At 34.4% G+C, this 60,948-nt stretch overlaps 1 protein-coding gene across 2 annotated transcripts; it reads right to left on the bottom strand.

The window, feature by feature from the left end:
* Window positions 1–3,681: 3,681 nt before the first annotated feature.
* Window positions 3,682–47,585, bottom strand: LOC118189431 (acetylcholinesterase-1-like). Of its 2 annotated transcripts, none has more exons than XM_035360027.2 (6): window positions 47,370–47,585; window positions 25,530–26,100; window positions 20,629–20,940; window positions 13,567–13,748; window positions 7,493–7,944; window positions 3,682–3,862 (listed from the first exon to the last, which is right to left on the bottom strand). In XM_035360027.2, exons 1-6 carry the CDS (start codon window positions 47,370–47,372, stop codon window positions 3,697–3,699), a joined length of 1,686 nt encoding a protein of 561 aa, XP_035215918.1. In that variant the 5' UTR covers window positions 47,373–47,585; the 3' UTR covers window positions 3,682–3,696. The 2 variants fall into 2 exon arrangements, with proteins under 2 accessions (XP_035215918.1, XP_035215916.1); XM_035360025.2 differs by lacking the exon at window positions 47,370–47,585 and adding an exon at window positions 36,380–36,502.
* Window positions 47,586–60,948: the final 13,363 nt, after the last annotated feature.

The raw sequence follows: 60,948 nt of genomic DNA, 5'->3' as shown, positions 1-60,948 counted from the left end.
GGGATCCAATCGCCAAATTCTGAGTGAGGAGAATCATCATCCAACACCCTACTAATTCGGGCGCTACTGTAGAGACATTAGGTTTTCTTTTGAAAGCAGGAAAGATGAAAAATTAGCAACGCCTTCGCCGGGAATCGAACCACAGAACTTTGGAATACGCTCCCAACGAGCAGATCACCATACCACGAAGGCATGCCAAGAAGGCGGGAGAAATACCTTATAACTTAAAACACATGTAAGTTGCATCTGACTAAATATTTAACGAAAATATCAATTTGTCTTTTAGAAAAAATAAAAATGGAAAAATGTGTGTTCAGAAAGTTTATAGACACATGTAATTTTATGCAAATTGATTTGCAACGATCATCATGGGGAACTTGAACTTTTTGTATGATAATACCCTCATTTAAACCTCGAATTAAAAAAAAAACAGAAAAGATAATTTGAACTGCGTTAAGCATGCCTAAAGCTACGCAACTTTCTGATGCTGAAGCGAAAATGATTCTGAACTTTAAATTTAACAGTAGGTCTGTTAAATAAATTTTGAAACTTCTGAATCGATCTGTAAGCATAATTTATTGTGTAGTGTCTCGTATACTTCAGCCAAAACCACCTTCAGGAAGACCCCGAGTGACCCGAAAGACTTATAGTGGGTTACCAATCTTCATACATTAGTTTGATGAGCCTTCTTTTAAGAAGCCTCCATTTTATACAGTTTATTATTTTTATAGCGTAATTTAACAATATCTTAAACTCAGAAGGCATTTTTCTACAGCCTAGAGAGTGAAGAACGCAATGGCTGATGCTATATATCTTTGCATTATGTTTTAATTTTAGTAATGGTTTTAGCATTGCTTCCATCATTGCCTTTGCAACATCTGCATCCGCTTCCTAGCGGATTTCATTTGATGAGAAGAATTCACCCAAAAGATTAAATATTTTTCCTGACATGCTTGATAATTGGTAGCAGTTTGCAAAGAAACTGTTTTACATGGCTTTGGAAGTAAGCATAAGGAATTCTTAAAACTACTAACCCGATGACATCAGCCGCTTCATCCACTCGCAGAGAAAATTTGCTACACCTGATCTACTGATAAGCGTTTCTTTTACATTACATCGCTTATTTACTGAAGAAAAATGCTATATGACAAACGCATGCACCGTAAATAGACTATAATATATAATACCTAATCCTGTTATGAACATATTCCCTGAGTTTGTGCACGCTAATTTTGTGTAAGCGTGTTACGAATTGTAAAATTAGGCGGGTTTTTCAAGACCAATTTAACTTTTCCCTTTAGGACAAGTGAGAAGAAAAGTTCCGTCATTTGAATTACCAAAAACCGTTCCTAAGTCTATCCACAATTAATCAAAATTTTTCGTTAAATAGATTTTGATGTGCTTTTTGTTTCGCTTAACTACCTCCTTATTATCTTCTCGGATTTGCTCCTTTCTTATTGCGACTTGTTAAGTAAGTGTCAGTAGGCAATCGAAAAAATATATCCATCAGGGCAATAGTGATATTCCAAATTTTAAGCTTTTTTTTCTATTTCTCTGTTTATCACTCTGTCAAACAGGATTAAATTCTTTTATTTTTACATCGCAAATTTATCATTACTAAACAGATAAAATATCATTGATAGAACTACATACTTTATTACATTAATGACTGAAAAAATGACATTCTGATTGACTAAAACTGGTCTGCCATAACGTAAAACATTCTTACGTAGATGTTTGATTCCTTTACCTACTCTAAGGTTTTCGCAGAAATTTTACAGAGTTGCGTTATCAAGGTTATAAGGTATTTCTCTGGCCTTCTTGGAATGCCTCCGTGGTGTGGTGGTCTGCATGCTGGGCGCGTATTCCAGAGGTCCGTAGTTCGATTCCCGGCGAAGGCGTTGCTCATTTTTCATCTCTCCTGCTTCCAAAATACCTAATGTTTCTACATTGGAGCCCGAACTAAAAAAGTTGTGGATGATGATTCTCCACACCCAGGATTTGGCGATTGTGTCCCCTAAAAACCCCAGTCTTCCTTTAAAAGGGAGAGTGTATAAAGTATTTCTCCCGCCTTCTTGGCATGCCTTCGTTGAGAGGTAAAATTAATTTTTATAAACATAGACATCGAATCTCTGAAAAGTTTTTCCAGGTCTTCTCGTATAAGTGACATTACAACACCTTCCTGCATACTAACAAAATATTCAACAGTATAATAAAAAACTGAAACATCTTATTTCTGTGATAAACATTTATCACCATCATGCAATAAAAAGTGCCCGACCTAATCTGGAAATTAATCTGAAATGTCTAGTTGTTCTTACTATTTATTTACAAAGAACGTTTTAAACTGCAAATTTTAACCACTGTAATTCAAAGATTTTATTACTGTGTGCAAAATGTTAAATGTATGTTAAAACATACATCTCTTACGTGACTTATCTAAGAAAAACAGTAAAATTAGTAAAAATTAAAAAAAATATAAAAACGTCATCCTCGAAAGCTTCGATTTGGTATTTCAGCCCATCAGGAAACAAGTACAAGTAGAAGTGGACAAGGTACCAGAAATTCACTATCGTTCAAACAGGTATTGTCTAATAGTACTAACATGCAGCCCAACCCAATTTTGATGGAGACCACGACATGGGACAGATTCGAGAATCTCCAACCCCTCTCATCCTCCAAACCACTCGAGAGAACTTTGGGCTGGCCAGTATTTAAAGTATCCCCGGTCACAACAGTTAACAGACACGCAACTATTCATTTCTACATTTTAAGGCGCGAGGAAGGAGAAGTGTGTTAAGTCCAAAACATATGTTTTCATATATTTCGTGTTATAAATAATACGATTACATCGCGCTTCCTCTAACAAAAGACGAGCAGTCTGCAAAAGATGCGAAATCAATTTTGCAAATTCTTGTTCAGAATTTAATTTTTAGTCCTCCCCCCGATTTTGATTGTACACTGTTCCTTATTCTAAATAAGAAAATTGTTGATTTTTTAAAATTTTTTTCTGGAGCGGTCGAGGATTCCTCGTGAAGCATTTAGGTCTCTACGGAGCACAGTTTGTGAACAGCTTTTCTGGAGTCTTTGCTGCGCAAATTCAAAGTTGTGTATTTCGTCAATTCTGAGCAAAGACTAAAATGCAAATAACGTATTTCATATGGGATGGAGGCCACCAGAGGCCGAGCGGTAACATCGTTGAACACTGATAGTGCGACCTGGGATCGAATCGCGGCGAACGGACTGGCAGCATGGTTTGTTTTCCACGTGTAACATGGATACAAGCCAGTTTCTCTGGGAAACTCCTCTTCGAAGGCATCCCTTTTCATAGGCAGATAACTGTCGATCTGCTTTGCCTTAATCTATTAACCCAAACCTAATCATCCATCTGAGATGAGCGTCAAAAGTTTTCCCACATGAAATTAGAAACACCATTAGCAGAAGAATTTTAGACTTTCCAAGCTTGTGTTTTGACATTACACAAAATGGTCAAGAAATGTATGAATCCTTTCTTATTTTGAAGTTCAATATTCGGCATTTTAATACTTTGGCCTAGACATTCTACGTAAAGCCTGCTTTCATACATTTCCGGTAATATATTTATGTAACACTGAGGTTTATTGTTTATAAAACTGTAGTTTGCGTATCTTCACAAGATAAAATATAACAATCAGATACTAGTCCCTTTTTTTAGACTCATTTATTACAGCTTTGAACATCAGGTGTTACAAATCCGAAATACGGTCTGAAAAAATCACAGTTGTTGCGATTCGGTCCAGATCCCTTTTCTTTATTCTTAAGGCTGAGGAGCTTAAACTGAGGATCACTTTTGGAATATAGAGGCCATGACTCGCTTGGTTTCCTATTTGGTAATAAGAGAAAAACTTATAGAGTTTGTTCAAAAGTGTAAAATACAAAAATTATATATGTATATGCTTATAGCATATAAAATACTTAGTTTAAATTTTTCAGAGCAGTTTGTCATTGCGCAAAAGGTGACATAAGTGATATCGGAAATCAGCAAAACAAGCGCAGTACTTTTATCTTCCATATAGTAATAGCACCTCTTTTACAAGGGCAAGAAAGAGTGGGCTAGTAAGTTTTTTAATCACATTTCCACAATTCTCAGTGGCAACTAGATTGTTAACGAAGTATCTGATACTTGAATAATGGACTTCATTTAGCGATTTCATTGTTATCTGTAAGCCGAGTATTTATGTTTTATAATAAATCATAAGCTTCAAGTTTCATGATAAAACTGTAGAAACTCGTTTGAAATATACTGAAAAACATTTTTCGTGTATAACATCTGAAATTCTTTATGCTTCTGATTTTGGCGGCCTATTTATTTTAAGGAAATTCTTTAAAAAGAAATAGCAAATTTCGGTAGATATTATCTATCACTGAAATTAGGTATTAGAAATCATCATCGCCTGAGGAGTTTCAGGATGTACTATTTCTTCGTTTAATAACTTAGGTCATATATTCAGATCACAGTATTCAGTGTAAAATATATAAGATTTACTAAGCAATATTTAAGAATACTGAAACTGTATTGTTGCTGGCTGTGTATTGTTTTGAACTAGATCATAATTTCAGCCATAACTATGAAAGAGTTTAGAGCAAAAAAATCTGAGAGCTCTGCAGATCTAAGATAAACCTAATAATTTCATCTTCCTCCCCAAATTCATTTTCTAAAAAAATATGATAAAAAGAAACCGAAATATTTTAATCACAATGCCATATTCATTACATTAAATTGTTGTAGTTTTAAAAATTAAATTAAGATATGTTTTCAAAGCTAACCTAAAAATCATTACGATGTTGGAGAGCGTAACATTGTAAAAATCAAAGAAAATGATGTTTATAGAACTCTTAAGATTAGAAAGATAAGAAATCCCAAACATTCAGATTACGAATCGAAACATAACTATTGTATTTAAAGAAACAGATTTATAAAAATAAGTGCAAAATTTAACAAAAGTTCTTATGCAACTGATAGAATGTTCATATCCTTCGGTAGTTTTAGATTTAAAGGCGACTTGAGTTTTGGTTTATTAGTTTGGTTTATTTAATTATGGTTTTGTTTAGATGGTACAAGTTAGTTTAAAAGGTTGAGAACCGCTGTTTTAGAACATATTTAGTGTGAACTTGATTAGCGTTTAAGCGTTTCCCAAATTAGTGTCCGTTATGAAAGTGTGTGAAGACATGGTAAATTCCTCATTGAATTTAAACAAGATGCATATTCGTATCGCATCATATTCAAGTTTATGATAATTTAAATTGAATGTTTCTTTTGCATTTGCTGTATAAAATATGCTTATTTCTATTTAGCGTAATTACTGCATCAACTGCTGGTTTTGCTGCAATTTATTACACTCTAAAGGCCTCACCAATAGCTGAATTGTTAAAAACCACTGAATACTTGTTGTTCAGTCTGATTTAGTTTCGATCCCTGGCGAATGGGTTGCCTGCATGGTTGGTTTTTGTAATTTATCCCGCAAAATAACGTGAATATGAATAAGCTTTCCCCAAGAAAATCCTCCAAAAAGGCAATCTTCCTCTTAGGCATATACAGGATGACAATTGTTGAACTATATGAAATAAAACTGTCATAACTTCTGAACGGTTTGCGTGATGAAGTTCAAACTTCGTGGTTGGCCGCAGGGCATGATGGCAACTAGTATGCGAATGCGCACGCAACTTGCTATTGTCACGGTACAGCGTGCCTGAGCGTATAGCGCGATTGAAAAGTTTGTCCACCCTCTCAAAAGGTGACTGTGTGGTGTGCAGTGTCCAATCACGGAATAATCGGTGCGATATTCGTTAATGGCACGGTAACTACTGAACGATACGTGAGGGTTTTGGAAAATGATTTCATCCCCATTATCCAAAGTGCACCTGATTTCGGCAAGACGTGGTTCATGGAAGACTGAACTCGCCCTCATTGGACCAAGAGAGTGTTTGATGTCCTGGAGGAGAACTTTGGGGACCGCATTCTGGCTTTGGGGTGCCCAGAGGGCACTGGAATGGGACTCGCTTGGCCGCCATATTCTTCGGATCTGAACACGTGTGACTCATTTTTTCACTCATGACTCATTTTGACATTGTCATTATTAAAGACAATGTTTACAAAAGTAGACCAAAATCCATTACTGAGCTGAAAACTTCCATTCAGGAGGTCATCGACAACATCGATGTTCCGACACTTCAGGGGGTCATGCAGAATTTTGCTATCCGTCTGTGCCACATCATAGCCAAAGATGGCAGGCATATCGAACATGTCATAACCTAAATCCGAATATCTATAATGACGTTTACATGTTAATTAAAGTTTGTGCCCTCAGCAGCTTTTAAAAAATTTACGTTTTATTTCATGTTGTTCAATAATTGTCATCCTATATTTCTCATTAATTTGAAATATTCAAATAATCTAATCTATCCTATAACACTATTACATTGTAAATAAAATCTTAACTCTGTTTTCTTCATTACTGTGCTCGTTTCGTCTTCAAGTACATTTCAGTGCATCAGAACTAAAAACTACATGAAGGAAAACTTTTAAACGTATGCGTACATAGCTATTTACCCGAAAACTTTTGTTTACACTTACTCATTTTGGTACTCACGTATTATCCCGTCGACTGCAAACCTATCGCTAAGCAGCGCGATTTAGGGCCAATTAATGTATAAACGTAATACCTGCGCTTACGTATGATGTAATTCCGATTGTTCTCGATAAATCACCTTTTTTATGAACAATGATATAAATTACCTATTACTGCTGTAATTGTTTGTCGCATTTTTATTAAATGATTAAAATTTTAGGCCTGCTTTCCACAAAATAGCAAACAATCCATTATTTTCGATGTTATGGAATCCTATTATCAAAAAAGTATGCATTAATGGACACGATATGGTCAGCTGAATACGGATGACAAAATAGGAATAGATTGGAATAATTACACGTCTGAAATCTGGATTCATAGTGTTCTAAATAGAGCTTCCGGTAAAATCGGAGGACCTAAGAAAACAGTAGAAACCGACGAAAGCCTTTTCACTAAGCGAAAAAAAAAAAAAAGAAGCATGTAAACAGCCAATTGCTCATTAAGGCATCAATTCCTTCGCATAATTACAGCCGCCGAGCGGTAACGTCGCTGAACCTCGGTGGTTAGACCTGGGCTCGATTCTAGGCGAATGACTGGCTGCATGGGAGTTCTCGTCGTTTTTTTTTTTTTGTGCGTAACGTGGATATTAGTCAGTTTCCTCAGAAAATGCTCCACGAAAACATCGTCTCACTTAGATAGATAGCTCTTGTGTAGTTTGCGGTAATCAAATAAAGCAAACAAAACCACACTTTTAAGAATTCCTTAGAAACATTTGGCGCAATTTTGGTGAAATCTAAGCCTTCTATGATTGCCGATTTTTACGACGGATGGGATAATACGTAACCTTATGTTTTTAAAACTTTTACTTTTGCCCGAATACTTACCCATTTTTGACAAAATTTGTCCAATACTCAATCAATTGAGAGCTAAGGTGAACTTCCTCGGGCTCATAATTGTGTGGATGCTTCAGAGGATCTCCAAAAACAAACTGCACTTCAGAAAAATGGGCCGCACCCATCCACGGGGCCCAACGAGTTGTACTTGGGCGATGGTCCCACAGGTAAAAGTATACGTTATTACCTTTTTCAGCATATCTCTCAGCGAAATAGACAGTCGGACAAAGCAATGAAAAGTCACCAGAAGCAGTATAAACTTGTTGGCGTATTAATTCATGCTGGTCTTCGGTAATGTTATCAGGTAAGTAGTGTTTCACCACTCCTTCTGTGTTAGAAAATTTGGCAAAGATTTCTCGGATCAAATCTTCACCAAATGTATTATTGATATGAGGATCTTTTTCGCCAAAGAAGCCAAAAGTATCTATGTATTTAACGGCTACCTGAAAAGGAAAGACGATATAAAAACGAAATAAATTTTATTGATGTAATAAATTCTAAAAAACAAACTAAGATCTCCATTCCATATTTACTTTTGGAATATATACATATATATTTTGTTGCTGGATATTATATATTTTGTTGCTGGATTGGTAGCAGCTGTTGAATAAGTAATTTACTTTGTTAAAAATAACAGTTTGATATATATATACTATATATATATAGCAAGAAAGGAGAAAAAACTAAAAAAGACCTGTGCGGTCAAGAATTTTGCGCATTGAGCTGCAAAATTTGGAAACAAGGCAAAAAGGAAATTCTTCATGCTTATTGCTTAAAAGCAAATGTGATACTGTGTTTCCGTGTAAAATTTTTTAACATTATGTAAAAATAAATTGCATTACAAAAAGTTTAAATAAAGTATGAAATACTTAACAAGAAAACTGGCAAATAAAAAGTGAATGTAAAACTCAAATCAAATTTAAAAGTTAAAAATGTTGATGAAAGTTTAAACAATCCTAAAACATTTAAAAATAAACACTAAAATTATTTAAAACTAAAATTATTTAAAACACAAGCAAAATTACAAAGAAGCGGTAAATGGTAAATTAGCCTAATTCGAATCTCATTACGGACTTATCAACGGAAAGGCACAATGAGTTTCGAATCCAGCTAATTCCATAACGCGTTTCGCCAAAACATGAAGAATGGAGACTGTACACGAAAAAACGTTTTGAGTATTAAGCAGACAAAAACATCTAATGTAACTTAAGTCTCAATTTTTCTGTTTCATTTCCCGACGCGACCGCTGGTTAAAAGTAAATGAGAAACACATTAATGGTGCAAGGAAAAAAAAAAAAAAAAAACTATAGAAACTGGCCTGGTAAGGCAATGTACAGAATAAAATAAATAGCGAATTGCTATTAGTCAACATATACATAATTTTAATATATATATATGATGAGTTTATCTGCAATTTATCAGGTATTTGTGTTGCGACTAATTTCGCTTGTCTGATATCAGACCAAGCCAACGAAATTCATCTTGGCAAGGAGACAAGATTGCGCCTGCCATTGGCAACAGCTTTGAACACCATATAGGAGACAGTAATATTTTGCTCAGTTCCGCCTCCAATTTTCAAGGAGAGCACTCGGAGGGGGGACAGGTCCGAGGATCTCCCATCCCTCTTCTCTTACCATAGGCCTCTCGAGAGAACTTTCAGCTCACCAGATATTTTGACTGTCCTCATGCCGCAGAGACATTGTACATTTACAAATATCCATGCCTTCTCCGGCACTCAAACCAGAGCCCTTTGGTACGGCAGTCAGAATCACTAACCAATATTTCTGTTCGGCGGCTTACATTTCGGTTTACATTTAAAATAAACAACAGTTTATTAATTTGTTCTTCTCATTTTCGAATTGCAGCTCAAATAACTTAAATTTCTCTCTCTATATAAATGTATATATTTTATCATGCGATACGTGTTGTACTTTCATTATAATTCAACATAAAATGTTAACTCTCGAATGTTCTTAAAGAGAAACACGTCAGTATAGAATTTAAAAGTAAAGCGAAGAAACGTTAGTTTGGAACGGATTTTGAAATCTACGTCACATTAAGTTTGAAGTTTGCCTAATTATACTTAATCTTTGAGCATATTATACTTTGGGAAAACCAAAAAGACTTATACAGTAATTCTATGAAACGAAACATGGAGATTAGGCTGGAGATGTTTTAAGTTCAAAGAAAAGAAATAAGGGCACCAAGAATGGATGAAATGCCACTTGCTCGACTGTCGTGTTTGTTTATGAGTGAGTCCTTTCTACTTTGTAAACCGAATCGTGATTTCTTTGGTAGTATGGATTATTTTAACTGGCATTAATACATTGTTAAAAGGTTAGTTTTTTTTAATCGGTTAATCAGTTACTGAGGAAACAAAAGCGGTATGAGTACCAATGTAAATTACTTCCGTTATATCGTTCATACAGAGTATTTACTCGAAAATATTTTGATGTAATACCTTAACCATGATAAGATACATATTTTATTTTAAGAGATAAAAATATAGTTATACTAGCTTTTATCCCCGGCTTCACTCCCGTTGATGCTCTTAAATAAGTTTCAACTCCGCGTGAATTTTAAAAATACACTCCGCGTAAAATTTCAGTAAATACTGTTCTTCTTCAATACCTAATAGGCCGCGGATATTTTGTATTTACGCGGAGTGTATGGCCCCAAAATCTAGTAAAACTGCTGCGAATATTTCATAATCACTGAAAAATATTTATGAAAGAAAAGCGAAAAGCCGAATATCTTGAAGGATTTTAAATAATAAATTAAATTAAACAAATAAAAATGAATAAACGCTTAATTAATAAATATTACGCTTTCATACCTTAACTACTTAACCGATCATCATGAAATTTTCAAGAAATATTTTTGATATATTAGGAAAGGTTATAGGCTATATAACGTTTATGTGGTTTAAGCCACGCGCCTACGCGCGAAGACAAACTTTTAATCGTTTGACTTATCGTTATGAAACTTTCAACATTTAATGTTTATAAAACGACAATCATTTTAAGCTATAAAACCTATTATATCGTTTAAGTTTCAACAAATAAGTTATATTTTATAGCCTACAACCTTTTCTAATATATCAAAAATATTTTTTGAAAATTTCATGATAATCGGTTAAGTAATTAAGGCGTGAAAGCATAACAAATAAACAAACTCACAGTCGCATTTATAATATTAGTAAGGATATTTATTTGGCCACGCAGTTATTTTGAGAAAGAAAGTCAATTATTTATTTTTTATATTCCATCAGAATTTTCTTGAAATAGTAAAACTGTTAATTAGAGCCTAAGGATACTGTTAGCGAACGTCGTTTGCTATCAGTTTGTTTTTTACAATATGTATACGAAGATGCCGAGTGTAATTTAGTATTAAGAAAATATAGTTACTAAAATTATTTTATGAAAAATAATGCAAACGGAGATATTTTCAGTAGAGTTGTCGTCCGGAATGCTAACACAGAAATTAAAAATATTCATTTATGCTACCAGAAATTAATTTCACCATTGAAGTATAGATGGCGCCAAAAGCTTAAGAGGTTTAAAAAACTTCTTAAATGGGAGAAGACTTGGGGGGGGATATGAAATCGTTCAGATTTAATCAGTACAGATTATCAATGGAGGAGATTGGATTGTGAAACATTTTACAGGACAGTAGATGAATAATATTTAAACTAATATGGAAACGCTATGTATCTTCTGTATATTCGAAAAGTGAAAGGATTTATAACGTAATTCTATAATAATAATATTTAATGCTTTTAATAAGATGTATCATGAATTGAATTAATTTTTAATTAAATTAATCGGATTAAAAAATTAAAAGTAATATTTTTAAGAACTGCATCTATTGCTTTTAAATGGCTTAGAGTGTTAAGATAAATAACAGACAGATAAAATTTGAAGGAAAAATACCCTATACCTAGCTGAAGAGCAACAGACTCGAATGAAAAGTGAAACGACACCAAAATCGTGTTTCGAGACAAATAGCCCTTTTTGGGGAGGAGGGGGGGAAGAAGGAAAATTTTATGAGATGCGCTAAAAATCAAAATTTATTTAGGAATGCCATGTAATAGTTTAGGACTTATTTCTTCCAAGTTCTTCAAGATGTGTTAACAATAACTCAGTTATATTTTCTCACTTTCTATACATACGATTTATAATTCAAACATTTCTTTAAAATGAAAGAAATAAATATTCTATCGAATGCCTTTTTGTTTGCTACTGTATTAATGATATTGCAAGATTAAGCTTTACAAGATTTACTTTTAATTCTTCTGCTTGTAATGCTCATATTTGAAAGAAAGGTAAATGTGTCTAGTACTTTGTGGTTTAAAATAGTGATGTAAAATATTTGTTTTGGAGAAGGATAACCCGGTAAAAAACTGCAGAAATAGGCAATTGAACTAATAAAAGTATAAATGGAGATCCGACGATGAAGTGCTAAAACTAATTTTGTTGTTTTTTACATTGCCTGTTCAATACTGTGTAACATCTGCTGTGAGTTCCATCTACTTAGCTATTAGAATTATAGTCTTAATAAGGTGTTATCCTTGTCTTAGGAGGTGAATTACCACCAACAAAATAACTAACCATCAAAAACACAGACACGTAATTAAAGCACTTTAAGTTCATTCTACATCACCACTTGTGGGAGATTAAATTAAACTATACAAACATAAAATTACCAGCCAATCTGGATCCGATTTCAGCTCAAAGCTTATAAATTCAACTATATTAAACTTACCTAGGCAGAGACTACAAGCTTACCCGGACCGCAAAACAGGGCCTAATTAAGACTTTTATAGACCCTAAGCGCTTGAAAGATTTTGGTGTGTCAACAATTTGACTTGAAAGATTCTGAAGAATCGGATGTCGTGTTACAAGAAGAACTGACTGAAATAAGCATTAATGAAGAACTTTAAGGTGCGGTTTAAAGGAGGTGTATCAACAATTCTGGCTTCAGAGAGAGTTAAATGTTACTCATCCTGCATTATAGACTGTCGCAAGACTGTTTTTTGTTATTTTTCACACTTTATATCTCAGGGGTGTCAGCGCTGCCGCCAAATTTCTTGAGGGAGAGGAAGACGGACTGGAAATTATTGGCCAAGGAGATTTAAGGTTAAGCATCACTAATTTGAAGCCAAATATTAAAAATTTCTCCAAAAGCATCAGCTTCATCCGTCCCATTAAAAGCATTGATTTTTTGTGTATTTATTTTATCTAAGAATCTTACTAGATTTGCATTTTATGTAATCTTGATTAACAAAGGTATATGAATGAAAACCTAACATGTTTTCTTTATTTTTAATATTTCAGTGTACTGTAAACTCTATCATAGTAAGCAGCTTTTTGTCAGCACAAAAACACGATTGAAATTGATGAATTTCTAAGAATTTAATATTAGGGTACGTTATAAAGCCGCTCAACCAGTGTAAAATTTCATCTGATAAAATTTTCAGCCTGTCAGGGAAATTTCGCTCTTGTCATGGACAGACGTCTACATTTTGCTTTCATCCGAATGTTTTGGAACGCCTTTGGTGAAACTTTAACCTTCGGTTTTACTCTGTTTTGGAACGCTCATTATATACATTACACTGCCTGAGTAGCTTTGGAACGCTCCTAGGAAGGGGTTTACGAAAAACAGAAAAAAATCGCAAATAGTCAACGGGACAAAAAATGTTTGGAAACCTCTGGTCTAAATTATTCAGAGCAAACCAGCTTTAGCATCTCCAGCAGTTTGATTTCTTCGATCTGCACGGCAGCGGTGCGCAAGCCCAAAATCTCCCACTAGTAAAATTCTATACTTTATAGTCAATTTGCTGGCTACTTAAAATTTACATAAATTCTGGAATGAGCAAAACTCTTGGCGAAAAGAGACAGAAAGGAAAGAAATAAAATTAAATAACGTTTCACATTTGGTACTATCTTATCAGGGAACCACATTTACCACATTTGGTAATATCTTATCAGGGAAGACAAATTCCGTTTGTATGTATGCTAATTGTAATATATCATGTATTACTCTTTAAATAGCAAAATATTTACCTGAAATGATCCTTCATCCCCATTGTTTCCAAGTAAGACTTCATTATCCTGAAAATTGCCTTCAATTATGGACACACGAGGATTCTTTGGCAACAGAGCATCTCCCCATTGTGGAATAAAACTTCTAGTAGAATATGGATCTATGCTGGCTTCAGCTTTAATCAGATCCATTGCATCAATTTCTAAAAAACAAAACATTTTACGTAACTAAAAGTAACGTAGATATACAGTACAAAAGGCAAAGATGGTTTTGATCAAAGAATTATAGTCATTTTAGATTTAAAACGCAGCTTAATACAGAATAATTCATGCGTGAATTTATATGAGATGACGGATCTCAAAGAGCCACAGTTGTCAGCGACGGTGAAGAGTTGATTATGAGAAGTTTATAAAATATTAACTAAGTTGCAGTGAAGATTAAAAGTCATATTATAGTATGTTTAACTACTTAAGTATTAGACGCTGAGTTATTAGAACCATATAGACAATCAGTTGACTTATTGTCTTGTATAACCTTCTAACTACAACACTCATAGCTCAAAGTAAAATTTCACTAACACACCAATCTGACTTTTATATAAAACGGAAAAAATATAAATAGACATAAACTCCGCTATTGCGGAAAGTTCGGAATAAATACTTAAGTCTAATTTGAATGGGAAATATAAACTAAAAAGTGTCTAATTAAGCCTTGATTCGGCCCTAAGTATTCGCGAAGCCGAAGCTGCTTGCCGAAGCTAAAGTTGATTAATTCACTTCAAAGAACGTAAAGCGCAGCAGAGTAGCAGTTAGCTTGCACTTGCAAAAGCTCTCTTTCAAACTCTATAATACTACACCTTTTTAACTCATTTACCTTTTGATGGGAGTATAGGCCAGCTAATAAGATAATCGGGTTAATTAACATAAAATCTTACATTATCAATGTTTAACAAATCATGTGACTGAAAGCATAATTTTCTTTGCCATTCGCTAAAGCCCTCTTCCTGCCAGCCCTAGTGATATAAAGAAACGTCAAGTTGTGCATTGTAAAAGTTTTCGAAAAATTACGGTAGTGTTTTATATCAAGATAAATTCGTGAACGTATTTCCTTCTCATTTGCAATATAAACTTGTATTATTCTGCAATAAAACATTTTAATGATGCAATAAACATCATATTTTAACCTTTTAGTTAATATGGTAAAATAATTGTGTATAGGTATCATGATATGTTTCTTATGGCATATTAAGGAAATAATATATTTTTTGAACGTAAATGATATAGGAAATAATATATTTTTTGAACGCAATATATTTTTTGAACATAAATGCCAATTAGATACCCATAAGAATGATAAATGCTTTTGAAATAAAATACTTGAAAATGATAAAGATAACCTGATATACATAATAACCTGCAGAAAAAACGAGAACGTCATTAAATAAATCGTGGTGCATGGGACCGTGATATAAGTAATGTTCAAGTTTAAAGGTTATTTAGAAAGTTCTCGGGGAAGGCACCATCTTATGACTTTCCGCATCTCCCCTTCTCAATTACGCAAGTTAACAGAGGCAAACAGCTTTTCTTCTGTTACTGTTTACTAACTTCTTTTTTTTAAAAGTTCATGATTTTATTGCGTAATGTAACTCAGGCTGTAATTCAGAGAAATAAGTCAAAGATGTTTGTTAATACGCAATCAACAAACTCAAGATATGAATTCCTGTGGAGGGAGCCAAATGAAACATAATCTGGATAAATGAGTTTAAAAATGAGAGGTGATTGATTGAAAATTGCACTTTGAAGCGTATTCTGTGCTTCGATTTATAAAATGAAACGTCAGTTGCATTAATGAAGACGTAGATATGAAGGCTATTAATAAATTAGTTACATTTCAGATATGTATAATGTACCGGGTGATCAAAAAGTCAGTATAAATTTGAAAACTTAATAAATCACGGAATAATGTAGATAGAGAGGTACAAATTGACACACATACTTAGAATGACATGGGGTTTTATTAGGAAAGCAATAATCTGATCAGAAAAGCAATAATTAGCATAACAAATTAAGACAAAGCAAAGATGATGTTTTTTACAGGAAATGCTCAATATGTTCACAATCATTCCTCAACAGTAGCTGTAGTCGAGGAATAATGTTGTGAACAGCACTGTAAAGCATGTCCGGAGTTATGTTGAGGCATTGGCGTCGGATGTTGTCTTTCAGCATTCCTAGAGATGTCAGTCGATCACGATACACTTGCGACTTCAGGTAACCCCAAAGCCAATAATCGCACGGACTGAGGTCTGGGGAGCTGGGAGGCCAAGCATGACGAAAGTGGCGGCTGAGCACACGATCATGACCAAACAACGCGCGCAAGAGATCTTTCACGCGTCTAGCAATATGGGGTGGAGCGGCATCCTGCATAAAAACGTACGTTCCAGCAGGTGTTTATCAGCCAGGCTGGGGACGATGCGATTCTGTAACATATCGGCGTACCTCTCACTCGTCACGGTAGCAGTTACAAAACCAGAATCACGCATTTCCTCGAAGAAAAAAGGCCCGATAACAGTAATCTGTCGGACATTTTTTGAGCTTTTTTTTTTTTTTTTTTGGTTGTAATAAAACCCCATATCATTCTAAGTATGTGTGTCAATTTTTACCTCTCTATCTACATTATTCCGTGATTTATTAAGTTTTCAAATTTATACTGACTTTTTGATCACCCTGTATATAATTAACAACATTACCGTCTATATTATATTTAACAATTAATTCCGTAAGTTGAAAAATTATTAGTTTGGTTAGGTTTATTACATTATGGCAAAGCCCTCGAGGGCTATCTGCCTTAATGAAGGGATGAGGACTTTTTAAGGGAAACTGGCTCGCATACACGTTACACATGGGGTAAACCACGAAAACGCCAATGCAGCTAGCCCGTTCGCGGGATTCGAGCCTCGGACCGAACTACTAGTGTTCAGCGACGTTACCGCTCGGCCGCTGGTGGGCGAAAAATTATTAGTAAATATACATGAAATTTGACAAATAACCTATTTAATTTACAGTAATCATTGCATGTACTTCAGTTTTATTGAAATTCTATTTAAGAATTTAAATCTTCCAAATTCATAAACATTTTATTAACGTTTCAGATGCCATTTTCGTCAGTCAGGAAAATTTTATGTGAAGGTAATGGAGTTTTAAGTTTTCATATAGAAACAAGGTGTGTTCCAAAAAGTTAAAAGCAGGCTTTGTTATCTTAAATATTGATTATGGACTTGCGGTCCAGTTTCAGATTATCTAGCAGTACAATGAAGAATTTTTTAAACATACTAAAAAAGAAGGTGGAAATATACTCCGTTAACATTCAAGTTCTTCTTAACGCAGATTTGAACTTTTACAAATTCTTTAACACTTAAATTACAGACGCTGCTGTTAATCATCACAATGAAATATTGTAAATTTTAATTAACCACTTGTGAGAGATTAATCTATGTTACTAAAGAAATATGCATTCTTCTTTTCAGATAGAAAATGAGATTCTCCATTTCGTCATAAAGAATGAAGTGAATGGTTTGATAGATTGCACAACAGCAGAAGAGTAATCATATCGAACGACAGCAATTTTAGTTTGCGCTGAATGTTAAAGGTAACAAAAGTGGCCACAGTTATCCTCCTAACAAAATGAAATTTACCTCTCGTTATAGTAATAACCTCCTGACTGGAAGTTATTTTAGACGTACGCAGGTACTGTGTGCGGGACACCAGAATTTTACCATTGGTCTAATAGGTATAATCCCATCCGACTAACTGTGCAGTTTTGATCTCTCAGACAGATTAATGTAACGTGAGACAAGATCTCTCAGTTTTAGGGAAAAGCTACCCTGAGGGAGATCAGAATGTCTCCTACCTCTCTTCCTCTATCATCAACGTCTCGAAAAAAGTTTCAGTGGGCACTATATTTTGACTGATCCCTTGCCGCACAGATACTATGCGCTTACAAACATCCAAGCCTTCTCCGGGCTTCCAACCCGAACACATCATATTCAGACACATCCTAGCAAGGAGAACCACCCAGACCTAGGATGTCTAGTAGCCCATAAGACGGTTTTAAAGTCTGTCGTGCCAGAAAAGATCCCAGGACCCTCAAGGTCCCAGGCCCCTGATGGACCACCCTTATGTTATTTAAGAAAACACAAAAAGTGATGCAAATTTATTACATTCTGAAGGATCGTATTACTATTTTCGTTTTTGTTTAAAATTCGCCTATAATAAACTATTTTGATGATATTCCATCGTACGATCATTTCAGAGTGCATTATGTATGAGGTCCTCAGGAAATAAAATATGAAATTACTGGACTATCCACAGCAACTTAAATAGCTAAAAATAAAAGAATAAATGGAGTTTCAAACTTCTAGCAGATATTCGAGAGAAAAAACTTTTAGGTGACCATCTAAATTCAGGATTTTGGGGAATGCATTTGGGAAGTTACCATTACAAACAAAATTTATCTATTTTCCAAGTTAATGATTTCTCCGTGTTAGACAAAAGAGTTATCGTTATCGTTATTTAAGTGTAACTGACCGCTTATAACAGTATTTAGGCATATCTTACAAACGTTTGGTCAACTAATTGAAGTGATAGTAATATTTTGCTGATTTGAAGTTTTAATCTGTGGATAATAAATACCAGCTAGATTCACAGGGAGAGGGAATCAAAACGCTTCCCAATTTTGGTATTGGAATTAATTTCATAAAGGTCGGCAATTTATTTAAAAAAGCTTTGAAATGGACGTACTTTCAGCTATAAAAATGTTTTCAATAAGGCACATACTTATGTTTTGACATTTTAAAATTTATTTAACGTTTTTTAAAAATAACGAAATGTAACTTTTAAAACCATCTTCTGTTTCCTATATTTATAATAAAAAAGTTTATACTCGTTTAAAAAAATGAAACAAAAATTGTTTTAAGACAAAATACGATAAAATTAAATAGAAGGATTTAGTTAAAAATAAAACATCACTTTAGTGAAAAGTTTTCTGACGTCCATAGATTACGTTACGAACATTGGTACGCAATCATTTTTTATTTGATTACGGCGACGCACACAAGGGTGTCCGCCAATGAAAGGGATGCCCCTTGGAGGATTTTTAAGGAAAACTGGCTCGTTTTCATATTATACATGCATAACTGCCCAGATAGTATAGTGGTTAGGGAGTCTGACTGCGATGCCGAAGGCCTGGGTTCGAATCAAGAAGAAGGCATGGATGTAAAATTGTCCATCTCTTCATAGGACGTAACGGTGGCCGTTACCTCCTATGAAGGAACAGATAGGACTATATGAACGGTTGGACCTATTAGTTGCCTGTGCAATAAAATGTCCATCACTTCTGGCCTTAGGAGTGGCCAATGCCGTTATTGGCAAATGCCCGCCATTAGAAAAAATTATATATTATACATACATAAGACCATGAAAACGCCTAAGCATCCGTGCCTGTTCGCCGGAATCCCGGACCGCACTACCACTAGCGTAAAATAATAGTGTAAAATAATCGACACAATAGCAGCACTTGAACAAGATCTCTGCCAAACACAATAATGACAATTGCAATACACAATCAATCATTAGTATACACACGTCCATCATGTTATTTGCATTTATTATAATTATACTCTGTGCTTACATAGTATTTTGCTGAAAGCCTTATATGACTATTTATGCGTTATTTGCATTTAAATTAGTTATTTTATATATAATTAGTTTTTAATGCTATTAATGCGTCTGTTCTTTGTATTTTTATTTATATTTTTATTCTGTTTTACTTTTATTGTAGTTCATTTATGTATGTTAATAATTGTAAGAAGTCTTTCAGCTTCTTTAAATCTGTATTTTTTTTATGTTTATTTATGTGTTTATTTATATGTTTACCTATATATTTAATTGTATGTCTATTATTTATATGTTATGTATTTATGTATGTATATGTCCACCATCATCTGAACGCATGTCAAGAATATAGCAATGTACAACGAATATGTCAAAAGAGCGCTTGTATGACAATATATGCATTACGTTTAAAACTAAATAAACTCCCGATTCGGCCCTGGGAGGACGTGGGACACATGCCTGTTTACCTATGTTATACATCAGGCGTCCCTGTCCTCCATCACCTACCTACCTACTACCACTAGCGACTTCACCGTTCGGCCTCTAGCAGGTTGATATGAGCCTGTCATGAAAAGCTTTGGTCAATGCTTTTCATGACAAATTATTAGATTATAATTATGATGCTGTAGAGTCATTAGGTTATTTTTAAAACAAGAGAGATGAAAAAAAAGCAATACCCTCGTTAGGACTCGAACCACGGGCCTCTCGAATACACGCCGAGTGTGCTGACCACTACACCACGAAGGCATGCTAAGAAGGGCGGAGTAATAAAGTAATAAAACTGCATCTGAAAGCTTTTTTAACATATTTTAGCATTTGAAAACTTACAAAATATTTGTGTGAAAGTGACATAAGTATGTTAAATATCAGAAAATTATTAATTGAATATAATTACCTACTAGTAAATCCCAGATATATATTACTGAATTACAGCAAATAGAAGAAAAATCAATTTGGAATAACCCAAATTTATTTATTAACGAACATTTCAAGAAAAGTGACAATGTTTGCCTTTTTAGCATTGATCAAAGTAAAAAATTTCAAACTTTGAAATTGAATATCTTGTTCATGTCAAACGAGTCTAAGAACAAATGTTTAATGAATATAACTATATGAACAAGGGGACCGTAAAAAGAGTAAGGATTCTTAAATTTTACAAAAATAACTTTCTGTGTAAAAGTCCACTACATGAATATTTATATCATTTGGAACATGTTTTTTACTGAGAGTGCATGTCTACGAGAAATATGTGCGAACATAATGGCCGCCAATGATACATTTTAGAATTAATTTTCAAGGATATAAAGCTCGCAGTCAATTCCTTCGAATGCATCTTACAGGTTTGTTTTGTATACAGTGAAATGTAAAGTTGTGGTCATCACTGTTACATAAAATGCTTCTGTTAAACTGTACCTCTTAAGCATTTCACAACTTCGCTAGGTGCCGTCACGATGGAATGCCTTTCATTTGCACATCCAACTAGTTCTGCCAGTAATTGACTTCGATCCAAGTTTTGTGTGTTGTTATCGGCATTTGTGTATGCTGGTGATCCGCTTTCCATAATCTGTCTCTTATAAAGTCCGCGAGCTAAAGGTGACACTGACAGTAGCCCTGCAGCAATGGATCCAGCACTTTCTCCAGCAATCGTAATTCTGCTCACATCGCCACCGAAAGCTTCGATATTCTCATTAACCCACTGAAGTCCAGTCAGTATATCCCAGATTCCTGTAAAATAAGACGGAATTATTAGATTCAGCTTTGCTTTGTAGTTTCACATTAAACAGGAAATGGAAGTACCTCATTATCGAATAAGCATTGATGCAAGACGAAAGGGGCGTAATGCGTTCAATTAACAGAAATGAATTTATGCTCTACTAATATTAATACCGCTAAAACAATTTTAGTTTGGAATGCTTTATTGCTGATATGAGCTACCAGTTTGCTTCTATGTATTTAATTAACTTCCGCTAAAAAAAAAGTGAAATGAACAATATGATTTCCTAACTATAACGTTTTACGCTCTAACATTTTAAAGGAAAGTCTATCGGTAATGAAGAATTATTTTTTGATCCATATGAAATTTCAGATATAACAAATGCATGTAAATAACCATAAAGATACTATTTAAAAGCTAAGTAAGTTTTAGAAAGCTAGTATGTTTGCTTAAATTATTAATATAAGGTAATAATAAGAATTCAGTGCATTAAAGACGCATTGTTCGGAGAAAATTCAGTTCGGAATTATTGTTATTTCTAGCAGTGTTTATGTAAAATGTTACTCTTATATTTGAAAAAATTTCACGATTTTCATTTGAATTATGCGATTTAAATCGGAATGTATGTAAGGTTAAACTTTGCAAAGTGAATTTTCATTTTCTTTCTGATAATACCCATACTTTAAGCATGCATCATAATGTGCATTTTTCCAGCATCTTCATGCTGGAATCTTCTGCATGGCATTTTAGTCTCCTGCAATTAATTGCTAGACAATATCTTAGCAAGCTCTAGTCCATGGTTGTTTAAAAAAACAAGGGCCTGATTGGTCATCACAGAATAGACTCAATAACAGATGTGAGTTTTCAGACTTCCACGTATGGTAATTTTGGCAAAAGATATATCCACTTTGGTGAATACCTCATCAATAAAAAATACCCATCTACATATACCATCCTTCAAAATACATTTCACATTACGAAAGAGCTAACATAATATATATATCAAGATAGAAGAGAAACACGCCAAAGTAAAATATAAAATTAGATAAAGCAAAAGAGCTTGTGTTTGGCGTAGATTTTAGTTTTTTAGCTGTTATCTTATCAGGTTCAATGTTCCGTCTTACTTTCTTCGGGAACATGCAAGGACCTGACTCGGAACAGTGAGCTTACTAAAGCTATGTTCAATAACTGTGGGAAGTAGACAGGATACACAAGAAGGGTATACAAAACCCTTTATTTTTCTGTATTTACAATAACTTCCGTACTTCGGAATACAAAGACCCACTACTTGTGGTCTAAACGTAAAAATATAAAAATAAAAATAAACTCTTAACTTTGAAATAATAAACGTGGAAGATTGGCCTTATATTAACAGGAAGCCGTATGTAGTACAGAGAACTGCTAACACTACAATACGTTTAAAGTTATCAAGAGGATTAAACCTCTGGCCTGGAAGGCAACCAGCAACTGAGTGAAACTTCTAAGGTAAGCGGCCTGCTTCGACTAACTGCTTCCTCTCTCTCGCTTGGCAAAAAGCCACAACTTAAATACTTGGCGTTCGCCAGACAAACTTTTCATAAATACGTTAACGCTTATAATTCTGGCCGGAAGTAGAAAATAAGAAGTGATAGTAAAGATTTAAAATAAAATAAACATTAGTAAAACTTAAGATCCTTACAATCTGTTGCTTTGCTTAATTTTACGCAATATATACATGTTTAGTTTTCTCCATACACGATAAATCCGAAACTTGTATTGAAAATATAATTCATCTGTTCTTGTTTTGTTATTAATATCATGTGTCTTATGTAATCAGAACAAGCCCACGAAGTACAAAATAGCATCAGTCGATGGCCAGAGCCCATACATTCAAGAGGTATGGGCTCTGGCCTATTCCTCTTGGGTATCTTGGATCATACCTCTTGGATAGAGAGGTGATAATCAAACTTTAATTTCAATTCCACCCTCAGGGAGATTTCAATTCCACCTCAGGGAGAGCACCAGGGGGACAGGATCCGAGGGCCTTCCAGCATTCTTTTCCCACCGAAAACCTCTCGAGAGGACTTTCGACTCTCCACAGATTTTGAGTGTTCCATGACGCCACAGACAGTATACATTTACAAAGAGCCATGTCTTCTCCGTGATTCAAAACCGGGTCCTTCTATTCGGCAGTCAGCATCGCTTACCACTTTCCCATCTGGGTGGCTACGATTCATCTGACCAGTCCATACTAAATCAGTCATCTATAATCATATATTTATTTAAACAGGTGAGGCACCTGGATCTCATACCATGTCATTTACCGAATTTCACAGAAAACAAAATGAACTAGTTGAGTTTATATGTTTAATTTATCGGTAGTACGATTACTGAAAGCCTACTGTTTTTAAAGTTTGCCTTACTTGGAACTGACATATTATCTATCAATATAGTCTTGTTACTTTTATCCAGTGCCTGGTAATTTATTTATATAAGCAGAGCTGGATTAACCATGAGGCAAAATAAGCACATGATTAGAGCATGAAGTACTGAAGGCATCACAAAAAATATGCTTAGAGATTAATGGAAAGGGAGCAACACAAAAATGTTTTCTTTGCCGAATTAACCAAGGGATGTTTACTATAACTGAAAACCAAGTTTGACAGGGAAGAAATTTGGAAGACACAGGTGTTATACTAATGTAAATGTACGTAGTGGCAGCAGATCCTTTGAGGTGTTTAGGGTTTCTAAAACTCATAATGCAACCCCGTAATAAGCATATGATTTATTATACTAATATATCTCTAGTCACATTCTGCACTGAAGTAAAACTGCCAAGACTCACATTTATTTTCTATACATGTAAGGAAAATAAAGAATATATAAAAGATTAAATTAACGATTCAAATCAGATGATTCTTACGTAATTATGATGGTGTAAATGGAACTAAAACTCAACCAGCCAATAGTAATTTTACAGAAATATTAACTATCAATCACAATGCTTTGAAAACCAAAACTAACTCAGTCTGATTTGAGATTTCATCCTAACATTACGCACTTTCTTTCTACGCTTTGGCTTAGCTACACTGATGTCTGTTCGCTGCTGCTTTCTTTCTACAAAGTTATAAAAAATGTAAGCCTTTCGGAACAGGCATATTTAATGTGCCGATTTGTAGCCGTAACAATTTGCTGAAAATAAAACTGAAGATTTTGTCTGCCTTCGCCTACAATTTCCTAGTCATTATGTAACAACACATACGTAATCCAAATTCCTACTCCTGCTCTTGAATTACTTCTGACTTTGTTTTTATTACATACATACATACATACATTATCGACTGCATCCATTTCGAATGCGACAGGTGGAGTCACAAAAGAAAATTTACAGTTAATGCATATTGACCTTTTAATTTACACCTGCTCATAAAATCTGCGGTGCAACAAATATTTTTGCTTTCTATGTATGTATGTAAAAGTTGGGCCTTTTTTATTATTTTCACCGATGAATAAATCAGAATTTTCTGTATAGAAATTATAATTCGTTTTTTCATTTTTTTTAAATGAATAAAAATTTAGTAGTGATTCACCTTATTAATTTTAGTATAACTTTTAAAAATGATTTCCTAGAAAATGTTTTCATTATCATTATTGACCCAACAACCAGTAAATAAATTTTCCTTGTTTTTAAACTCATGATTAAGAGATGAAATACTTTTCATTGGTGAATCAAAAATATTCTGTAAAATCATTTACTGCACATTTTAATATACGAATGAATATGCTAAAAATGTACGTTAAAAATTACAAAAAATAGTTTATTAGTGGAAAACATTAACTGTTACAAAAAACTGTACTTAATTTAAAATAAATTTTATAGGTTTAGGTACAAGTTCTTTGACGATGTTAGATAGCATAATGTGTATTACACATTTTAAATGAATGAATTTCACTTCTCTGATGTTTAACACATTTATCGCTCCAGAATATTATATAAATTGATTGAAACATGAATGTTAGTTTTCAGGCTTATTCTGAAAGTATGCATAAACATAATTAGCATTTTATTATTTTTGTGTGCATTTTTTTTAACAAAGTTTTATGTTTTTTTTTTTTTTTTTTTTTTCGATGTGCAATCACCAGTACCCATCACAGCACTAATGAAATAATTTTACTGCATGCCCCGAACGAATAGCGTTGCCAACCACTTTGCTTTGTTTGTTCCATAATTACTTCTATTACGTTGTAATCTTGATATTTTCTATTTTCTTACCACGTTTATAAAGTCACGTTTGAACCTAAAGAGTTATTTTTTACGCACATTCTTGTACAAATGAGCAATGTTTCTTTCAAACATTATTCTCAGGCCAAATCTCAGCAAGAAGCAGAAGGGCTATGTGGGTCACTTTACGTAGTCAAATACACACAGAATGCGACCGGTGTAGCATTGAACGATTGTTTAAAGATCTTTGCTGGTACTTGTGACCCCCACCGCGCTACTAAATAACTCGTAGATGTCGGTTGCCGGTGACCCCCATGGTGACCAATGTGTTAAACATAACGAGGGTGACTAAGATTAATTCTACTACAACTTTAACTTTGAAATGTTTTCAAAACTTACCAACGTTTCCTGGAGCATCATCAGTGTTCGAAAACAAAAATCCGAAGGACCCTAGACGGTAGTTAACTGTGACCACAATGATATCTCCTAGAGCAGAAACCAAGTGGCCTTTGTAGAGGTCCATTCGAATTGATCCAAGGAAAAAACCGCCGCCATACATCCAGTATAAAACAGCTTTTGGATTACTTGTGTTTGTTTCAAATGGTGTCCAAATATTAAGGTACAAACAATCTTCACTTTTACCAGGTTTATCATCATACCAAGGATATGGAGCCTGGTTATACTGAATGCAAGCTGGAGACTCTTCTGTTGCTTTAATTGTATTCTCCCATGCTTCAAGTTTTCTGGGCTTTTTGAACCGAAATTCACCAGTTGGAGGCTTCGCATATGGAACACCTAGGTACTGATTTACTAATGTACCGTTAACATCAACAGTGGTCCCAGTAAGTTTTCCTAGTTTAGTTTCCACTACGGGCGTTTTTCCTGATTTGTCGGCTATTGCGAAACATTGAAAATATTGCAAAAGGCCACATAATATGCCAAGTCCTTGAAATAGTTTTTTAAACATTTTCTGAAAAAAAAAAGTTCTACGTTATTTCACATATTAAACTTAGTTTTTTATTTAGCAATAATAACGAAAAAGCTGGAAATACAGGCAGAGGTCCAAATGTCAAATGTATGGGTTAACATCAAAATTTAAATCTCATCGTTATTATTATCGTTATTTAAATCTCATCTCAATTAAGTTTCGCTTAGCAGAAAACCTGCAAAAGTGTTTTCCATAAACTTAGTTAGCAACCTCAAGCATCTTTGTCGTCACACGCGTGCTTAATATTGAGCATGATGAGAGAAGTAAGCATCGAGTTCATCAATTACTCGACATGCATGTGAATTGAGACCTTTTTATATAACTTTTTATGTATAATAAAGTTGTGTCTACCGTGCTTTGAAGGTATTATAAGGGTATGTGGTTTATCTTTGAAAGTTTGAATCACCATAATCAATAGGCGCCTTATCACAATAATCACCTTAATCAAAGTTACATTGTGCAGTCTAATTATAGGTAGCCCATAATTAAATCTTTTTATATTTTTAGTACATTTTATAATCCACTTATTTTTCTTCAAGAATACTTAAAATTACTCCAAAATATAATAAATATGGACAAAGAACATGTTAGAACAGAGATATAATGCTTCTTCAGACAAAGGCTTTTCGGTAATAAGATGTATAATTTCAGATTTGTTCATAGGCAGCCAGACATTACTGCGTCATAAAAGCTGGTTGAAGGAGTTGGCCTAAATGTTATAACTTTTCGACTTCACGCTAAATTGATATAAGAACTGACTAAGCACAGCGAAACAAACATGAACTGATATTCGGTCGACATTTTCACCGAGTCAGCTGCACATGTACTCATGCGTAACTTTACCTTCCCTGATTCTCTACGGCTTAAATCTTGTTGCACAGGTGTTATCAGGCTTAATGATTTTCAAGCCTTAAGATACAAAGCCTTGTGACCAAAAAGTTCTCGATCGAAAGAAGCCTTATTGTACAGAGTTTCACTTCTTAATAAGCTTAACTTGTTCCATATTTAAACTGTCAGGGGACTTATCATCTCGTTTATGAAAGTAGCTACTCAGTCGGAAAAAGTTTTCACAAACATATTATTTAAATTTTATCTTAACAATGCACATCTTACGTTTACAAATCAATCTGCGCTGCTTGTGAGATTTCAAGGTAATATAAATTATTCTCAAACCAAGTGAAAGATTTTTTCAAAGGTATGCAGGTTCAGCAAAGGTGGACAACAAAAAGTGTACTATTTTGTCAGTTATAGGAAGCAGAGTACGAAAATGGCAAAGGTACTGCGTCAGTGTGTTTAATTTAAACGAGACATGATGTTCAGTTTTTCAAAGAAAAGATTTTCACGTCGTTAAGAGGTACAGTGGAAAGAAACAAACAGCAGTCCTTACTTTCTGCTGGAGAGTCTTCCATCAATACCTATTAGCCGCGTGAGTGTAGCTGGTATAATGAGTGTAGCTGGTGAGTGTAGCTGGTATAATGAGTGTAGCTGGTGAGTGTAGCTGGTAGTGTAGCTAGGAATTTTGGTTTTTAACGTTTACTGTGAGCTCGTAGTCATTGTGTCAAAAAGGAAATCAATCTTCGATTTTTTTATGATTTAATTATTTTCTATATTCTTGAATGATTCTTTTTGGAACTATTTAAGAGTTACCTTATGGAAGTTGTATCAAAACTTCTGTTATTTTCTGCTATAAAAAGTAGGATACTATAAAATCGTACCGAAAATCTGAAATCATACATAAAAGTATCAATACATCAAATAGAAACAAATACTACTTAATTTTTTATAATTTCTTCCGTTTCTAGAAGACAACACTAATATGAAACAGTTAACCCATAACTAGATTTTTTTCTTCGAATAATGTACAAGCTTTCAAAACGAAATGAGTAAAATATTAAAGTATTATGTGAATAATTTATGATAGAAATTATGCACAGCCAGAAAAATTAAACTGCAGTAAGTTGTACCTCTACTCCATTCTTCCTGAACGGAAATGGCTAAATGGATAAGCCTGCTAGACTTTTTTAATCTGACATGAACTCAAATCCCGGCAAACAGACTGGCTTCTTAGAGTATTCGTGTTTTCCTCAGCAATTATGAACCTGTTTCTAGTAAAAAGGTCCTCCCTGAAGGTGTAACCTTCTTAGGTAGATAGCCTTTATGTACTTTGTTTTAATTAATTGATCTTAATTTTGAATAAGAAGGCATGAAGCAACGAAGTATGAAACGTCATGTAAGAAGCTCAAAAACTTAACCACGTTATAACAGACAATCGATCCACTTATTGTTAGCTAGATATAGTAACCTTACATTACGATGGCATGGGTGAAAAGAATACTGTAATTTGTTAGAAGCTTTACACAAATTACTTCTAACTTACTGTTATCATTCTCAAAATTAAAAGAAGGTATGAAATATTATTGATTGTAATGGAAACAGTTTATGCTCTAGGTTTATTCGAATGGTTTTTATAGTATTATAGTAGGTGTCGAAGAATTTTCTGTAGAAAGGCAGATTCGTCTAGCTGATACTTCAAGGGAAAAAAATATTACTTTCATTATCAGATCTTTCAGAATGTAGTAAAATTTTACTAAATATTAGAAAAATATTTCTTGCGTTAATTAATTCAGTAATCAAAGAACAAAGTAAACAACATATTAAAATTTTTTCGGATATTATTCTTTTTAAAATTAAGAAAACTGTTATAAGAGATAAGAATAACGCAGTTAATTTTACGATAGCCAATAAGCAACGTTGGTGCTGGTTTTCTATATAACGCTGTTTGACGGGTATTGTTGTACAGCGGTAAACATCCTTTTTGTTTGCCAATTAGAAAAACTTTCATTTTCTGGTCTCAAAAATGAAATATTATGTAAAATAATCTCGAAAACTTGAAATTCAGTATAAAGAATTTAGTATTAGTCTAATGCAAAGGGGTAGTGTTTTAAGACTGATCGCTCTTCATTAATTTCCTTTTATTTGTATCTTTTAAGTTATTGTTCCAAATTTAAAGCATTTCTTATTCATTAGTCACATTTCAAACGCCAAAATCCTATTATTGCCACAGCCGGCTCTATGGTTGCTGATTACCCAGACAAGTTAATTTTTTAATAATTTAATAATTGACAACTTTTCCTCTAATTGTAATCAATATTATTCCTTAAACAAATGCTTCCCTAATAACGTCCTTCTAAACAGCAGCACACTACTAGAAAATACTATTTCAGCAGTCATTTGTATGTCCATTATTCGTATAAACAAGTGAATATTTAGAATGAAAATTCTCATAACTGACTGTTTAACTAGCTCATATCAGAGCTTAACTTAATTCATTGCACAGAATGTATTTTAGTCTGTTAAGTATCTGTGTGTGTTGTTGTCTTGTGACTTATCTCACTTGTCTGATAGTAGCATCAGAACAAGCCCACGAAATTTATCATGGCAAGGAGGCAAGATTACGCCTGTCATTGGCAAGAGCGTAGGACACATACAGGTGACAGTACGTCTTTGCTCAGACCGCCCACAATTTTGAAAGAGAGCACCTCGGAGGGAGCGGATGGTTCCCTGGGTTTCCGACTCCTCTACCTCTACTACCAACCTCTTGAGAAGACTTCGACTCGCCGCATATTTAGAATGTCCCCATTCCGCGCAGACACTACACATTTATAAACATACATGTCTTCTCCGGGATTCAAACTCGGGCTGTTCGTTATCCTTTTCTAAGTATAATTATAGAAATATTTACGAGAAAAGAATCTAAAACTTCAGAAATTAGTTTGTTACTGCATTAATTTTATGTTAAAATCTTTTAATAAAATGGGAATATTTTTCCTAAATTGTCTTTACTTAGAATACCTATAATATATTGATCTACTTTAAATATTATTTTAAGATATGTTTCTGAAGGTGAGATGGAGTTTCTACGAACAAACCTTATAGTTCTATGGATTCCAGGAGTTGACAAAGTTTGAAGACCACTGTTGTAAAATAAAACCAGTTTGTTCTTTTAGTAAATACCTTTAGTATTTCGCACCAATATATTGATTTAACTACTAACTGGGCTGTAAGAAAATTTACGCAACGCAAATTCCTTTATTTATTCATAGTTAACTTGAACATTTATACATAGATTTTTTTTGCTCATTTATTTTATCAGTGTTTAAATATCCGCCGTTTCTGTATGTTGAACACTTATACACAACAATTCATGATTGAGAGAACTTTAGCTAATTTTTTGCTTATTATTGTCAAACAGAGTAGAAGTGTTATCAATATAACTGAGCCATACTAGGAAGTTTTAATATTTAAATAATTTAGATTCATAGAAATGCATTCAAATCCAGGCAAAAATAGATCTGAGAAGTTTTTCCATGGCTAATCCTTCAGTCTGAAAGTAATAACTGCTTTGGTAAATTAAATGCGTTTGTATGAGGTAACGCACAGTAAGTGAAGTTAACTCATCAATTTCGAAACGTGAGAAATAAAATTCCCGAAATTTAGTTCTAGCCATTTAAACGCACCTTTCACTACAAGACCGATGAATATTGATTTTAAATGAAATGAAACAATAGTGAAAGTTTAAGGAAGAATTTTTTTTTATTTGCCAACAACCTCTAGTAAATTTTTTGCTGTATAAGTATTGTTCATTAGTAAATAAAAAAGAGGTTAAATATTTAGCTAACGGGTATAAGGCAGAGATTAAATTCGAAACAATCGGGCAGAAATGGGTAGAAACAAATGAAATTTTCGCTTTTTTAGGCTTAGTCTGCTTCGTGTTCGTTCAGTAAATCTTGCCGCAGTTTTATTACGACTGTATGCTTGTACTTTTATGATTATAATTTCAGCTTTTTTTGACTCCAGGTGTTTTTGCATATTCCTACGTCATAGGTCGCCTTTTTCCCGCTTTCTTCGTCATGCACACTTCCACTTGTTTTCTTCTTCTATTCTTTCATCTTATAATTTTTCATTGCTTTAATTTTTGGTTTGGTTGTTTAATTTTCGATTCTATTCTTCTACGTCTTTTCTTTTTACCATGCCTTAATCCATTAAACATTTAAAAAAATTACGTCTCAAAAGACAGATACTTTTAAAATTACCTTTTATTTATCATAATGTAAACGTAAAACAATTATTTCCAATTTCATTCGTATCAAATGACATCAAAAATCATTTCACTGATATATAAAAATTCTCCAAAATTAAAAAGCTTTGCTCCTTGGAGTATCAGGCTATTCTGAAATAGGAGATGTAAAAAATGTGCAGTTCCTCGCTGGGACTCGAACCCTAGACTTTTCGAATATGCTTCCAATTACGTCACAAAGGCATGCGAAAAAGGAGGGCGAAAATACTTTATGTACTCCCATTTTAAAGGGTGACTGAGGATTAAAGAAGCCAATCGCCAAATCCTGGTGGTGACGAATTATCGTCCACTACCTTTTGTTTTGAAGCTCGGGCGCAACTGTAAAGTCATTAGGTTATTTTGAAGCAGGAGATGTGAAAAACCTGCAGCGCCATCGCCTAGACTCGAACTCTGGACCTATCGAATACGCGACGAGTAGCCTTCCAATTAAACCACGAAGGCATGCAGAAAGTAGAAACTACCTTATATCTTTTATAAATGATACATGTTGACATTCTCCAAAACAGAACTAAGCTACATAAAACTTCATCTTTAGTACATTTTTTCCTATTGTACGAAATAAAGCTTCACTTTTAACAATGCGGAATTATTTAATTAATAACGGGAAACTAAGTTAGGTCCGATATGTAATGTTAAATGTTAAACTTTTGAGCCATGTATATACTGACATTGATAATTTTCCCTTATATACAATGCTGGACATTAAAATTGAAGCACCATGAAAGAAAACAAATAGAAAAATGATATTTTTTGTACGTCAACAGTATGGCATGAAGACAAAATGGTTAAATTTGTAAGCAGCTTGGGGTTTTACAGGGGTGCGAAATTAATAGAAACAGCTGCCACAATTGGCAGATAAAACGGTCCTTACCCGGTTAGGCATGGAGTCGAACTGGGCTTGGATGATAGAAACGGGCAACTCATTCCATCCTGCTTCAAGTTTATGCCAAACTTCATCAACCGCATTAGCTGGAGAGGGGTGGCGGACCAGTGTCTCAGCAATCCATGATCGGATGTTTTCAATGGGTCAAAGATCTGGAGATGGTGCAAGCCAAGGCAGCAGTCGGACACCTTATGTATCGAGGAAGGTCAAAACACGGCGAGAAACATGTGGTCTTGTATTATCTTGTTGGAAGCTGGCGTTTGGCAGGTCTCGAAGAGGAAGCACAACTGGATGTAAGATCTTAGAAATGTACCCATCTGCGTTCAAATTACCGTCGATCCGAACTAGAGATGTGCGAGTCGTTTACCCAATGGCTGCACAAATCATCACACCAGGTGCAGGGCCCCTATGCCGATATCGAATGCAAGCAGGTGTCGTATGATCTCCTCGAAGCCTCCAGATACATATACGGCCATCAAAATCTTGCACGTAGAGCCGGGACTCGTCTGAAAAGACGAAACTGTGCCACTCCTGTCTCCAGCTTTGTCGATCGGCGCACCAGAGTCGCATCTCTCTCAAGGAATTGTCGAGGGAAAACCCGACGGAATGGTCGCCATGCTGATGGTCCACGCTGCTACAAACGTCGATGCACTCACTGTACGAGCGGATAGGTCTGTTCTCCCGAGCGTCAGTCATGGGAGGGCTTTGACACCCTGCATGCCGCTGAATATTACCCTCAATAACCAATAATCCATTGATTCCATATTTGCATAACATTGGTTGGATGTCGACCAGTGCGACCGCCGACATCGCGAAACGATAATCGGGACTTTCGATAGTCAACAATCCTACCTCTATCGGATTTAGAAACTTGCTTGAAGCATTTCATCTTCTTAATTGAGGCATAACACAATATTCTGAGCAAATTCGGACCTTACAAAGCGCTTTCCGAATGAGAAATCCACTGTACAACTTTTCTTTTATGCAGTGCTTCAGGTGTCGTTTCTCCCTCCTATGTTGTCTAAATACGCTAAAATACTAATCATTAATGGCCCAGCAGTATATATACTGACATTAATCATGTACTCTTAGTGATTCCGTTTTTGCTATTTTATATCATACGTAACAATGTACAACTTTTCTTTTATGCAGTGCTTCAGGTGTCGTTTCTCCCTCCTATGTTGTCTAAATACGCTAAAATACTAATCATTAATGGCCCAGCAGTATATATACTGACATTAATCATGTACTCTTAGTGATTCCGTTTTTGCTATTTTATATCATACGTAACAATCGAACCCAAAGGGAAAGTTTCAAGGGATATTCAAATTGCCCCTTCTTTCCATGTACTCCAATATCACATCCCAAAACAGAAATTATGTTTCGTGAATTATATTACTTATGCAGAAAATTATAAATAAAAAAACTAAAAATGTGCGTCGTTGAGTTAAATTTGCGTTGAACACTCATGCATACAAATTATAGCACTCTGTAATTTTTATGTCATCAAATGTTTATTCTTTTTATTTCTTGAAATTTTTATTTCCATTTTAAACAGGATAGTGTCGAAAGTTTGTTTTAAAAGTGATGATAACGTGAGGAAAATTTCATTGTTATCTTAATAGTTTATCCCTTCTGAGTATTATTCGTGTATTGTCAAAACAATTTGAATTTCAGGAAGTAATCTAAAAAAAGTTTAAATAATTTAATTTTTGACTTCCTTGAAGTAGAAATAAATGATTTGATGATACTACAAAATGAATTTGGCGTGTTTTCCTTATAGTCATCTGGGATAGAAGGGGTAAAATGTATTTTTTTTCTTCTTGTGGCGATAAGCCAACTTTTCTCATGAATAAGGAAGCTGAAAATTGAAATTCATTTTCAAAACATTCAGATGACAAAAATTTGAGTGACTTTGAAAATCGGGTAGTCATAAGTAATGATTACTGATGCAAAGCTCGAATGAAAAATATGTTTTGAAGATTTTTTAGTTCTTTTTAGTGCCATTTTGTGAGTTGAATTCAAAACGGAAGAGTTTATTACTACTTTCCTTATAAATTATGAGTACTAGCATAGTTTTCAATTTATGGTTTTAAAAGAATTTTATAAAAAAACTAAACTAACTAAACTCGCCGGCACAATCAGCCCTTAGAGAGCTATGGCCGGCTACGACCTGATATCTGATTTCTAGACCGTGGCCTCCGGGGTGCTTGTGCATCTTTGCCTCGTCAAGTGGTCAGAAACGAAGCTTATAATCTGAAAATTAACAAAACCCAAGGATTATGAATAAAAGATTTATGGAGACTGAAACATTAATTTGCTTCTTGTTCAGTAGGTTTTCTATATTAAATCTTGTGTTTAATATATGTGCTGACAATATAACAGAAATTAAGACTGAATGCAGTACCAAAGAGTCCGGGTTCGAGTCTCGTTAAATTGACAAATAACTACGTAAAGACCATCACCGGTACTACGTCTTGTTATTTTCAAAAGCACTATTATGAAAGTGAGCAAATGTTTATAGTTTTAACAATTCAGATATAAAGTCTTCATTTGGTATTTTAATATTTACTAAAAAATTTACCAGTAGCAAGTTACAGAACTCGATTTATGTCTTCGAACTATAAGTTTATTTCTAAGAACAATAATAAAAAAAATATATATATTATCACTGCAATGGAAAAATACCAGAAGCAAATACTGATACTAACATTTTTACAAAACGTTTTTCCCCAATGGCAGATATGCACATCACTATATAAGGAATGATATTCAAAAATTAATTCCATATCTCTAGTTTGAATTTCATGAATATGCAAATTCACAGAAGCTTTTAAAGGCAATGTTGGTATATATTTTACGTCTAACATTGAAAGCAAAATAATCAAAAGGCGAATCGAACTTAATTAACAATTTCAGATTATTTAATTCACAAAAAAGACCAACATCAAGCACAGAAAACTGTAACAAGTATTTTCATTTTTGTTTCTGGTATTGCAAAATAAAAACTTCATACCTGTAATAACGCTTATTAACTTCTTATTTATAGGAAAGCTTACTAGCGTTACATTTACAGATTAAAGCTTATTGGTAAAGCAGTAGTTTCGGTTTCTTATCGCGCTATCCTTTAAGTTTGCTGAGTAACGTCCTTTTTCCTCTGCCTGCTATATGAACTGAAGAACTGAATTCTTTTTGCAACCATGTATTTAATGAGCAATCTGACAATAAATATGCTATTTTAAAATTTCTTCAAAATCCTCTATTTGTAAGGAATTTAGCTCATATATTAAAGTAAAATTACGCTCCCTTTCTAAGAATGTAGAGATCATTAGATTCTTTCCGAAGCATAAAACTTTAAAAAATTAGCTGTGCTCTTAACGATATTTGAATCATTAGATTATTTTGATGCAGAAAACATGAAAAATAAGCAATACCCTCACCGAGACTCGAACCTGCACCTCTCGAATACGCATCGAGTGTGCTACCGTTACACCACGAAGGCATGCACAAAGGAGGGAGGAAATGCCTTACATACTCCCCCTTTTAAAGGGCGACTGGGGATTAGGGGACCCAATAGCCAAATCCTGGTGATGAAGAGTTATCATCCACCACCTTTTAGTTCGGGCGCCAGTGTAGAGTCATTAGGTTATTTTGAAGGAGAAGGCATGAAAAAAAAGTAGTGCCCTCGCCGGGACTCGAACCTGAGCCTCTCGAATATGCGCCGAGTGTGCTACCAATACACCACGAAGGCATGCAAAAAGGAAGGAGAAAATGCATTACAACACGGAATTTCCGATTTACTTGCTAGACATGCTAACCATTACGGACGGTGGACCACTGATGAGGGATTGGGATAATTCCTTAGATTCTTTCCTACTTAAATGGTGACTGCGTACAGGCATGAAATCCAATCGAGCAAATTCATCAAGTGACGAATTAGTTCACTGCAGTTTTCTCGCCACTATAGAGATTATTAGATTTTTCTCGGAGCAAGGGACCTCAAAAATCATCTTTTCGTCGATAGCATTCAAACCCCGCATGTTTTAAGTTGCTATATAAACATAATAAACACTTTCACCATGGAAACACACGCGTAGTAATACAGTAATTTCGGTAGGAGGCACCAGACTTTAGTCGTGAAACCGACGACATGTCCCTGCAATCAATGATCTACCAATACGAAGAATTTGTATTTGTTAGAGAAGTATACTTTATAAGCAATAAAATATTGACGAACTCACCATGCCATTTAGCAACATATTTCTTCGAATAATTAATAATTTAGTACGATGGAAAGGAGAACCTAGCTTTTGAAATCCAAATTTAATTTAATCAAACTTTTTAGAATGTTTTGAAAATTGTTGGAGGAATGATAAGTAAAATTATTTTGATAAAGTATGATAAGAAAAAGCAGAAAGTAAATAGAAGGTAGACAATGAAGATGACAAGATGCGGTAACAAGAGACATACTAACTGAGGAAAAAAATCAGGATAAAACAAAAAAATGGAAAATAAAATAGGAAGTAAACAGTGAAGACAATAAGTTGCGATAAGGAAAATGTCGATTGTTTAGCATACAAAACAGGAAAAATTACTATCTGCTTATAATTATATCTTCATATTTATGCTGTCTGTGAAATAAACTTTCGACTGGTTTGAAACAATGAGAAAGAAAATTTTAAATCTTTTCAAACTTGTAATCTATTATGCATTATAACTACAGATAGCTGTTAAGCTATCTGCAGTTAAAATATTCATTGTCAACGCGCGATGATAAGCAAAATACACAAATCAGAAACTACCTTGAGCTTTGGCTCTTGCAAAAATTGAAATTTTGAAATTAAACTTTGATCAAAACCAGAATGAAAATCCAGAAAAAAGCAGAAAGAATTAAACATATCTTAAACACTGTGAGCAAATAAAAAAATTCTAGATATAGGTCATTATTATTATTCCTGTTTAAAGGAAGAGGAATAAATATTTTTTAATGTTTATGAAGATCTAATGAGAGCGTTACATTCTGTTTGGAAGCTATAATTCTGTCCAAACCTGTACAAAATCATAAGACTATTCAGGTATATTCTGTTTTAAGCTTTTGTAATAAGAGATGGTTAATAAAAAAATGTCTGTATATTGTCGCATAGCCCGTTAGACTTTTCGAAGCAGAAAACACAAAAAATTAACAATTTCCTTCCAGAGTTCGAATTTCCGATCTTCTGCCTGATAGCCGGATGTGTAACCACTTACACCACGAATGAAGCACCAGAGGCTGAGAAATTAAACACTGCTTATTAGCTTGTACTGCGTTCGAACTGAGGGAAACGGATAGGCTGCATGTTTGCTTTGCACGGTTTCCAGTGCGAAGCATGAATACGAGCCAGTGTCTTTTAGAAAGACTTACCAGAAGGTATTCTTTCTCTTAGGCTGATAATCCTCGTGAGCTTTGATATATTCAAATAATCAAACAAATTCCAGAAGAAGGCATATAGAGACTAAAAGGGAAATTTTTTTAGTGTCACAAAGAACATTATCATTACTGGCTGAGGATATTAAGCAGATACAAAGAAGCCAAAAACGTTCTTGTCATTCGCTGTCAGCATTGAGTCTCATTTCAATCTCTGTCAGTATCCAGCATAATTTATAAAGCCTCTGCAGCTGGAAACTTCCTAGCTATAAAACTTGGGGGGGGGGCTGTCTGGGACACAGTTCGTAAGTCTATGGGTGTGTGAGTTCATGCCGCATGTTTACCTCATTTTCGAAGAATTTCCATTCCAAAGAAAATTTTACAGGGAAAGTAACAGGTGGCAACAGGTGGGAGTTTGTCTGGTTAGTACATGTCTCCCAGCCAAGTCGCAAAATGGTATCCCTAGTTGTCCTTTCCACGTATAGATCTAGCGTTGTCGTAAAGGTATACAAAATCTTTCAGAATTAATCGACGTTGGCCGACGCTCTGCAGCAATGCATATTGCACCCATTGCAATTGCAGCGAGTAAAGGTCTTATGTGATGGTATGGTCTAGTGTTAGTAGCTCGTAATGCACCTTTTTGCAATTAGTCCCACAGACATCTCGTGAGGTCTTGATGTGTGACACATAGGATCACGTGGAGACAACAAACGTTTAGTATGCTTGGCAGTGTCATGCTAGTCCCCTTTTCCGTCACTCATGAGCTCTCAGTTAAATATGAGTGTCTTGCGATGCCGAAACAGCAACGATAAACAGGATGTCGCTCGTTGAGTCCTTGTTGGCTGCGAACAGTATGGGGGTATCCACATGTCCAATTTGTGAGCTTTCCTTATGCGGTGAAAGTGAAGTCCCACTCTTTCCTCGGAAACCTGAAAGCGTTCAACAAATTCACTACACATTTGATTACTATCCTTCTCAATGGCTACCTTGAAGGGCCTCGACATTTAACACATGTGGTCGCTCACTGTGGTGGATCATGGTAAAGGCTAAAATTTCCCTACTTGAACATCTGAAACCAATACTTGGTTGTGCGTTCGTTCAGAGAATCCTCCGCAATTGTTGAGGTATTTGACGATTTGATGAGGCTGGTAACGGGCTCATTTTTAAAGTCATATAGCAAACCAAAGTGAACGAGCTACTTCGGTAACTTGATTTATAGCATACCGGATAAGCTGCGATTGTTGTGTGTGCCCGACATACCTATATTAGTGCAGGTAAATAGCTACACAAATCCGCCACCGTTTTCACTGATTGTGATCGCTTCACCAAACGAGACGTCAAAAATGGCACGAATGGTTTTGATTACCATGTAAAAGTAAACGTGGTGAGCTTTGATGTTCATGATAAATTTCATTTGTGAACATTTTTTTAACCGAATACAAAAACTTCAAGGTTAAGAGATGAGTTATACTCTGAACTTTTTTTTTTGCCTACGCTGTAACTAAAGAGGTAAAAATGGAATAGATTTTATTCTTCAGTCTTCGTTCCTAAACAATTAAAGATGTAAAAGCTTCTGTTTGGAAGTGAAAATATTTTTACAAGATAGGTTTTGACTAAAAATGTTAAGGAAAAACGTGATTTTCACGTAAGTAATTTTATGATGTAAAAACGTCATGAAAAAGACAATTTCTCTGAAGCAGCCAACTTGGAGGAAAAAGCTGTATTTAAAAAAATTAACTATGAGAAATAGTAATCCCAGATAATGCTAAATCTTTCCATTTAAGAATATAGTCTGTCTTATTATGTCTGTCTGCCTTATTCACATATACTTAAACCGCTCAGACAGTACAGTGGTTAGGGTAGCCTACTGCCGTAGCAAAGGGCCAGTGTTCGAATACCGAAGAAGGCAGTTATGTTTGTAAACGTATAATGTCTGTGCAGCATAGGGTCTATTTTGCCTTTTTCGACATTAAGTGGTTGCCATTTTATTATGGAGGCATCTAATAGCTGGCTTCCGTTACCTCCTATGAAGAGACGGACAGATACAACCATGTCTTTCCCGGGATTCAAACCCGGGCCTTTGAGGATTGTAGTCAGCTTCTCTAACCACTATACCATCTGGCATGCACTCTAAATATGCTGCGAGCCAAAAGTCTTCTCGAAAGAAAGAAACCGGAGGTCGGAGATCCTTGGATCTGTCACACCGGGGTGCTTTCTATCAAAATTGGGGACAGAACTGAGCGAAGTCGTACTGTCACCTGTATGGTGCTCAAGTCTCTTGCCAACGACAGGCGCAATCTTGCACTTCTTGCCATGATGAATTTCATGGGCTTATTCTGATGCTACTATCAGACAAGTGAGATAAGTCACAAGACAACAACACACACAGATACTTAACAGACTAAAATACATTCTATGCAATGAATTAAGTTCAGCTCTGATATGAACTAGTTAAACAGTCAGTTATGTAAATTTTCATTCTAAATATTCGCTTGTTTATACGAATGTATAATAGCTTTAATAATGGACATACAAATGACTGCTGAAATAGTATTTTCTGCAGTACATAGAAATCAAGACACTCAGTAGTGTGCTTCCGTTTAGAAGGATGTTATTAGGGAAGCATTTGTTTAAGGAATAATATTGATTACAGTTAGAGAAAAAGGTTGTCATAATTCCTCCTAAAAGCTTTGTGAAAGATCTGACCTAGAGGTGCTCATATATCTTATTATCTGACCTAGAAATACTCTATATCCCATTACACGAGAAGTATATTTTATTCTGGTAAATAAGTATTTCTTGTTCAGGTAAATAAGACAATGTTTTTATTGAATTAGATGAAACTACGACTCTTATCTAAATACATAAATGCTAACGAGAGATCTCGCATTACACCCTGCAGATTGTACATGGTTCTTTTTCAGATAAGGAACGTTTTTGAGATTTTACTGACATATATCTAATTCTTAGTTTACACAAGGGATGGAATTCTAAGATCTTGTATTTTTCTTTTTGCCCCACCATTTTCTCGAAAAGACTTTGGGATCAATACATTTTAAATTCCCATATTTCAAGAAAACAATGCTGTCAAAAATACCTGCACTTTATTTAGAATACAAATCTAGATCCGTCGGTGGTTTGAGTGCCAAAATAACTGGAACTTTGCTCATTTATATGAAGGCTATATTAACAGTATTTTAACAATCAATATTTGTTTTAGTTAAAGTTTCTTTCTTTTCCTATTTCATCTCTCCCCATCATGGGAATGAAGATGAGTTTTAGCAGAAACAGAACTTCGTGTATCTAAATCATACTTCGTTACTGATTGGACTATGATCGAGAAAGAAACAAGACTAATTAGATATTCACAGTTTTTTATTGTGTACCTGCTTCTATTCTTCATATTGTTACGAAATGTCCAGCCGCGGTAAGATAGCTTCCTCGCAAAGTGGGTTTAGGATTGCCAGAAAATAGCAAGGGAAGGCAGCATTACCATATTTGGTGAAAAATCACCTATTTGGCGACATCTGGCGACAAAATTTGCGATATTCCATAGGCGGCTGGAGAATCTTCTAGAACGAATTCTTACCGGTTTGGAACAGAATGTTTTCGAAGGCATCCCAAAAGCTATCCTGCACACGGAGTCAGTCAGTTAATAGTCAGTGAGTCTATCGCAAGTCTATCGTATGTCTCGTCAGAGTCTCTTAGTCGATCCTGAGTCTATCGAAAGTCTCGTAGTCTATTGAGTTGATCATCAGTCTAGTGTCGAGCTGGTTGTCGAGTGTATCGCGAGTTGTTGCATCAAGAGTGTGCATCGTTGAGGGTATCGAGTGCACCGCGAGTTGTAGCGTGGAAAATCTCGAGAGTACGTAGAGTTCCGAGAACAACCGAACCAAGTTGGAAACTGTAGTGCTTTGCCGTGAAGTTGTCTTCACCATTATAGCCTGATAACCCAAAGCCTGTGTTGCTGATTGTTCCAGCGTGTTTTTCGTAATTTTTAGACGACTGTAAACGTGTTTTTGGACCTGTCCTGAGTAATACTGGCTAATAAATTGTGTTTCCATTCTTCATCAAGCGTTGTCGTTAATCACTCCAAATCCACAAACCCGTGCAAGAACGCAACTGATACCTAAGCGTAAGAAAATCTCCCAGATTTGTAAAATTTGTTGCATATGAATTTATTTAGACTTAACGAAATGATCAAGAGAGTCATCTAATCGAGGCCTTCAGCTTGACTAGTTAAGTATTACTACTGAGTTCCATATTCAAAGATTCGTTTCAGTTACTTCGGAATTATTTCTAATTCTCTTTCTTTTGTAGCAAGACTCATATTACTATAAAAAGACTTGGTTTATATTGAAATAAAATGCAATTCAAATTCGTCTGGAAATTAATTCTTAACTTTCATCCCGAAAAGCTGTGACTAATTCAAATTAAGCATTAGAATTTTTCAAAAGAACGCCTTAAAGCCATAATTCACAGTAACGGGCTTCTTTTCTCATCTAACTTACATACAGAGGTTTAATAGAATATTTCTTCCGGAGGAAACAGGACGTAATACAACAAAGACTCAAATAGGTGGTACTCTAGTGAATAGGCGTTGGCGTAATCAGATGACAGTTTGGTGTATGTTTTCAGACAAGACAATCATAAAGTGTGCATAAGGATGTCCTAGATTATTTTTTCTTCTAATTTTACAAGGCATTCGTATTCATTTTAAATATATTTTGCTACGTTTCACAGATATCCTCCAGTGGTAAACTGCAATTAAACTGGGGACGGAATACTAACTATTGAAAAATTTCAGCTTAGAATGTATAAAAGAAGGAAGAATCAAAGCAGAAATGAGTGACAGCTTTTCATCCAGCTATTTAAAAGTAAGTTTGATTTCAGCAGCTTCTTCAGCATTCTACTTAATAATGATGCAGTTCTTCTTTATTATGTTAATTTAAAATTTTATATCAATATTAAAATGTTAACCGATCAGTAAACCACAGTAATTTAACTAATTTGATGCACATGCATGATATTTAATTGCTTATCTATCTCTGTCGAGCTGTTTGTTACTTAGATATATAGACATAGTCGTTGAGTGGGAAGACTTTGAAAGCGAGTTTAAAAACATGATTTAAATTAATCTGTAAGATTGTTTCATAAAATTCAAGAGTAGGTAGAAGAAGAAAAAGGTATTTTATTAAATATCGTTTGCACTTCGTTTTAATATAAGTACTCTTTCGAATTTCATTTCGTCTGAAATTAGGAAATATTGTTTTTTTCTTTCAAATGCACATAACCTGATATAATTATTACCTATGATTAAATATATATTATTGAGATGTCTTTGCACTCTAAAGCTTATTTTCTTATTTGCACTTTTAAAAGACAGTTTGTTACCATCTGCATTCTATTTAAATTTGAAAAATTCATTGTTTTTGAAATCTGACAGCTGTTTTGGGTTTCTATGTTTTGTAGATGTAACTAAACCCTTAACTACTATCAGATAAATTTTTTCAGATCTTTTCTTCTTCTCATATGTGCTTAATCATTTTGATTTCCTTGCACGAATGTATGAATGAAAAATGTATTCTGTGGAAACTGTTCAGTTCTTCTCCTGATGCGCAAGTTACTGTTCCTTTACCAGAAACTCGAACAGAAAATCTAACACCATTTATGTAATAGGCATAGATTTTGGCGAACCGTTTTATTCCTAAGGTGACGGAAAAACATCTATTTTTTACATCTGTAATACTGCGAGCTTTTCATTTGGAATTTGTTGGCAGCATGACAACAGAAACGTTTCTTCTTGAGTTCTGATGATTCATTGCTATCGAGATCTGCTCTCGCAAGTCTAAACTTGAACTCAAAAACTTGTGGACTGTCAATAGTTATCCGAGAGTGAAATATTTTTACGCCTTCACAGAATTCATTGGTCCTATATTGCTGAGAATGCTGCATGGTGTAGTAGCTTTTAATAAAAGACTAATATGACCTATACAAAAAACTTTAAGAGCTTTTTCCAAATTACAAGAACTGTGCCTCTAACTCCAGCTCATTGGCGTAGAGTGATTTGTTTACCTTCTGCGAGACTTAATTTTGATTCTAATTTAGTTAACAGGAAAATGCTGATTAAAAGATTTAATTACTAACCAAGATTGGTAACTATATTTTGAAATAAACGGGAGAAAGAATATTTTTTGATGTTAAGATTTCTTCACTGTGCGAAGCCTACGTGTAAAATATTACTGAATTTAAAGTTAGCAATATTGTATGTATTGATGATGATAGGATACCTAAGCATTTTTGGAAATTATGGAGGGTTGTTGAAGTATTTACTGGTAGAGACAGAAAATTAAGATCTACTTAAAATTAAGATACTGCAAGAAATTAAAACTGGCACATCTGTCATTTTATATAATCTCGCATTTGTAACTTTTATATAATCTCGAAAGAAAGGAAAACATTTACTTGTTTATTGTTTGTTTATTAATCTCAACTATTGTTACAAGATTCCATATCTGTGATGAAAGTCGTATTATGCATGAAAAATGTAAATTGTCAATTTTCTGCAGATTTTATTCCTCATTGTAGGTATTTGTTACTTGCTTAAAGGTCAATGATTCTGTATGTATTGTTATGATAGTTTCTTGTGTATATGTCAATGGTTGGAATTGAACATTGTAAGAATTTATTTATGATTACTGTTTGAACTCCTGATCATTCGGGAAAGGGTAGTATATCGGAACAAAAAAGGACAGATGCCACGTGGAACTATGCGTCTGACTTTGGAAAACCGTCGCATTTGAGACAGCGAACAGTTTGAACGAAAATAAGAATGTGAAAAACGAGTCAACACTTGATGCATATGTTTTTTCCTCTTTGTTTGGTAGTGTTTTCATGAAGTCAATAAAATATGGTTTGGACATAATTAACATCTTGGACTACATCGATGTCGTCTGACAGGTAAAGGAAATTCAGTTATTGAAGTTTGAATTGTTCGAATATTTGAATGCTAAACTAAACCTAGACTTGAAACTTTCGGTAGCATCAACCCTCATTCTGTGTAAGCGCGCACGAAGATTCCTTCCAGAAAGCATAAAATAGTTACAGTCGGCATGTGTTATTATTATCCTTTAAGCACAGATAAAGAGATCTTATCTGCTTTAAGAGCCGTTACTACCGAAATGAAAACTGCATTATGTTATTACAAGTTTTATTTCTAAAAGTTTTATTAGATTTACCTATTTCTTAATCTAAGCATTTATTTTATATGTGATACTTTTGAATAAAAAATTAGTTTAAATAGCTTTTGGTAAGTTTTTTTTTCGGTTTATTTAACTATGGCAAAGCCCACGAGGGCTATTTGCCTAAGAGGAGACATGCTCTCGTGGAGGGCTTTCTAAGAGAAACTGGATCGTATATACGTTACACATGGTAAAAGCCACCACGAAAAGAAACCGAAAAACCATGCAGTCAACCCGTTCGCGGGGTTCGAAACTTGGACCGAGCTTCCTGTTTTCAGCGACTTTACTGCTCGGCAGCTGATGGGCTAAAAAGCTTTTGAATACTGGTCAACCATAAAAAAACTTTCCCGGTATATGAACTCCTAGCGGCTTATCTTCTCAATCAATCGGAATGAAGTTTCATAAATTATTATTTGAAGATATGCGCTCGAGGTTTTGATTTTAAATAATAGAGTTTTGACGGTTACGGTTACAATGAAAAAAATTCGGATTTTTCGATGACAGCAACCAGTTTTTCTGGCGCAAACTGATCAGCACATTGAAAAACCATAAACGGAGTTGGAACGATACACCTACGACGAAAATTGCCTGCTTAAAACACCTACAAAAGAATATTCTAAAGAACCAATGACAGGACGAGAAACACGAGGGAAAAAAAACTTTTATTTCAATTACAAGTTTTAAACGTGTACAACGTTTCAAGATAGAGTTATCTCTCGTAACTTTGCAGTTTCCTGCATGAGATTTAATTACATTAAATGCATGGGATTTGTCAGAAATGAAAGATGCCACGAAACGTGAAATTTTACAGATTATTTCTGCGATATAACTTGCGGTATTATTATCAACAGTCTCTCGCATGCAATGCGTTATCATCAGAGAATGTACACGTTGATAATTTGTAATTCCAATAAAAGTTTTCTTGCTGTCCTCTCTTGGGTTTTCATTGGTCCTTTACAAAGCTCTCTTTAGCAGATGTTTTACGCCTGTAATTTTCTTCATATGTCTGTCGCTAACGCCATTTACTATTTTTCAATGCGCTGAACAAGTCGCGCAGGAAAAAGTGGGTGTTGCTATTCGAAAATTTCGAAATATTTTCAGTGCAACCGCAACTGTGAGAGCTCTATTATTTTAAATCATCACAATCTCGAGCGCATACCTTCAAATAACAATAGCTGAAATTTCATTTCAATTGGTTGAGCGGAAAAGCCTCTAAGGGATCATATATCGAAGAAGTAGTTTTTATGACCATCCCTTTTTTGTATTTGCGACACCTTTTTGCTTTTTTTACCTCTACGTGGTAGTATTTATACATTTCAAGTATTTTAAGCATATATCCAGGGAAACCCTTAGTGTAATGTAATCTCAATTACAGCATATTGCGTTTTCACTTTCATAGATTTGAAATGAAATTAACAACTGGGAAGCTGCTACAACAGGAACTATATACGCTAAATTCTACAAACTACAATCTTTAGCAACTTAAACACAGAAATCTCATGTTAATCTCACCTATAGGTACTTTTTGAATAAGGTTATTTAATTATGTGTAAGAATAACATAGAACAAGCTTTTCAAAAACTGAATAATCATCATGCCCAGTCCGATTTATTATGAACCTTTTGTTTCCGATCTAAATTTAAGGAACCTAGAAATGCTTGAGTTTAATTTTTATCTTAATTTACCCTAATCGGATCCTCTAGCATTTTCGGAAAGTTTTTGTTTTATATTTGACTCAAAATTACTAATAAAATAATGTAAATTTTATTAGAAATTAATAAAATATTAGTTTAAAATACAAAATTAGAAATAATATAATTACTAAAGAATTAATAAATTAATATAAAATAAAATATTAGTTAAAAAACAACTTGTTAGAAATTAATAAAATATTAGTACTAGAATTAAGAGTTTTTGAGTTTTGTGTAAATTTATTTCATTATTACTAATTTTTGATGTATGCCCACTCCATGATTCTCAGTTTTGATTTATTACATTGTTCTTCATAATTTCTTTCCGTTAAATACCCTTTTGAATTCCGCAACCATCATATATGTTAAATAGAATATTTAAAATATGCTTTAAGATAATTTATTACTTAAAATTTTAAGCATGCTTAAAGTTTCAGGAAACTTAACCAAAAAATATATTATTTAGATTACCTACGTACTATTTACCTATTACCCCTTCAACACACTAAACTGACATACGCGAAATTATGCAAAATGCATTTAAGTGATTCTTGACAAGTTATGATGTGATATTGCAAATTACTTCCAATGCTGCAAAAATTTATTCTTAACATTTGAATATATTACTTTTAGAACAGTAATTATGATCGAAAAGTATATAATTTTGATAAAAAATGAATAAATCTACTCATAATTTTAACACAGTGAATAGGATTCTGTGGACCTTACATTAAAACGTTTTCGGAAGCTTAACACTTTTGTTTTGAAAAAGTAACATCAATCCTTAAACACAAAAGCTTTAAAAATAACAATTAAATCACAAACAGTAAAACTTTTAAAAGATCAGTCTTTTCTATAAAAGTAACCAGAACTTCTGATATCGAATTGAACTTACCATAATAAGGTACTAATTAGATGTTGCCAAATGATGTTTATTTAATCTATGAAGTCCTTAAAAAGCGGTTCAAAGCAAGAAAAAAAAATAAAAGAATAGCAGCTTATGTACTACAAAGCAACTATTGATTTCTTTAAATGCAATCGTACCAATAGACGGAATGTTATGATAATGTCAGTGGAAACACTTGCCTGATAAAGAAAGGGCTGCATTAAAATTCAGACTTGCACCACTGAATTGTTTACCATTGTGCGTGCGTTTCGTGATTGGTAATCATTTATTTTGTGAGAAGAAAGTCTGCCATCCGCAATTCCTTTGAATAAAATGGCATGTGTTACGTCATTTGATCACCTACCTACTAAAACGCTAAGCATTGGTAACTATCTAAATAATGGAAAGAATTAAATTTTTTTCTTATTAACTGCATTGACGTTTTTGCTGAATTTCCGGGTGTAAATGTAATGTTAGTTATTAGAGTTTTGCATATTTTGTGTTCTATTGTTTTGACAAAATTCAAACTTCTATAATTTGGAGAGGGTTTCATTGTCTTACCATTACTTGATAGTAATCAACAACATCTCAATTCTGGAGAAGAGTATATGCAAGGTTTTTGACGGATGAATTAAAGTAATTGGTAATACAGAAACACTGCGCTGCTTTAACTTGGGGATTGAAAACCCTCTAGTCACCCGGTGATTAATGGCCTTGATGGTCATTAGCGGCCTTTATCAGCCGCTAATGATACTACTACCGCTAATGATACAATCAACAGTATCTTTCTGTTATGATCAACGGTGGCCAACGGTTTCATTTAATTTTATTTATCTACTTCAATTTACCTCACTACCTTTCACTGGTGACAGAAAATCTCTAGATCTTCGAATAACCAATGACCTTAACGGCACCGATGATCATGAGTTTGACAATGAACAGTGCGATCAAAAATGTCCTTTTGTTTAATTTAATTTTAATATTGATATAAAGTTACTGTACTTCATTAAGTAAATCAGCTTATGTAGCTTATGTAGTAACCAGTAACAATAATTCACTGTTGATAAAAGTATAAATCACCAGTGATCAATTTGTGAGTCATCAGTGACCAACAGCTTTGAAGGTATCAACTCTCTTCAGTTTAATTTTATTTTGAAAACTTATTCAAACTTACTTTGCTGACACACAGTGACATGAACGGTAATTTTTAAAGTGACATGAACCGTAATTAATCTGTAGATCATTAGTCACCAACTGCCTTAAGTGCACTATTAATGCTTAATTTTCATTTTAACTAAAACAAATCTGTCTAAAATTACTGCATTGCACCAAACTAGTAATCCAGTGGTTACAAGTATGGATTACAACTCGATCTAAATTTATTCCACCGCCTGAAAAGGGTGACCCCTGATTCTGTCAAAGTGATATGCAAGGAATAAGGTCACCAATGACAATTACGGTAGTTGATAGGCATTGAGGACCAACAACTTCGATTTCAGACAAACACAAAGCTTCGATTTAATTACAGCTTAACTATTTGAATTTACTGCACTGTCACAACGTGAAGCGAATGATCGTCACCATGGGACCTTCAACTTGTAGGTTACTCATGAGTATTCTAAAGCCATGGTGTGCTTCGACTTAACCATAGTTTTAAGATATATCTGAATTCACTATTCACTGCACTGTCTTCATTCAGACTGTAGGTTTGGGTGACCTAACGGACTCTGGTGACTATTAGCTTTGATGGGTAAAGGTATGGTTAATTTTTGATTTTGAGTAAATACATAAATTTAATGGGCTTTTCCACGGTAGTGACACATGGGTTAACTTCAATGGGTGAAATTACCTTTCAACTGATAGATTACAAGTAATATATACCCTTTAAACGCACTAATGTTCTCCAATTTAATTTTAATTGAAATTTTGATATAAATTAACTGCACCTTTCCATGTCTTTGATCTAACTTCTTATAATATCAAAAAAAAAAAAAAAATTACCGAACAACAGTTCGCATAAACCCGCAAAATCGTGCTTACATCTCATAGGCGCAGAAACTTTTAAATAGAATTGTAAGACTAAAGACAAAAAGGAGGAAAACCGGGTATAGTCTCCTTAAATAGTCATAGAGTTCTCAAAATGTTACATTATACTAGAAATATGGTAGTTTACGTGTGAATATTTTTGCAGGAGTGGGACCTGTGGTAAAAGGTATGAACAACGCGGATTTAAGGTCTTAGAGATTTCTGAGATGATAGGGTACGGAGCTCTGGTTGGCCAATTCATCAGGTTAACATCCTCACTTTCCTGAAAACCATCCACCGGATTACTCCTATGTAGACGAGCTTGTCCTCCATAATAGTGAACTGAAAGCTAACTTCGCTCTTAAAAAGTTAAATGCAGGTCTCAAAGATCTCGTTCTAGATGACAGAAGATCTGCTGGTTTTGTCTCGCCCATGCCTCCGCAAAAGAGAACCCGTTTAATATAGTACGGAGTTTGGGGACTTTGAGTGAACCATCAATGAAGAACCGTTTTCTTCACAGGTGAGTCCCGATTCAGACTAACAATTGATTATCAAAGTTTCTACATTTGGAAGCAACGAAGGACATCCGAAGAAACCACCAGCTTGGCAACAGACGTTTGAAGGTGTGGTCAGACATCCTGTTGGGCGGATGCTCAGCTCTCTATGTCTTTGACACAGGCTCTGTGACTGTTGAGAGATATTGGGGAAGAAATCGTAGCGCTGTATACTCACCTTTTAGGAGTGCAGTTGGCCCCCAGTTATATACGACATCACTCGTCCATATAGAGCTAATAATCAAATGGATAGTTTTCTAGAAAGGTTTATCAGTCAGATCTCCAAAATTAAAGTCTTTAGAATATACCTAAGGTGCTCTTAGAAAGATAACTGCAACTCGCCTCCTGACCCCTTCTAGAATCTTACAGGACCCGAAAATAGCGTTGCCGCAGGAGTAGAACCGAGTGCCAAAGGCTGTCATAAACTACCTCATTTCCAGATAACTATCAGAGGAAAATTATTAGCCTTCTTGTTTTGGTTTGATCTTTCAACCGCTGTTTTAAGCCTTCCTACACCGATGAACCTTAATCATGATCCATGCATGGGTATATGCCATGCCTTTAGGTTATACTGCATTTCGTTAAAATCGTGTTCATCAATTTTTGGGGTAATCGATGAAATACAGAAATCTTTAAATTTTAAACACCACTGGAAGATGAAACTGGCAAAATAAAATGAAACTGAAAGATAGATCACATCTGAAAGTTACAGAGTCTATTTGTAAGTCTGATGTACTTTGTCAATTGTTCACTTGTCAAATACAGATAAACGAGTTACAGAAAAAGATGCCTCGATACGAACACTTTTAAGTGTTGATATCAATGGACTATTTTACAAGGTTTATAAATTTGAAGTCAATGTATCATGATATCAAAGTTTAGTTTTAAGTCATCTCTTCACAGGATATGGAAAAAAGCTAAAGCGCTGGGGTCAGATAGCACTGACGATTTGTTGTTGTTGTTGTTACTGATCCTAACTGATTAGCCATTAAACCAGATCCATGAGTCCAAGAGCCACCAAAACTAAAGTAGGTCTCTTCGATAGGTCCTCTTTTACAAACAGATGAGAAGATGTTGAGGTAATGAAGTAATGGTTTTATTGCTTCTGCCGAGAGTTAGCATCTACAACACTGCAAAAATGTATGTGAAATTTTAAAATACAATATAAATTGCATATTCAAAACTAAATAAAAGCCGTTTTGTCGGTTGTCTTCTTTGCAAGCAGAATTAGATAGTTTAGTGCTGGAACATAACGTGATGGTTGTAGCATATACTCTCATGTCTGGTAACAAGAGGGAGTTTTGTAGCAAAATTTTTCATGCTTTAAAGGTAGAAGTTTGTTGGAATTCAGAATACGATATTATGGATTTTGAACACACAAAATATCAATTATTGCCATACAGGTTGTTTCTTTCTAACTGAAGTCGTTAAAAAGATGTAACTACCTTTTACTGTGGGGAGTACATTTTATCAACCACATTGGTGTGCAAAAATTAAGAACGAAGTTGAAAAATTAGTTTATCAGTGGAGCGAAGAGGCAGAGTAGACTGAAAGACTAATTATAAGATCGGCTATGGTCAGGAACATTAGCACATGCGCATATATGCAGCTAGACGTTTGGGGGAGTGTCTGAGGGGTATAGAGATCGCTGGAGGTGTTTGGGGAAGCTATTGCCCGGCATATATCAGTTTAAACGACGTCGAGGTGCTGCATCAGTATGAAATGTTGAACAATACATGTGTTAAATCTGGATGCTTTTACCAGAGTTCGAATCATTGGAAAGACTGAGGAAAGTCGAAGTGTGACAAGCATGTCTGTGGAGTGGAGGAATGCTCACAGCATTATTTCACGACTTTGGAGAGCATTTCAAACTACACGAAAAGTTCAGCAGCAACCACAGCAGCGGACGACTGGTATATTGCCCTATAGGCAAGAAGGTACAGTTACCAAACACAGGGAGAAATCTTAAGACACATGGAACAGGCGATTAGATGGTTGAGCTTTACCATGGTCAGGAGGCTGCACAATGGTGGTCTGTTTGCACGACTACCTGTACGGTGTATACCCATTAAGGCCTGCTCATCGGAGAAGGCGTTTTCGGGGGTGCAGGCGACAGCAGAATTGAATAGATAATTAATGGGGTGGGGTACTCATTACGGATGAGAGCAGATTTAGTAGGAGTTGCCATTTTAGACGTATAGACATCTGGAGAGAACGCAATAACCCCTTCAACATTATCAAAAGGGACTGGTTTGGAGGTCGCGGAGTTCTTGTTTGGGGAGACATAATGTTTAGTAGCCGTACCGACCTTCACAGCTTCAGTCACCGGGGGCTGCTATTGTAACGAGGTTCTCCTTCCTTATATGCGTCTTTTCAGAGGTATTATGGGTCCTCAGTTCCTCTTCATGGAGACAACACTCCAGCTAATCACACAGTTAATGTCAAAGAGCTGTTGGAGAGTGAGGATATTGAACACATGGACTGAACGGTAAGGTCTTTGGACCTAAATCACGTGGAGCATGTATGGAACTTTCTAGGGAGACTCGTGGCAGTACGTAACTATCGACAGTAACGATTCTAGAGATGCGATTGGTACTACAAGAGGAAAGGCCAGCAATGCCCCAACAATATACATATATGACATCTCATATTGAGTATAGAAAACTGATGTGAAACCTGCACAAAAGTCAAAGGAGATCCTATTCCTTACTAAAGACTGGAAATTTCTTTCTGGACACCTGTCACATGGATGTTTCGGCCTTCTGTTGCATTGTGCTCCATGCTGCTGCTATAGTTCCTTTAAATAATTTTGATTGCTTTTTTGGGAAGTTTTGCTTACATTACCCATGTTTTTATATTTTGGGGATCTTATGGTATTATTTTTGATGATTTGGAAAGCTTTTGCACAAAATTATACTGAATAAACCGTAACACAGTTTTCTCAGAAAATCAGCAATGTTTATTAATGGATGGAAATTGTTCAGAGGAATCTAAATTAAAACAGCCGAGTTGTTAATACTATGTCAATCAATGGTTGAATAATTAGAACATGCCTGTAGAACTGTGTAGTTATAATATAAGCAGTTAAAATATACTGTACTGTAGAAGGCAAAATTACAAATACAACAACTTTATATAAAAAAAGCATACGAAATTCAAGCAACTCATTATAATAGTCAAAGAAGGTTAAGAATACAGTGGCTATAAAACTGATTACGTAGATCTGAAATTTCTGAAAAAAAGCAGTATAAAGAATACTTTCAAATGAACGTATAAAAATCAAAAGTATTTCATTTAGCTTAGAGAAAGCGAAATGGTCTTAACTGGTTTAGCATTCTTCTCAATAATGGAAGCTAGCTAAGGATACACTATCAAAAATTAAAGATGATAATCCATGATTTGTGCTTTGATTTTGATAGAATGATGGAGAGGAAAATCCATTTATAATTTTTAAATATATCACTCCAAAGCATCAATAAAAGTTATAAATGCTTGCAATGTAGATCTAAGGTAATTTATCAAATAGCTTATATTTGAGCAAAGAATTTATCATTCTTTAATCAAATACAAGTTAAAATGCATAATATAAATATATTGTTAATTCGATAGTTATTCATTGCAGTAGCCTAACATTTTGCAAAAGATTGGATTTGTGAGTGTGGCTAAATTATAAAAAACTACAATTACCCCTCCATCAGTGAATATTTCATTGCGCAGAAATATCCCCGATTTCGATTTATATGGATATGTTATATGCAGAAGTACACGTAAGTCTACATGCTTTTGCGTAAAAATCTCAGTGATTTAAAGACAATAAATGAGTTTCTTAGTAATTTAAATTTTATTTTATTTTATTTATTGTTTTAGAGAAGTTATTTTATATATTTCCTACCTAGTACAGAATTTTGTTTTGTTTTGTTTGTTAAAACAAATTTGTACAGATGGAAAATTTTAGTTTGGTAAAGCAATATCGCAATACTTGGGAAAAAAGATGAATGAAGACGAATTTCGCAGTCTAGCTAAACGAATTTCTAATTATCTTTATCACTGTTTAATTGGTCATTGTGATATTAAAAGACAATGGCCTTTCAGTTTGCTGAAACTGATAGTTTTCTTTACTTTTCTGCGTCTAATGAAAGCCAATAGACACACCAGGCTAAGCTCTTCCCAACGTTCCAGTTTAGAGACGTCACTTAAGTTACAGAAGTAGGAGAAACGAAGAACTTCACTTACAGAAATAGGAGAAACAGCTTCAAAATAGACGGTGAGCAAGTGACAATAAACGCCTTTTTAGTTTGCTGAAACTGAGTATTTTCCTTAACTTTCTGCATCTAAGCGAGACAAACAGAAAGACAAGATTAGGCTCTTCGCAGCGCTCACTTGACCTTTTTCAGGACCCAGAAATGAATTGTAGAAAGTTTGGTGACGACAGCTATAGTAGTAACTGAGTTATTAGAGGACACCACACAAACACTATATATATCTTTAGAAGCATTAGATGCTTGTTGCAAAGATAAAAATATTCTTTTTTTCTGTTGATAGAACGAAAAAAATCTCAGATGTATATGAGTGCCACTAAATAAATACTCGTAATTTTGTTAATAGTATCGAATAAGGAATGCATTATACCTTATGACGTATGGTTGACAACAACTGCTATATTCCGCGTTGGCGAGAGTACTTTTGGCAAACGGAATAATACCATCTTTCCTTATTAAAAAGAAATGTTCGTAAGTATAAATTTACGAGGCAGATAAGGTCAAAATTGGAGTGTTTTGAATGTTAGAAAATATCAGGAAATTTCCTATATTTGAATATTCCCAATAGAAAAGGAATTAACGTATGAAGCTGTGATTCTCTGAAAGGCAATTTGACACATCTAACTTCACAATTATCAGAAATATATTTTTAATGTGTCGTTATTTAAAATTAATGTTAAACTATTTCTTGCTTTAGGGTGCAGTTAAATCAATTCAAAGTTGATTGCTTGTGTTTCCTTGTTTATCCTACATGTAATGTATTCACATGTCATTTTCTTGCAAAAGAAATAATTGTGAGCAAATTCATGAGGATCAAGCACTTGGAAAACTTGTGCTGTTCTGCTATAAATTTAAGGTTTTAAAAGTTAGTATATTTATGGTTTTTAAAATACATTTCGATTTAAAGTAAAAATGTAGTCCACACATAGACATTTCTGGAATTAGTAATAGTCTACACGAGGAAACGTAGCTCCGAATAAGTCTCTCTCCCAGACACGTCTCCTGACATAATTTCATCTACATAAGTAGATTTCTGTATATGGAGTAACACACAAAAATACTGTCTCACCTGCAAAAAGGTGAAAAAGTATGCAAATAATGTGCTCATGTGTATGTTTTATATGAAGGTTCTATTGTTATAATAAAATAAAGCTGTAGCGTAACCTTTCTTCTATAAACACAAAAGGCACCTAGCTCTAAGAGGATTTATTAATAGAGAGGAACAGTTACACAGAAAAGATGCATCAAAATGGAAGACACCAAAATGAAACATCTAATATTTAGAATTAACGTTCGAGTCACGGAGACTTGCTATTGGAGAACCTATCCTCATCTCAGCTGGAGGTCGGATGCCAATTTCGTCTCCACTAGATGGCATTGGACAAAATAGTTCGGTTATATATAAATAGTTCTGTTATAGTAGGATTAATCTTAATCAAATTTGATTAAGATTAATAAATTATTAACATTTAATACTCAGAAAAGTGGAAAAGAGTGAAAAATGCAATATTTAACAAAGTAATGGATGAACAAATTTTGTAATCAATGTAAATACTACACAACTGCAGACATATTACGCGTATTTAGATGTGTATGCATGCCCTAGGATCACTTCATTATTTAATAAATACTCCATTATTTAATTACTTCATTATTTAATAAATACACTTTTTTATGCTGACAGCCTTGCAGCATAAAAAATGTCAACTTTTGAACATAACTCTGGCCAGTTTCATAAATCCAAATCCTAATGATGCTTTCTTACAGTTTAAGCTTAGCAGCAGGCTTCTTGTCAGCAGTTTTAGTACCCGTTACACGCCAACAATTTTAATCAGATTCAGATCAAGACTATTTCCAGGCCAGTGCAAAACTTCAGTATCAGATTTTGTCAAATACGCCTACACCTTATGGGAAGGATGGAAAGAAAATTACGTTTGAATATCCATTACGTTGTGGAAATTGAAACTTGTAAATGAGACAACAAAATCATCAAATCATGCCTAAATAAGTTAGCTGATTCACGCTGATTTCTCTAGGTACAGAGTCTTGATTGAAAACACAATTTCCAGCACCTTTAAAATGATAGCGAATAACTGGCTTAAAACGCTCCCGATGATGTGGGTATCAAATTGAAGCATTCACTGTTCCAGTAATAAATTTCAGGCGATTAACTCTTTTGCTGCATACGCATTTTCAGACCATTTGACTCTCTAGGAATTTCATAATAGACAATATGCAATCAGGATGGTGAACTTTACTTTTACGTCTCCGAACATCCAGAAGACGGTCTGATCCATGTAAGAAGAACTGAGATTTATCCGAAAAAAATTATCGAGTCGCACTTATCCTTTGTCCATGAAACATGCTCTTTTGCCCAAAAAGTAGCTTCTCTATTATTTTTTTTAAGTAAAAACTTTGAGGCGATACCCATTGCAGACCTCATTCTGCTTCGTAGAATATTTTAAATTTATAGGTATTTCCCCCACTTTTTTGGCGTTCCTTAGTGGTGTGGTGGTCTGCACACTGGACCGGTATTCCAGAGGTCCGCGGTTCGATTCCCTGCGAAGGCGTTATGAATTTTTCATCTTTCCTGCTTCCTTAATACCTAATGTCTCTACAAATTAACACCACTCGTTTTCAAATTCAACTTTTAAATCAGCACCACTTGCTGCACAACGTCCATTTCAGATTTCGATGGTAAGATTTTGTGGTCACCCACTTCCGGCCTGACCCGGCAGTCAGTTTCATGCCCCAATTTAATCGCTCTGAAAACTATCGATTGATTTCAGCCAATTTTTTAGCGATCATGAGTGGCGAATATGTATTTTTAGTTAAAGCAACTGCCACACATTTTTTCCTTTGCATTAACTAAACATATGCAGCCAATCTTTTAATTTCTTAAAGAAACAGATGAATGACTATTTTCCCTTTTTGAAGCTCTCTCTCTCTATATATAGTATATATATAGTGTTACGGAATGCCCAGCCGCGGCAAGATAGCTTCCCCACAAAGCAGATTTAGGGTTACCAGAAAATAGCAAGGAGAAGCAAGGTTGCCAGATTTGGTGCAAAATCGTCCATTGGCGACAAAATTGGCTATATGCCATAAACCGAGCGAGAACATTCTAGAACGAATTCTTAGCGGTTTACCCCAGAATTTTCTCGGAGGCAAGTCAAAAGCTATATAAACCTTTCCTGCACGCGGAGTAGCAGTGTACCGTGAGTTTATCGTGTACGTTGAGTTTAGTAGTGTCTTGAACCCCGTTAGCGATAGATCGAGTCGGGAGTTGTAGTTTAGTGCTTTGCTGTGAGGCTGTCTTCACCGTTGTAGCCAGAACGTTGTGTTGCTGGTTGTTTCAGCGTCTTTGTTGTATTTTATCGACGACTGTAAACGCGTCTTCGGAAATCTCCTTCCTAATATTGACGAATAAATTACTTTTTGATCCTTCGCCAAGTGTTGCCATTAATCGCTCTTATCCACGAGCCCGTGGAGCGCAACAATAGAAACCGGAAGTCGCAATGCTTCGGAAGCACTGCGTGATGCAGTATGAATGTGAAATGATCTCACATCTTGCTTTGCAGCTGCTAAAATAATTTTATGTGAACAAAATAATGCATTAACGTCACAAAATGTTTATTTTCCTAGGCGACGCAGTTTTTCTGACCGCCACTATAAGTTCCTCTGAGCTACTAAGACAATAAGAGCAGTCAAAGAAGATACGTGATTTGTATCTATTAGGAGACCTCCATCGATCTCGCAGCTAACATAATAATTTGAAAACTTTTCAATGCCTTTCTTTTTCAGGGCTCATTTTTTACTTCCTTGTAAAGGAAGTATTTAAAATAGTTGTAATAAAATAATCATAGCAATAATAAACAGAAGGCTTGTTAATAGACAAAAATTAACAGTTATTTAAAATGCTAATAAAAAGACAAAATACAAAGAATAAATAAAAATTTCTAATTAAAAACAAATTAATGACACAGGAAGAAAACAAGTAATTACGAAATGTATTGCTTATATACGTATGTAATGACAGCTCAAATTTGAAAGCACTGAAATAAGAACACTGAGATGTAGATATATAGCAATGTTGTTTTGCGTAGATAGTTGATACTTCTGTCCATTTTGATGAAGAAGCAGTAGAGCCGGATTAAATTCCATATTTATTTAAATTCACATTGGTGGCCACAATTCAGACACTTCACTCCCAGTTCCAAAACATTCACAATTTTGATAATATACCGTTAGAAGCGATCATAGTAGCACATAGATTATTGCAGGAAAGCGTCTTAACAGGATGAAAGCTTAAGAAAAAAGAGATAGTGTATGGCAGTACTTCAGAGAAAGAAGGGAGGGAGTCAAAGAAGGTTTTGGTTTACAAATTACTTTGATTGGTTAGGAGATATCTGCATTTAGCGTTACGTAAGATCGCAGGATTAATTTGACGCGGTTTATAGCTCTATTTTTAAAACAGAGAGAGATTAGTCCACTAATTAAACGAAAATAAAATGTTATAGCAAATGAATTTAGAAGTTTGCTTTCAGATTTTTTAATCTTACACACACACATATATATTTATAGTGATGAAATAAAAGAAAATAAATCGTTTATTTCATTTATAACATAAAATATAACACACATTGCTGACAAGTAGATTCTTTATATTTTTAAGTACTTGAAGGAAGAAAAACGAATTTTTTAACTTTATAAATAACGTAAAAAACTTTTAAAAATAATAAATCAAAATAAAAATCTAATAATTTATATAATTAATATAAAATCTTTATGCAAATAATTAATTGACATAAAATTTTACGTATAATAATAAAATAATGTAAATTTTTGTAGGTTAAAAGTAAAAATTTTATATCAACATAACTCTATTAATTGCAGAAACAATAGATTTATTTTCGGTGGATAAGAGCAGAAAATAGTCAAGCTGTATTCGAATTCATAACCTGCTGGTCCACAGAAAATTTAAACTACACAGTAAACGCTGCACGCAATCGAACGAGTTTGACCTAGTACAAAAGCTGAAATTTATTAACAATAGAATATCGGAAATACAATCAAACGTAAAAAGATGATAAATAAAGCTTTTTTTTTATTGCAGACTTTTCGGGGAAAAAGTATAGTATTCTCCTTAAACAGGAAAAATATTCTAGCAGATTTAGTTAATGCTAATAAAGGAGTTAAAACAAATTCGTCGATTTATAGCTTACAATAGCAAGCCGCTTATATCAATGTGAAAACAAATTTTCTATTTATAAAGAAATCAGTCGGAAATTATGATCCAAAAGAAATATCGCATCATAAATTCATTAAATTTGTTAACTTAATCGAAAACCTCCAAACGTTTCGCTCCATAGTATTCAGCAAGTTAAGAGCAGGAAGTAGCCGTCGCTGTTTTTCGGACACGCAATTTCCATTCGCGCTTTCATTGGCTGTTGCTAAATGTGTGCCCGGTGACAATGTATCCGGTTATGCGCAAAGATTACAAATCCAAAGCAAGGGCCGCAAGCATATATCGGATACATTTCTTTATGGAGACGAATTGGTATAGGTTCCTCAGACTTGCAGAGATGCTTATTCGGAGATATGCGTTCTCGTGTAGACGGGGCTTAAAAAAACTTTTCAGTAAATTCTGATGATATGGGAACTTCAATTATGTAACAATTTAAACAACAGGTCTAAGTTAATTTTCTTACAGTAACAAGATTAAAAATTAACTCTCATAATTATTTTCATAAAAATTTAGACGATTAACATAGGCTCGGGCAGAAGAAAGATATTTGGAAGCCAGAAATAATTAAAGGTATCTGCTCGAGGAAAGAATATCTTCCTTAGAGATTTACATGATCATGTTAAATTTAATTTTATCTGTATCTCAATAGATAATGATAAATAAAAACAAAAAAGTAACTATAAAGGAAAATACATGATATTTATGCTGTATTGTTAAACTAAAATAAACCATTTGATGTCTGACTTTAAATTTTCGTAAAAAGAAAAGTGGCGTCAAGAAGATTGTCTGCTTGAGGATAATATAAAAACAAAATAAAAGTTTGGCACATAAGGCAATAAAAATACGAATGGGCGTCAGTGCAATTTAAGACGTAATTTAGGATAAAAATTAACCATCTGAAAATCTGATACAACTTTTCTTATTACTATATTTACATAATAGCATCGTAAGTTTACATTAAACTGCTGGGAAACCTTTGAGGCAGAAGGATAAGACGTGAAATACGACATTTCACGGATACCAAGGTTATTCAAAGTGTATTTTTCCTTCCTGTACCAACTTCTCGAGATGTCCTCGAGTAATTTATACTATTTTAAATTTTATGGCAAGGTTTGGTTTGTTATTTTTCAGGTCAAGAAACTCATGTATTGTTAATGTCATGTTTAAACTTCGATTTTATCTTGTTCGCATTCGCGTTATGTAAGGTTATTCGCCCTTCTGGGGAAGTTTTTAAAATTTAAAACGAATAAAATATACAATTTATACTAAATTATGTTACGCTGAAGAAAAGACTTGCTAAATAATCTTTTTTAATATATTTCACAAATGCACAGCTTGTCGGCATCTGCTGTTGAGGCAAATATCTCTGTGATAATCCAATTCAGTCGTCACATGCATGCAGGTATACCACAGTCACATGATGCCCTGTTATACGGTTGTTGATACGTTTGCGAAGAGCCTGGAGGTGAGCAGAAGGGGCGACTACAAAACAATATTCATTA

The sequence above is a fragment of the Stegodyphus dumicola genome, chromosome 8 (assembly GCF_044657685.1).
Source record: "Stegodyphus dumicola isolate Sdum_Otavi_A_Nest chromosome 8, ASM4465768v1".
In the NCBI taxonomy this organism is placed as follows: Eukaryota; Metazoa; Arthropoda; class Arachnida; order Araneae; family Eresidae; genus Stegodyphus; species Stegodyphus dumicola.
This window is presented reverse-complemented; position numbering and strand designations above follow the sequence as displayed.

Bases quoted from the DNA above. Each gene is read 5' to 3' on its own strand.
- LOC118189431 (XM_035360025.2), bottom strand. The intron at 13,749-20,628 runs GTACAGTTTAAC...TTTGTTTTTTAG, and splicing joins AGTTGTGAAATGCTTAAGAG to AAATTGATGCAATGGATCTG. The intron at 7,945-13,566 runs GTAAATATTTTG...TTTCCTTTTCAG, and splicing joins GGGATGAAGGATCATTTCAG to GTAGCCGTTAAATACATAGA.